Source organism: Petromyzon marinus, chromosome 10 (genome assembly GCF_048934315.1).
Source record: "Petromyzon marinus isolate PM22_M1 ecotype Great Lakes invasive population chromosome 10, UKy_Petmar_22M1.pri1.0, whole genome shotgun sequence".
NCBI lineage: Eukaryota > Metazoa > Chordata > Hyperoartia > Petromyzontiformes > Petromyzontidae > Petromyzon > Petromyzon marinus.
The window spans coordinates 508430-580518 of NC_133676.1; the positions used below are offsets into that span (position 1 = coordinate 508430).

General features: G+C 54.1%; 1 protein-coding gene across 1 annotated transcript; it reads left to right on the top strand.

Annotated features, from left to right (window-relative positions):
- The first annotated feature begins 10864 nt into the window (after positions 1-10864).
- Positions 10865-40190, top strand: LOC142924185 (uncharacterized). Its single transcript, XM_076065993.1, has 13 exons — positions 10865-11181; positions 19861-19915; positions 21018-21117; positions 22733-22890; positions 24421-24557; positions 25796-25942; positions 26966-27104; positions 31651-31732; positions 33416-33588; positions 34556-34616; positions 35754-35871; positions 36360-38021; positions 38321-40190. Exons 2-13 carry the CDS (start codon positions 19913-19915, stop codon positions 38658-38660), a joined length of 3120 nt encoding a protein of 1039 aa, XP_075922108.1. The 5' UTR covers positions 10865-11181; positions 19861-19912; the 3' UTR covers positions 38661-40190.
- Positions 40191-72089: the final 31899 nt, after the last annotated feature.

Here is a 72089-nt window from a genome sequence, read left to right on the forward strand (position 1 = left end):
AATGAGTGAGTGGGAGGGTGGATGGAAGAGTTAGTAGGAGGGTGAGTGGACGAGTGAGTGGGAGCGTGAGTGGGAGGGTGAACGAGTGAGTGTGTGGGTGAACGTGTGAGTGGGAGGGTGCGTGTTTGGCTGAACGAGTGTGTGGGAGGGTAAACGAGTGAGTGGGAGGGTGAGTGGGTGGGTGAACTAGTAAGTGGGTGGGTGAACGAGTGAGTGGGACAGTGTGGGAGGGTGAACGAGTGTGTGGAAGGGTGAATGAGTGAGTGGGAGGGTGAGTGAGTGGATTCGTGAACGAGCGAGTGGCTGGGTGGAGGGGTGGACGAGTGAGTAGGAGGGTGAGTGGGAGGGTGAACGAGTGAGTGGGTTGGGGAATGAATGGATGGAAGGGTGAGTGGGAGGGTGAGTGGAAGGGTGAACGAGTAAGTCGTTGGGTGGAGGAGTGAATGGGAGGGTGAACAAGTGATTGGGAGGGTGAGTGGGTGGGTGAACGAGTGAGTGGGAAGGTGAGTGGAAGGGTGAGTGGGATGGTGAACGAGTGAGTGGGTGGGTGAACGAGTGAGTGGGAAGGTGAGTGGAAGGGTGAGTGGGAGGTGAACGTGTGAGAGGAGGGTGAGTGTTTGGATGAACGAGTGTGTGGGAGGGTGAACGAGTTAGTGGGAGGAAGAGTGAGTGGATACTTGAACGAGTGAGTTGGATGGTGTACAAGTGAGTAGGAGGGTGAGTGGATGGGTGAACGAGTGAGTGGGTTGGGGAACTAATGGATGTAAGGGTGAGTGGGAGAGAGAACGAGTGAGTGGGTGGGTGAGGGAGTGGATTCTTGAACGAGTGAGTTTTATGGTGTACGAGTGAGTAGGTGGGATTGGGAGGGTGAACGAGTGTGTGGGAGGGTGAGTGGGTGGATGAACGAGTTATTTGAATGGTGAGTGTTTGGGTGAACGAGTGTATGCTAGGGTGAACGAGTGAGTGGGAGGGTGAACGAGTGAGTGGATGGGTGGACGAGTGAGTAGGAGTGCGAGTGGGAGGGTGAATGAGTGAGTGGGAGGGTGAGTGGGATGGTGAACGAGTTATTTGAAGGGTGAGTGTATTGGTGAACGAGTGTGTGCGAGGGTGAACGAGTGTGTGCGAGGGTGAACGAGTGTGTGCGAGGGTGAACGAGTGAGTAGGAGGGTGAGTGGGTAGGTGAACGAGTGAGTGGGTGGAGGAACGAATGGATGGAAGGGTGAGTGGGAGCGCGAGTCGGGTGGTGAACGAGTGAGTGTGAGGGTGAATGGGTGGGTGAACGAGGGAGAGGGAGGGTGAGCGAGTGGGAGGGTGAACGAGTGAGTGGGTTGGGGAACGAATGGATGGAAGGGTGAGTGGGAGCGTGAATGGGAGGGTGAACGAGTGAGTGGGAGGGTGAGTGAGAGGGTGAACCTGTGAGTGGGAGCTTGATTGGGAGGGTGAACGAGTGAGTGGGTGGGTGGACGAATGAGTAGGAGGGTGAGTGGGAGGGTGAACGAATGAGTGCAAGGGTGAGTGGGATGGAGAACGAGATATTTGAAGGGTGAGTGTTTGGGGGAACGAGTGTGTGCGAGGGTGAAAGAGTGAAGGGGAGGGTGAGTGGGTGGGTGAACGTGTGAGTGGGAGGGTGAGTGGGAGGGTGAGTGGGAGGGTGAACGAGTGAGTGGGTGGGTGGGTGGACGAGAAAGTGGGTGGAGGAACGAATGGATGGAAGGGTGAGTGGAAGGGCGAACGAGTGAGTGGGATGATGAATGGGTGGGTGAACGACTGAGTAAGACGGTGAGTGGGAGCGTGACTGGGAGAGTGAACGACTGAGTGGGACGGTGTGGAAGGGTGAACGAGTGATTTGGATGGTGAGTGTTTGGCTGAACGAGTGTGTGGGATGGTGAACGAGTGAGTGGGAGGGTGAGTGAGTGGATTCGTGAATGATTGAGTTGGATGGTGTAGGAGTGAGTAAATGGGAGGGTGAACGAGTGTGTGCGAGGGTGAACAAGTGAGTGGGAGGGTGGATGGAAGAGTTAGTAGGAGGGTGAGTGGACGAGTGAGTGGGAGCGTGAGTGGGAGGGTGAACGAGTGAGTGTAAGGGTGAACGTGTGAGTGGGAGGGTGCGTGTGTGGCTGAACGAGTGTGTGGGAGGGTAAACGAGTGATTGGGAGGGTGAGTGGGTGGGTGAACTAGTAAGTGGGTGGGTGAACGAGTGAGTGGGACGGTGTGGGAGGGTGAACGAGTGTGTGGAAGGGTGAATGAGTGAGTGGGAGGGTGAATGAGTGGATTCGTGAACGAGCGAGTGGGTGGAGGGGTGGACGAGTGAGTAGGAGGGTGAGTGGGAGGGTGAATGAGTGAGTGGGTTGGGGAATGAATGGATGGAAGGGTGAGTGGGAGGGTGAGTGGGAGGGTGAACGAGTAAGTCGTTGCGTGGAGGAGTGAATGGGAGGGTGAACAAGTGAGTGGGAGGGTGAGTGGGTGGGTGAACGAGTGAGTGGGAAGGTGAGTGGAAGGGTGAGTGGGAGGGTGAACGAGTGAGTGGGTGGGTGGACGAATGAGTAGGAGGGTGAGTGGGAGGGTGAACGAGTGAGGGGGTTGGGAACGAATGGATGGAAGGGTGAGTGGGAGCGTGAGTGGGAGGGTGAACGAGTGAGTGGGAGGGTGAGTGGGAGAGTGAGTGGGAGGGTGGACGTGTGAGTGGGTTGGAGAACGAATGGATGGAAGGGTGAATGGGAAGGTGAGTGGGTGGGTGAACAATTGAGTGGGATGGTGAATGGGTTGGTGAACGAGTGAGTGGGTGGGTGGACGAGTGAGTATGAGGCTGAGTGGACGAGTGAGTAGGAGGGTGAGTGGGAGGGTGAACGTGTGAGTGGATTGGGGAACGAATGGATGGAAGGGTGAGTGGGAGGGTGAGTGGCTGGGTGAACGAGTGAGTGGGAGGGTGATTGGGTGGCAGGATGAGTGGGTGGGTAGGTTAATGAGTGGGAGGTTGAGTGGGAGGGTTAGTGTGAGGGTGAACGAGTGAGTGGGAGCGTGAGTGGGAGCGTGAGTGGGAGGTGAACGTGTGAGTGGGAGAATAAGAGGGTGGGTGAACTAGTAAGTGGGTGGGTGAACGAGTGAGTGGGACGGTGTGGGAGTGTGAACGACTGAGTCGGAGGGTGAGTGGTAAGGTGAACTAGTGAGTGGGTTGGGGAACGAATGGGTGGAAGGGTGAGTGGGATCGTGAGTGGGAGGGTGAACGAGTGAGTGGGAGGGTGAGCGTTTGGCTGAACGAGTGTGTGGGAGGGTGAACGAGTGAGTGGGAGCTTGAGTGGGAGGGTGAACGAGTGAGTGGGTGGTCGGACGAGTGAGTAGCAGGGTGAGTGGGAGGGTGAACGAAATATTTGAAGGGTGAGTGTTTGGGTGAACGAGTGTGTGCGAGGGTGAAAGAGTGAAGGGGAGGGTGAGTGGGTGGGTGAACGTGTGAGTAGGAGGGTGAGTGGGTGGGTGAACTAGTAAGTGGGTGGGTGAACGACTGAGTGGGACGGTGTGGAAGGGTGAACGAGTGATTTGTACGGTGAGGGTTTGGCTGCACGAGTGTGTGCGAGGGTGAACGAGTGAGTAAATGGGAGGGTGAACGAGTGTGTGCGAGGGTGAACGAGTGAGTGGGAGGGTGAGTGGGTGGCTGAACGAGTGAGTGGGTGGGTGGATGGAAGAGTGAGTAGGAGAGTGAGTGGACGAGTGGGAGCGTGAGTGGGAGGGTGAACGAGTGAGTCTGAGGGTGAGTGAGTGAGTGAGTGGATTCGTGAACGAGTGAGTTGGATGGTGTACAAGTGAGTAGGTGGGTTTGGGAGGGTGAACGTGTGAGTGGGAGGGTGAGTGAACGAGAGAGTGGGAGGGTGAGTGGGAGGGTTAGTGGGAGGTGAACGCCTTGACTCACACATCACCTCACCTCGTCTCTCCTCACCTATTGACTCAGCTCTTCTGCCTCTTAATCACCCATCTACTCACCTCGACTCTCCTCACCCATCACCTCACCTCGTCTACCTCACCCATCACCTCACCTCGTCCCCTTCCTCACCCATCGACTCACCTCGTCTGCCTCCTCACCCCTCACTTCACTTTGTTTCCCTCCCATCACCTCACCTCGTCTCGTCTCCCTCCCATCAACTCACCTTGTCTCTCCTCACCTATCAACTCATCACCTCGCCTCGTCGCCTTCCTCGCCCATCAACTCACCTCGTCTGGGTTCTCACCCATCACGTCACCTCGTCTCTGCTTGCTCATCACCTCAACTTGTCTCCCTGCCATCACCTCACCTCGTCTCTCCTCACCCATCACCTCGCCACGTCTTTCGGCAACTGTCACCTCAACTCTTCTAACTCCTAATCACTCATCTCCTCACCTCGCCTCCCTCCTCACCCATGACCTAACCTCATCTCTCCTCACCTATCACCTCACCTCGTCTGCCTCCTACTCACCCATCACATCACCTCGTCTCTCCTCACCTATCACCTCAAATCGTCTCCTTCCTCACCCATCAACTCCCCTCGTCTGCCTCCTCACCCATCACTTCACCTCGTCTCCCTCCCATCACCTCACCTCGTCTCTCCTCACCCATCACCACATCTCTTCTACTTCACCTCGTCCCCTTCCTCACCCATCACCTCACCTCTTTACTGCTTACTCATCACCTCACCTCGTCTCCCTCCAAACCCATCACCTCACCTTGTCTCTCCTCACCCATCATTCACCTCGTCGCCCTCACCCATCACCTCACCTTGTTTCTCCTCACCCATCACCTCACCTCGTCACTCCTCACCTATCTCCTCACATCTTCTGCCTCGTAATCACCCAAAACCTCACCTCGTCTAATCCTCACCGATCAACTCATCTTGTCTACCTCACCCATCACCTCATCTCCCTTCTCAAACGTTACCTCACCTCGTATCTCCTCACCCATCCCCTCAACTCGTCCCCTTCATCACCCATCCCCTCAACTCGTCTCTCCTCACGCATCACCTCACCTTGTCTCTCCTCACCCAACACGTCAGCTTGTCGATCCACACTTAACACCTCTTCTGCCTCCTAATCACTTATAACCTCACCTCGTCTCTCCTCACCCATCAACTCACGTCACATGCCTCCTCACCCCTCACTTCACCTCGTCCCCTTCCTCCCCCATCAACTCACCTCGTCTGCCTCCTCACCCCTCACTTCACCTCGTCTCCCTCCCATCAACTCACCTTGTCTCTCCTCACCTATCATCTCATCACCTCACCTCGTCCCGTTCCTCACCCATCACCTCACCTCGTCTCTGCTTGCACATCACCTAACCTTGTCTCTCCTCACCCATCACCTCATCACGTCTCCCCCCCATCACCTCACCATGTCTCTCTTCACCCATCACCTCATCTCGTCGACCTCCTCACCCCTCACTTCACCACGTCTCCCTCCCATCAGCTCACCTCCTTTCTCCTCACCTATCAACTCACCTCTTCTGCCTCCTAATCACCCATCGCCTCTCCTCGACTCTCCTCACCCATCACCTCACCTCGTCTACCTCACCCATCACCTCAACTCGTCCCCTTCATCACCCACCAACTAACCTCGTCTGCCTCCTCACCCCTCACTTCACCTCGTCTCCCTCCCATCAACTCACCTTGTATCTCCTCACCTATCAACTCATCAACTCACCTCGTCCCCTTCCTCACCCATCACCTCACCTCGTCTGCCTCCTCACCCTTCACCTCACCTTGTCTCTCCTCACCCATCACCTCACCTCGTCGGCCTCACCCATTCACCTCACTTCTTCTCCCTCCTCACCCTTCACCTCACCTTGTCTCTCCTCACCCATCACCTCACCTCATCTCTCCTCACCTATCAACTCACCTCGTCTGCCTCATAATCACCCATCTCCTCACGTCGAAATCCTCACCAATCACCTCACCTCGTTTACCTCACCCATCACCTCCCCTCGTCCCGTTTCTCACCCATCGACTCACCTCGTCTGCCTCCTCACCCCTCACTTCACCTCGTTTCCCTCCCATCTCCTCACCTCGACACTCCTCACCCATCACCTCATCTCGTGTACCTCTCCTCGTCCCCTTCCTCACCCATCACTTCTTCTCATCTGCCTTCTCACCCATCACCTCACCTCGTTTCTGCTTACTCATTACGTCACCTTGTCTCTCCCCACCCATCACCTCACCTGCCTCCTCACCCATCACCTCACCTCGTCTGCCTTCTCACCCATCACCTCACTTCGTCTCTCCTCACCCATCAGCTCATCTCGTCTCTCCTCAACCATCACCTCACCTCGTCTGCCTTCTCACCCATCACCTGACCTCGTCTCTCCTCACCTATCACCTCACCTCTTCTGCCTCCTAATCACCCATAACCTCACCTCGTCTCTCCTCACCCATCAACTCACCTCGTATGCCTCCTCACCCCTCACTTCACCTCTTCTCCCTCCCATCAACTCACCTTGTCTCTCCTCACCCATCACCTCACCTCGTCTCTCCTCACCTATGAACTCACCTCTTCTGCCTCCTAATCACCCATCGCCACTCCTCGACTCTCCTCACCCATCACCTCACCTCCTCTACCTCACTCATCACCTCACCTCGTCCCCTTCTTCACCCACCAACTCACCTCGTCTGCCTCCTCACCCCTCACTTCACCTCGTCTCCCTCCCATCAACTCACCTTGTATCTCCTCGCCTATCAACTCATCACCTCACCTCGTCCCCTTCCTCACCCATCACCTCAGCTCATCTGCCTTCTCACCCATCACCTCACCTCGTCTCTCCACAGCCACCACCTCACCTCGTCTCCCTCCTCACCCATCACCTTACCTAGTCTCTCCTCACCCATTATTTCTTCTCCCACATCACCCATCACCTCACCTCGTCTCCCTCCTAACCCATCAACGTACCTCGTCCCCCCCCCAACCCATAAACGCCAACCCTTAAACACCAACCCTTAAACGCCAACCTTAAACACCAACCCATAAACGCCAACCTTAAACACCAACCCATAAACGCCAACCTTAAACACTAACCGTTAAAAGCCAACCCTTAAACGTCAACCTTCATTAAACGCCAACCCTTACACACCAACCCATAAACGCCAACCCTTATTAAACGCCAACTCTAAAAGCCAACCCTTAAACCCCAACCCCTAAACATCAACCCTTAAACACCAACCCTTAAACGCCAACCCTTAAACACCAACCCTTAAACGCCAACCCTTAAACCCCAACACTTAAACATCATCCCATAAACACCAACCAATAAACATCAACCCTTAAACACCAACACTTAAACGCCGAAGCTTAAACGGCCAACCCAAAAAACACCAACCCTTAAACGCAAACTCTAAAACGCCAACCCTTAAAACCCAACCCTTAAACACCATCCGATAAACATCAACCCGTAAACGCCAACCATTAAACACCAATCCTGAAACGCGAACCTTTAAATAGCATCCCTTGAACGCCAACCCTGAAACACCAATCCTTTAACGCCAAAGATTAAACAACCAGGTAAAAACTTAACTGTTTAATGGTTATTCCATCATATCTGCCGGGTACTAGTCTATTTTTCCGAGTTAATTTCCCCCCGGATCCCCAGCGTTTGGCATTGTTGCTGCATTGGCATTGTTGCTGCATTGGCAGTGTTGCTGCATTGGCGTTGTTGCTGCATTGGCGTTGTTGCTGCATTGGCATTATTGCTGCATTGGCGTTGTTGCTGCATTGGCGTTGTTGCTGCATTGGCATTGTTGCTGCATTGGCGCTGTTGCTGCATTGGCATTGTTGCTGCATTGGCGTTGTTGCTGCATTGGCGTTGCTGCTGCATTGGCATTGTTGCTGCACTGCACCGCTCGTGTGTCCCAGTTAACTTCCCCCCCGCATCCCCAGCTCTCTCGGCCTCCCACTGCCAGCCCCACCTATTTCCTCCCTGTCCAGCTTCACGTCCCTCTCCGAGCGTCCACGCAACGCCCCCCCCTACCCCCCCCCCCTCTCTCTCCCCTTGCCCCTCCCCAGTCTCTTACCTATATAACCTCTTACCACGGCATCTCTCTCCCACTTCAGCAAAAAAAATTCTTGCTGTGGTTTTTCCCACCTGATGATGATTGCTTGTGTTGCAATCGAAACGTCGCGATTTGTTTTATTTGATTTTATTTCTAACTACGTGACTTTACCGAAAGAACCAAAGAGTATGGATTCCTGCAGTCACGAAAGCTTTAAATGAAGATTTAACCTTACCTTTATTATTTTTCTATCGACGCGACTCTACCAAAATAACCAAATAATTATTTCCGGCAGTCACGAAAGTCTAAGTCAAAACTTAGCCAGATCTTCAAACCTCAAGATATCAAAATACAACTCGTGAATAAAAAGCACAGATCACTGGATACAGACGGGGAACAAAGATTAATAAAACCCTAGGAATACATGTGGTAACAACTATGTCATCACAAAACCTTGGTTAAACATAGACCAAATAATACTTAGTAAGCATTAGACCGAGGGCCATCTAGAAGAAATACAATGCAAAACAGGTCAATCACACACAACCAAGATAATATGTATTCCATAGAATCAGTCTCCCAACCGCCTTTGTCTTCCAAACCACGACGGACGCACTGTAAACACTGCTCAAAACATACCTTGAGTCACTTAAAGAGTCAACACCGCAAAAAGGGACACATTCTAAGATAAGGTGTGGAAAATCATGTTTATTGTTCTCGCAACTCACAACCCATCAGAGTGAACGGAAAACATGGTAACGGGAGGTCAAACTTCAAGAGACGGCGCCCCTCTTCGTGAGAGACAAGAAAATGTAACACCTCCAACCGGGAGGGAAGAGGAGGAGGTAGAACGCAGCCTGACAAAAGGAACCCCTCCTCCTTCCAGATTAATTATTGCAGAAAGTTGAAAAACTAGAAAAACACACTTAGGGGCAATTTGGAGCATCTGTTTCCATTGATCGCGGGGTGGCTTGCGGAGGGGGACGGGAACCAGGTCTTGATGAGACTTAACAGTTACTTCAATAAATTAAAACAGACACACACACACGTACACCGGACAAACAACTGCCCCCACAAGCTGAGAGCGAAATCAAAGGAATTCCGGTCCTTTCTGAGAAGGCGAGCCGAGGGGAGGGAATTTCAGATATAAGCAGAGACACAACACACACAATTCAGTTCTGCAAGTGGCAGGCTCCGGCAATCTGTCTCTGTAACAGGCACATCGATAGGGAGCTGCATCGGCGCTAACCACTGCACCACCGCTCCCCTAACAGACACACACACAGTGCGCTAACCAAAGAGTATGGATTCCTGCAGTCACGAAAGCTTCAAATGAAGATTTAACCTTACCTTGATTATTATTTTTCTATCGACGCGACTCTACCGCTCCCCACACACAGTGCGCTAACCGCTGCACCACCGTTCCCCACACACAGCACGCTAACCACTGCACCACCGCTCCGCACACACACAGCGCACTAACCACTCCACTACCGCTCCCCACACACACAGTGCGCTAACCACTGCATCACCGCTCCCCACACACACAGTGCGCAAACCACTACACCACCGCTCCCCACACACACAGTGCGCTAACCACTGCACTACCGCTCCCCACACACACAGTGCGCTAACCACTACACCACCGTTCCCCACACACACAGCACGCTAACCACTGCACCACCACTCCCAACACACAGAGCACTAACCACTCCACTACTGCTCCCCACACACACACACACAGCACGCTAACCACTGCACCACCGCTCTCCACACACAGTGCGCTAACCACTGCACTACCGCTCCCCACACACACAGCGCACTAACCACTGCACCACCTCTCCAACACACACAGCACACTAACCACTGCACCACCACACAGAGACCCACAGACTCACCACAGAGACACAGACTCACCACACAGACTCACCACACAGAGACTCACCACACAGAGACCCACAAACTCACCACAGAGACCCACAAACTCACCACAGAGACCCACAAACTCACCACACAGAGACCCACAGACTCACCACACAGAGACTCACCACACAAAGTTCCACAGACTCACCACACACAAAAACCTACACTCACCACACAGATCCACAAACCACACAGAAACCCACAGACTCGCCACACAGAGACTCACCACACTGAGACCCACAAACTCATCACATAGACCCACAGACTCACCACACATAGACCCACAGACTCGCCACAGAGATCCACAGACTCACCACACAGAGACCCACAGACTCGCCACACAAACTCACCACAGAGACCCATAAACCACACAGAGGCCCACAGAGACCCACAGACTCATCACACTGAGACCCTCACTCATCACACTGAGACCCACAGATTCACCACAGAGACCCACAGACTCACCACACAGAGACTCACCACACAAAGTTCCACAGACTCGCAACACACAAAAACCTACTCTCACCACACAGAGATCCACAAACCACACAGAAACCCACAAACTCGCCACACAGAGACTCACCACACTGAGACCCACAAACTCATCACATAGACCCACAGACTCACCACACATAGACCCACAGACTCACCACAGAGATCCACAGACTCGCCACACAGACTCACCACACAGAGACCCACAAACTCACCACAGAGACCCATAAACTCACCACACTGAAACCCACAGCCTCACCACACAGAGACTCACCACACAAAGTTCCACAGACTCACCACACACAAAAACCTACACTCACCACACACAAAAACCTACACTCACCACACAGAGATCCACAAACCACACAGAAACCCACAGACTCGCCACACAGAGACTCACCACACAGAGACCCACAAACTCACCACAGAGACCCACAGACTCATCACACTGAGTCCCGTGTAGGCACCTTCAGGCTGCGTCGACCTAGAGGAGGCCCAGATAGGGTTCAGATTTTCCCGCCACCGCCTCCAATCTCCATAACCCGGAAGTAGACGCGGGGGTGGTGGGTGGTGCCCAGGGGAGGAGCTGTCGGTGGGCGTGGTCGCGTTGTAAGACGTCACTCGACGGGGCGTGGCTGCAATAACGTCTCTTCAGAATTTTAGACGGATGTGAAGGAGGCGGCTGCTGCTGGATCTACGGCTGCTTCATTTTCATCATCGACTTTCGAGCAGGTTCTGTCGAAGCCATCCACTCGAAAATCTTTACGAGGTGAGCTGTGTGTGTCCGTGTTGTGGATTCGTGGTGAGTGTGTGGGTCCGTGTTGTGGGTTCGTGGTGAGTGTATGGGTCCGTGTTGTGGGTTCGTGGTGAGTGTGTGGGTCCGTGTTGTGGGTTCGTGGTGAGTATGTGGGTCCGTGTTGTGGGTTCGTGGTGAGTGTGTGGGTCCGTGTTGTGGTAAGAGTGTGTGGGTCCGTGTTGTGGGTTCGTGGTGAGTGTGTGGATCCATGTTGTGGGTTCGTGGTGAGTGTGTGGGTCCGTGGTGAGTGTGTGGGTCCGTGTTGTGGGTTCGTGGTGTGGGTTCGTGGTGAGTGTGTGGGTCCGTGTTGTGGGTTCGTGGTGAATGTATTGGTCTGTGTTGTGGGTTCTTGATGAGTGGGTGGATCCGTGTTGTGGATTCTGGTGAGTGTGGGTTTGTATTGTGGGTTCGTGGTGAGTGTGTGGGTCCAAGTTGTGGGTTCGTGGTGAGTGTATGAGTCCGTGTTGTGGGTTCGTGGTGAGTGTGTGGGCCCATGTTACAGGTTCGTGGTGAGTATGTTGGTCTGTGTTGTGGGTTCGTGGTGTGTGGGTCCGTGTTGTGGGTTCGTGGGAAGAGTGTGGGTTCGTGGTGTGTGGGTCCATGTTGTGGGTTCGTGGGAAGAGTGTGGGTCCGTGTTGTGGGTTCGTGTTGAGTGTGTTGGTCTGTGTTGTGGGTTCGTGGTGAGTGTGTTGGTCTGTGTTGTGGGTTCGTGGTGAGTGTGTGGGTCCGTGTTGTGGGTTCGTGTTGAGTGTGTGGGTCCGTGTTGTGGGTTCGTGGTGAGTGTGTGGGTCCGTGTTGTGGGTTCGTGGTGAGTGTGTTGGTCTGTGTTGTGGGTTCGTGGTGAGTGTGTGGGTCCGTGTTGTGGGTTCGTGGTGAGTGTGTTGGTCTGTGTTGTGGGTTCGTGGTGAGTGTGTGGGTCCGTGTTGTGGGTTCGTGTTGAGTGTGTGGGTCCGTGTTGTGGGTTCGTGGTGAGTGTGTGGGTCCGTGTTGTGGGTTCGTGGTAAGTGTGTGGGTCCGTGTTGTGGGTTCGTGGTGAGCGTGTGGGTCCGTGTTGTGGGTTCGTGGTGAGAGTGTGGGTCCGTGTTGTGGGTTCGTGGTGAGTGTGTGGGTCCGTGTTGTGGGTTCGTGGTGAGTGTGTGGGTCCGTGTTGTGTGTTCGTGGTGAGTGTGTGGGTCCGTGTTCTGGGTTCGTGGTGAGTGTGTGGGTCCATGTTGTGGGTTCGTGGTGAGTGTGTGGGTCCGTGTTGTGGGTTCGTGGTGAGTGTGTGGGTCCGTGTTGTGGGTTCGTGGTGAGTGTGTGGGTCCGTGTTGTGGGTTCGTGGTGAGTGTGTGGGTCCATGTTGTGGGTTCGTGGTGAGTGTGTGGGTCCGTGTTGTGGGTTCGTGGTGAGTGTGTGGGTCCGTGTTGTGGGTTCGTGGTGAGTGTGTGGGTCCGTGTTGTGGGTTCGTGGTGAGTGTGTGGGTCCATGTTGTGGGTTCGTGGTGAGTGTGTGGGTCCGTGTTGTGGGTTCGTGGTGAGTGTGTGGGTCCGTGTTGTGGGTTCGTGGTAAGTGTGTGGGTCCGTGTTGTGGGTTCATGTTGAGCGTGTGGGTCCGTGTTGTGGGTTCGTGGTGAGAGTGTGGGTCCGTGTTGTGGGTTCGTGGTGAGTGTGTGGGTCCGTGTTGTGGGTTCGTGGTGAGTGTGTGGGTCCGTGTTGTGGGTTCGTGGTGAGTGTGTGGGTCCGTGTTCTGGGTTCGTGGTGAGTGTGTGGGTCCATGTTGTGGGTTCGTGGTGAGTGTGTGGGTCCGTGTTGTGGGTTCGTGGTGAGTGTGTGGGTCCGTGTTGTGGGTTCGTGGTGAGTGTGTGGGTCCGTGTTGTGGGTTCGTGGTGAGTGTGTGGGTCCATGTTGTGGGTTCGTGGTGAGTGTGTGGGTCCGTGTTGTGGGTTCGTGGTGAGTGTGTGGGTCCGTGTTGTGGGTTCGTGGTGAGTGTGTGGGTCCGTGTTGTGGGTTCGTGGTAAGAGTCTGTGGGTCCGTGTTGTGGGTTCGTGGTCTAGTGTGTGGGTCCGTGTTGTGGGTTCGTGGTGAGTGTGTGGGTCCGTGTTGTGGGTTCGTGGTGAATGTATTGGTCTGTGTTGTGGGTTCTTGGTGAGTGGGTGGATCCGTGTTGTGCGTTCTTGGTGAGTGTGGGTTTGTATTGTGGGTTCGTGGTGAGTGTGTGGGTCCGTGTTGTGGGTTCGTGGTGAGTGTATGAGTCCGTGTTGTGGGTTCGTGGTGAGTGTGTGGGCCCATGTTGCAGGTTCGTGGTGAGTATGTTGGTCTGTGTTGTGGGTTCGTGGTGAGTGCGTGGGTCCGTGTTGTGGGTTCGTGGGAAGAGTGTGGCTCCGTATTGCGGGTTCCTGGTGAGTGTGTTGGTCTGTGTTGTGGGTTCGTGGTGAGTGTGTGGGTCCGTGTTGTGGGTTCGTGGTGAGTGCGTGGGTCCGTGTTGTGGGTTCGTGGTGAGTGTGTGGGTCCGTGTTGTGGGTTCGTGTTGAGTGTGTGGGTCCGTGTTGTGGGTTCGTGGGAAGTGTGTGCGTCCATGTTGTGGGTTCGTGGTGAGTGTGTGGGTCCGTGTTGTGGGTTCGTGGTGAGTGTGTGTGTCCGTGTTGCGGGTTCGTGGTGAATGTATTGGTCTGTGTTGTGGGTTTTTGGTGAGTGTGTGGGTCTGTGTTGTGGGTTCTTGGTGAGTGTGGGTTTGTATTGTGGGTTCGTGGTGAGAGTGTGGGTCCGTGTTGTGGGTTCGTGGTGAGTGTGTGGGTCCGTGTTGTGGGTTCGTGGTAAGAGTGTGGGTCCGTATTGCGGGTTCCTGGTGAGTGTGTTGGTCTGTGTTGTGGGTTCGTGGTGAGTGTGTGGGTCCATGTTGTGGGTTCGTGGTGAGTGTGTGGGTCCGTGTTGTGGGTTCGTGGTGAGTGTGTGGGTCCGTGTTGTGGGTTCGTGGTGAGTGTGTGGGTCCGTGTTGTGGGTTCATGGTGAGTGTGTGGGTCCGTGTTGTGGGTTCGTGGTGAGTGTGTGGGTCCGTGTTGCGGGTTCGTGGTGAATGTATTGGTCTGTGTTGTGGGTTCTTGGTGAGTGTGTGGATCCGTATTGTGGGTTCTTGGTGAGTGTGGGTTTGTATTGTGGGTTTGTATTGTGGGTTCGTGGTGAGAGTGTGGGTCCGTATTGCGGGTTCGTGGTGAGTGTGTGGGTCCGTGGTGAGTGTGTGGGTCCGTGTTGTGGGTTCGTGGTGAGTGTGTGGGTCCGTGTTGTGGGTTCGTGGTGAATGTATTGGTCTGTGTTGTGGGTTCTTGATGAGTGGGTGGATCCGTGTTGTGGATTCTGGTGAGTGTGGGTTTGTATTGTGGGTTCGTGGTGAGTGTGTGGGTCCATGTTGTGGGTTCGTGGTGAGTGTATGAGTCCGTGTTGTGGGTTCGTGGTGAGTGTGTGGGCCCATGTTACAGGTTCGTGGTGAGTATGTTGGTCTGTGTTGTGGGTTCGTGGTGTGTGGGTCCGTGTTGTGGGTTCGTGGGAAGAGTGTGGGTCCGTGTTGTGGGTTCGTGTTGAGTGTGTGGGTCCGTGTTGTGGGTTCGTGGTGAGTGTGTTGGTCCGTGTTGTGGGTTCGTGGTGAGTGTGTTGGTCTGTGTTGTGGGTTCGTGGTGAGTGTGTGGGTCCGTGTTGTGGGTTCGTGTTGAGTGTGTGGGTCCGTGTTGTGGGTTCGTGGTGAGTGTGTGGGTCCGTGTTGTGGGTTCGTGGTAAGTGTGTGGGTCCGTGTTGTGGGTTCGTGGTGAGCGTGTGGGTCCGTGTTGTGGGTTCGTGGTGAGAGTGTAGGTCCGTGTTGTGGGTTCGTGGTAAGTGTGTGGGTCCGTGTTGTGGGTTCGTGGTGAGCGTGTGGGTCCGTGTTGTGGGTTCGTGGTGAGAGTGTAGGTCCGTGTTGTGGGTTCGTGGTGAGTGTGTGGGTCCGTGTTGTGGGTTCGTGGAGAGTGTGTGGGTCCGTGTTGTGGGTTCGTGGTGAATGTGTGGGTCCGTGTTCTGGGTTCGTGGTGAGTGTGTGGGTCCATGTTGTGGGTTCGTGGTGAGTGTGTGGGTCCGTGTTGTGGGTTCGTGGTGAGTGTGTGGGTCCGTGTTGTGGGTTCGTGGTGAGTGTGTGGGTCCGTGTTGTGGGTTCGTGGTGAGTGTGTGGGTCCATGTTGTGGGTTCGTGGTGAGTGTGTGGGTCCGTGTTGTGGGTTCGTGGTGAGTGTGTGGGTCCGTGTTGTGGGTTCGTGGTGAGTGTGTGGGTCCGTGTTGTGGGTTCGTGGTAAGAGTCTGTGGGTCCGTGTTGTGGGTTCGTGGTCTAGTGTGTGGGTCCGTGTTGTGGGTTCGTGGTGAGTGTGTGGGTCCGTGTTGTGGGTTCGTGGTGAATGTATTGGTCTGTGTTGTGGGTTCTTGGTGAGTGGGTGGATCCGTGTTGTGGGTTCTTGGTGAGTGTGGGTTTGTATTGTGGGTTCGTGGTGAGTGTGTGGGTCCGTGTTGTGGGTTCGTGGTGAGTGTATGAGTCTGTGTTGTGGGTTCGTGGTGAGTGTGTGGGCCCATGTTGCAGGTTCGTGGTGAGTATGTTGGTCTGTGTTGTGGGTTTGTGGTGAGTGCGTGGGTCCGTGTTGTGGGTTCGTGGGAAGAGTGTGGGTCCGTATTGCGGGTTCCTGGTGAGTGTGTTGGTCTGTGTTGTGGGTTCGTGGTGAGTGTGTGGGTCCGTGTTGTGGGTTCGTGGTGAGTGCGTGGGTCCGTGTTGTGGGTTCGTGGTGAGTGTGTGGGTCCGTGTTGTGGGTTCGTGTTGAGTGTGTGGGTCCGTGTTGTGGGTTCGTGGGAAGTGTGTGGGTCCATGTTGTGGGTTCGTGGTGAGTGTGTGGGTCCGTGTTGTGGGTTCGTGGTGAGTGTGTGTGTCCGTGTTGCGGGTTCGTGGTGAATGTATTGGTCTGTGTTGTGGGTTTTTGGTGAGTGTGTGGGTCCGTGTTGTCGGTTCTTGGTGAGTGTGGGTTTGTATTGTGGGTTCGTGGTGAGAGTGTGGGTCCGTGTTGTGGGTTCGTGGTGAGTGTGTGGGTCCGTGTTGTGGGTTCGTGGTAAGAGTGTGGGTCCGTATTGCGGGTTCCTGGTGAGTGTGTTGGTCTGTGTTGTGGGTTCGTGGTGAGTGTGTGGGTCCATGTTGTGGGTTCGTGGTGAGTGTGTGGGTCCGTGTTGTGGGTTCGTGGTGAGTGTGTGGGTCCATGTTGTGGGTTCGTGGTGAGTGTGTGGGTCCGTGTTGTGGGTTCATGGTGAGTGTGTGGGTCCGTGTTGTGGGTTCGTGGTGAGTGTGTGGGTCCGTGTTGCGGGTTCGTGGTGAATGTATTGGTCTGTGTTGTGGGTTCTTGGTGAGTGTGTGGATCTGTATTGTGGGTTCTTGGTGAGTGTGGGTTTGTATTGTGGGTTTGTATTGTGGGTTCGTGGTGAGAGTGTGGGTCCGTATTGCGGGTTCGTGGTAAGAGTGTGTTTGTCTGTGTTGTGGGTTCTTGGTGAGTGTAAGGGTCCGTGTTGTGGGTTCGTGGTAAGTGTGTGGGTTCGTGTTGTGGGTTCGTGGTGAGTGTGTGGGTCCGTGTTGTGGGTTCGTGGGAAGTGTGTGGGTCCGTGTTGCGGGTTCGTGGTGAGTGTGTGGGTCCGTGTTGTGGGTTCGTCGTGAGTGTGTGGGTCCGTGTTGTGGGCTCGTGGTGAGTGTGTGGGTCCGTGTTGTGGGTTCGTGGTGAGTGTATGAGTCCGTGTTGTGGGTTCGTGGTGAGTGTGTGGGCCCATGTTGCAGGTTCGTGGTGAGTATGTTGGTCTGTGTTGTGGGTTCGTGGTGAGTGCGTGGGTCCGTGTTGTGGGTTCGTGGGAAGAGTGTGGGTCCGTATTGCGGGTTCCTGGTGAGTGTGTTGGTCTGTGTTGTGGGTTCGTGGTGAGTGTGTGGGTCCGTGTTGTGGGTTCGTGGTGAGTGCGTGGGTCCGTGTTGTGGGTTCGTGGTGAGTGTGTGGGTCCGTGTTGTGGGTTTTTGGTGAGTGTGTGGGTCCGTGTTGTGGGTTCTTGGTGAGTGTGGGTTTGTATTGTGGGTTCGTGGTGAGTGCGTGGGTCCGTGTTGTTGGTTCGTGGTGAGTGTGAGTCCGTGTTGTGGGTTCGTGTTGAGTGTGTGGGTCCGTGTTGTGGGTTCGTGGGAAGTGTGTGGGTCCATGTTGTGGGTTCGTGGTGAGTGTGGGTCCGTGTTGTGGGTTCGTGGGAAGTGTGTGGGTCCATGTTGTGGGTTCGTGGTGAGTGTGGGTTTGTATTGTGGGTTCGTGGTGAGAGTGTGGGTCCGTGTTGTGGGTTCGTGGTGAGTGTGTGGGTCCGTGTTGTGGGTTCGTGGTAAGAGTGTGGGTCCGTATTGCGGGTTCCTGGTGAGTGTGTTGGTCTGTGTTGTGGGTTCGTGGTGAGTGTGTGGGTCCATGTTGTGGGTTCGTGGTGAGTGTGTGGGTCCGTGTTGTGGGTTCGTGGTGAGTGTGTGGGTCCATGTTGTGGGTTCGTGGTGAGTGTGTGGGTCCGTGTTGTGGGTTCATGGTGAGTGTGTGGGTCCGTGTTGTGGGTTCGTGGTGAGTGTGTGGGTCCGTGTTGCGGGTTCGTGGTGAATGTATTGGTCTGTGTTGTGGGTTCTTGGTGAGTGTGTGGATCTGTATTGTGGGTTCTTGGTGAGTGTGGGTTTGTATTGTGGGTTTGTATTGTGGGTTCGTGGTGAGAGTGTGGGTCCGTATTGCGGGTTCGTGGTAAGAGTGTGTTTGTCTGTGTTGTGGGTTCTTGGTGAGTGTAAGGGTCCGTGTTGTGGGTTCGTGGTAAGTGTGTGGGTTCGTGTTGTGGGTTCGTGGTGAGTGTGTGGGTCCGTGTTGTGGGTTCGTGGGAAGTGTGTGGGTCCGTGTTGCGGGTTCGTGGTGAGTGTGTGGGTCCGTGTTGTGGGTTCGTCGTGAGTGTGTGGGTCCGTGTTGTGGGCTCGTGGTGAGTGTGTGGGTCCGTGTTGTGGGTTCGTGGTGAGTGTATGAGTCCGTGTTGTGGGTTCGTGGTGAGTGTGTGGGCCCATGTTGCAGGTTCGTGGTGAGTATGTTGGTCTGTGTTGTGGGTTCGTGGTGAGTGCGTGGGTCCGTGTTGTGGGTTCGTGGGAAGAGTGTGGGTCCGTATTGCGGGTTCCTGGTGAGTGTGTTGGTCTGTGTTGTGGGTTCGTGGTGAGTGTGTGGGTCCGTGTTGTGGGTTCGTGGTGAGTGCGTGGGTCCGTGTTGTGGGTTCGTGGTGAGTGTGTGGGTCCGTGTTGTGGGTTTTTGGTGAGTGTGTGGGTCCGTGTTGTGGGTTCTTGGTGAGTGTGGGTTTGTATTGTGGGTTCGTGGTGAGTGCGTGGGTCCGTGTTGTGGGTTCGTGTTGAGTGTGTGGGTCCGTGTTGTGGGTTCGTGGGAAGTGTGTGGGTCCATGTTGTGGGTTCGTGGTGAGTGTGGGTCCGTGTTGTGGGTTCGTGGTGAGTGTGTGTGTCCGTGTTGCGGGTTCGTGGTGAATGTATTGGTCTGTGTTGTGGGTTTTTGGTGAGTGTGTGGGTCCGTGTTGTGGGTTCGTGGTAAGAGTGTGGGTCCGTATTGCGGGTTCCTGGTGAGTGTGTTGGTCTGTGTTGTGGGTTCGTGGTGAGTGTGTGGGTCCATGTTGTGGGTTCGTGGTGAGTGTGTGGGTCCGTGTTGTGGGTTCGTGGTGAGTGTGTGGGTCCGTGTTGTGGGTTCGTGGTGAGTGTGTGGGTCCGTGTTGTGGGTTCGTGGTGAGTGCGTGGGTCTGTGTTGTGGGTTTGTGGGAAGAGTGTGGGTCCGTATTGCGGGTTCCTGGTGAGTGTGTTGGTCTGTGTTGTGGGTTCGTGGTGAGTGTGTGGGTCCGTGTTGTGGGTTCGTGGTGAGTGCGTGGGTCCGTGTTGTGGGTTCGTGGTGAGTGTGTGGGTCCGTGTTGTGGGTTCGTGTTGAGTGTGTGGGTCCGTGTTGTGGGTTCGTGGTGAGTGTGTGTGTCCTTGTTGCGGGTTCGTGGTGAATGTATTGGTCTGTGTTGTGGGTTTTTGGTGAGTGTGTAGGTCCGTGTTGTGGGTTCTTGGTGAGTGTGGGTTTGTATTGTGGGTTCGTGGTGAGAGTGTGGGTCCGTATTGCGGGTTCGTGGTAAAAGTGTGTTTGTCTGTGTTGTGGGTTCTTGGTGAGTGTAAGGGTCCGTGTTGTGGGTTCGTGGTAAGTGTGTGGGTTCGTGTTGTGGGTTCGTGGTGAGTGTGTGGGTCCGTGTTGTGGGTTCGTGGGAAGTGTGTGGGTCCGTGTTGCGGGTTCGTGGTGAGTGTGTGGGTCCGTGTTGTGGGTTCGTCGTGAGTGTGTGGGTCCGTGTTGTGGGCTCGTGGTAAGAGTGTGTTTGTCTGTTTTGTGGGTTCTTGGTGAGTGTGTGGATCCGTGTTGTGGGTTCTTGTTGAATGGGGTTTGTATTGTGGGTTATTGGTGAGGGTGTGATTCCGTAGTGTGGATGCGGGTTCGTGGTGAGGATGTGAGTTTGTGATGAATGTGTGAGTCCGTGTTGACGATGTGAGTCCACTTGTGATCGCGGTGACCTCGCCCTCCACTGACTCTCTCCTCCGTCCCCCCCCTCCACTCTCCACGCAGAGACACCGAGATATTTACGGAGCACAACAACGCTACTCTCAGAATTAGCGCCATGGTATGCGTGACCCCTTTTGCTCGACATATGAACCACACCAGGACTTACAAAACACCACCCACACTGATGAACACCCTCACTTACAAACACCACACCAACACCCTCACTGACGAACAACCTCACTGACGAACATCCTCACTTACGAACACCACCCACACCTATGAACACCCACACTTACGAACACCACCCACACTTACAAAGATCCACACTTGCGAACACTACCCACCTACGAACACCCACACTTACAAACACCACCCACACTTACAAAGATCCACACTTACGAACACTACCCACCTACGAACACCCACAATTACGAACACCACCCACACTCATGAACACCCACACTTACAAACACCCACACCTTTGAACACAGTTTTGTTACAGCCTCAAGGGGACCGTTGTCTTTGTGTGTGTGTGTTGACGAGTCTACTGCACCTTTGTCTATGTGTGTGTGTATGTGTGTAGCGATAGTGTAGCGGTTTGCGCGCTGCGCTATGAACCTGGCGACCCGGGTTCGATTCCCGCTCACGGCCGACACCAGTGACGATTATCTGAACCGGTCCCGGGCCTCCCCTAGGTCGACTCAGCCTCAAATGAGTACTTGGTGCGGTGTGTAAACATCGCCACTAGGGAGAAAAAGGCGGTCGGGCGTGGTGCTGGCCACCCACCCCCTCGTGTACCGTTCCGGCCTTCATAGGTGCTCGCTAACAGCACTTGCCCCCTACAGTCTGTTAAGGCTATATGGGGGATCTTTATTTTTTATTTATGTGTATGTGGGGAGCGGTAGTGTAGCAGTTTGCGCACTGCCACGAACCTGGCAACCCGGGTTCGATTCCCGCTTATGGCCAACACCAGTGACGATTATTTGAACCGGTCCTGGGCCTCCCGTAGGTCGACTCAGCCTCAAATGAGTACCGTGTGTGGTGTGTAGACATCGCCACTGTGGAGACAAAGGCGGCCGGGCATGGTGCTGCCCACCTACCCCCTCGTGTGCCATGCTGGGCTTCATAGGGGCTCGCTATAAGCACTTTCCCCAACAGTCTGTTACAAGCTATACGGGGGATCTTTGTCTTTGTACGTGTGTGTGTTTGTGTGTGTGTAGACAAGTCGAGCTGGACCGAGTGGGAGGCAGCCTCCATCTATCACCACGTGGAGCGCGTTCACCTCTGGCACCGGATTAATCCGCAGCAAATCACCCAAAGGTTAGAGAGAGAGAGAGATGAGCAGGAAAATCATCAAAGTCTAAGAATGATAGCAGCTCAAATAGCAGCAGCTCAACCAAGTGGCCTGATATCATCAAATCATCATCATTGTCATCGCCTGGAAATGCACAGCAGCAGCGAAAAAACACTTTGATAAAAGCGTGACGATGGTGATTCCTCAAAATGTGAAGGGGAACAAATCCACGCAGTGACCACCACGGAGACCCACAGAGACACACATAGAGACCCACAGACACCCAGCCACCCACAGAGACACCCATAGAGACCCTTAGACCCACAGAGACACCTATAGACACATAGAGACTCACAGATATACCCATAGACACATAGAGACACCCATAGAGACCCATAGACACACAGAGATACCCAAAGAGACTCCAAAGACACATAGAGACACCCATAGAGACCCATAAACACACAGATACACCCCACAAAGAACCATAGATCCACAGAGACCCATACCTTAGCACGGTTAACTACGTGCAGTGCGAACGAAGTTCATCATCCGTACACGCACCCTGTACCGCTCCGTGGGTCTCTGAGTATCGGTCTCTGTGGGTCTATATGGTTCTATATGAGTATAGGTCTTTGTGGGTCTCTGGTTCTATATGAGTGGCAGTCTCTGTGGGTCTCTATGGTTCTATATGAGTATGGGTCTCTGTGGGTCTATGAGGGTCTCTGTGCGTCTCTGTGGGGCTCTATGGTTCTATATAAGTATGGGTCTCTGTGGGTCTCTGGTTCTATATGAATATGGGTCTCAGTGGGTCTCTGAGGGTCTCTGCGTCTCTGTGGAGCTCTATGGGTATCCTTGGGTCTCTATGGTTCTATATGAGTATGGTTCTGTGTGGGTCTCTGTGGGTCTCCATGGTTCTATATGAATATGGGTCTCTGTGGGTCTCTGGTTCTATATGAGTATGGGTCTATGAGGGTCTCTATGCATATCTGTGGGGCTCTATGGTCTATATGAGTGGGTCTCTGTGGGTCTCTGGTTCTATATGAGTATGGGTCTCTGTGAGTCTATGAGGGTCTCTGTGCATCTCTGTGGGGCTCTATGGGTCTCCTTGGGTCTCTATGGTTCTATATGAGTATGGTTCTTTGTGGGTCTCTGAGGATCTCTGTGGTTCTCTATGAGTCTCTATAAGTCTGTATCAACGTGCACTTAGAGCAAATGGCTCCCACATGGTGATGACGACGATGGTGACGATGATGATGACGGTGATGATGACGACGACGATGACGTTGATGACGATGTTGACGATGATGATGATGATGACGACGATGACGACGATGATGATGATGACGACGATGATGATGACGATGATGACGATGACGACGATGACAACGATGATGATGACGATGATGATAATGAAGATGACGACGATGATGATGACGATGACTATGACGACGATGATGACGACGATGATGACAATGATAATGATGACGACGACGATGATGACAATGATGATAATGATGATGACGATGATGACGACGATTAGGATGATGATACCAGTCACTTCGGTGGGGGGCTTAACCCGGTGTGTGCGTAAATAAAATTAGTTTATAGTTTAAGTTGTTATTGTTGTCACGTGTGCAGCGATCCTGAGTCTCTTCAAGCCTCACTTGACTGAGCGCCAGAAGCTGGAGCTGGCCACCATGCAGGAAGTTTGGTTCTTCACTCTGGACGGGGAAGGAAGCTCACGAGGGGGAGTGAAGAACGGAGAATTTGACGACGACGACAACAACTACATCCTTGTGAGACTCACAGACACACACAAAGACACAGACACAACAACCGCCATTCGCCACTAAGTGGCGGTGACGTCACCACAACGCTTGTGCCAGGCCAGGTGCACCTTGAGGCCACGTGAAGTGTTGAACGCCCGCTGCCAGGAGGTCACGGGGTAGACCCAGGTGCCACGGGACGACTGTCTGAGATGACTGGCTGATGCACCACCTGTGCCCCCTACTGTGCCATCCTGCTGTGCTTTAGCCACCCGGCGCTCCGCTCATTGTTGTGACCGTCGCTCCTCCGCCCTCCGTTGTTGTTGGAGGGCGGCTGCCTCCAACTTCCCAGTAGCGTCCTTCACGAGCCTCCTCCACAGAGGCTGATCTTGACACCGCATCCTCCTGTACCACATCACTCCATCTCTTCTCTAGCCCGTGCTGCGCCCGTTTAGCCCCCTTGATCCGGCCGAATAAAATCTGTTTCGGCATGCGTTGGCTGGGCATGCGGGCTACATGACCCATCCAACGCAGCCTTGCCTGCCGGAGGAGCTCACCGATGGGACCTTGCCCAGATCTTTCAAAGATTTGTGAGCTCCTCACACAATCCAGCCTGGTTAAACCCATGATGGATCGTAGGCAGGCTAGCCTAAATGTTTCTAACCGGCGAAGATGTTCCATTTGGGGGGTCCACGTTTCGCAAGTGTAGAGAAGGGAGGGAATGACCGTGGCCGAGAAGACCTGAAGCTTAGTGCGGAGCGACAGACCAGGTAGCTTCCATACAGCGTTACACAACCGATGAAAATATATTGCCGCCCGACTGATTCTGAGTGAGACCTCTGCTGTTAAACTGTAGCTGGTCATAAGCACACTGCCCAGGTATGGGAAACTCTCCACTCTCTCCACAATTGCCCCATCACCGATTGGGAGTTGTGGGGGTGGAGTATCCGATGGTACAAAATACCCAGGCAGGTGCTTAGTTTTGGTGGGGCTGATGGTAAGGCCCCATCTCTTAGTGGCACACTCCAGTCTCAGCAGCAGCGTCTCCAACTCCTCCTCTGAATGAGCAGCTATTACCAAATCATCGGCATACATAACGTGGTTGAGCAATAGGGAGCCATCCGTTGACCGCACCCGGGCATCGATCAGCCTCCCATTATATCTGTACCAAATGGAGATTCCCCTGGTACAGCTATTGAAGGCTTCACGAACTACGTGGTCAAAATAGATGTTAAATAATATGGGAGCCAGAGGACATCCCTGTCACACCCCAAGGTGTACAGGGAATGGCTCTGACTCCCGGCCACGTAGTTTTACCCGGGCCTGTTCACTATCATGAAGGCCCACACAGAGACACTGATACCCATAAAGCACCACAGATTAGCACGGTTGGCTACGTACAGTGCGAAAGAAGTTCAACATACACACATACAGAGACACACAGACACATAGAGACGCACAGAGACACCCACAGACACCCACAGTGACCCACAGATTAGCACTGTTGGCTACATGTGACCTCCTCGTGACCCCCACCCTGACCTCCCGTGACCCCTGCAGGTCCAGAACGAGCACTTCTACTACCGCTTCCAGCTGGACAGGAAGATTGGGCAGGGTGGGCAGAGCGTGGTGGTGAGGTGTCTGGACCACAAGACTCGGACGATGGTGGCTCTCAAGATCCTCGCCTCGCCCTCCACGTGAGTGGGCCCTGGCGCAGCAGTGCAGTCAACAACAACAATAACACCACCAATAACAAGAACAATAAACAAACACACACTATGGGACTGCTGCTGGCTGTGAACCACAACAACAAACAATGACTGAACATCCTTTACTTGAATCTCCATCGCTCAACCACCACCTCCCCACCACCACCTCCACAGCGACACTCCCACCCCACCACCACCTCCCCACCACCCTCACCACCACCGCCACCACTGGTTGTGTGTTGGAGACGAACCCCACCACAACACTGACAATTGACTTTGACACTTTCCAACACAACAACCAGTTAAGTGCTGAGCAAGTAACGAGCTGGCCAAGCGTTTTGTGTTTAGGTGACAAACCACCTCAACCAATTGGGCGTGTGTCAGTGTGGCGGGTTTAATGACACAACATTTATATTTACGTCATATAACCCAAACTCACCTCTATTGTGGATAATATTGATAGCGACAGACCAACTACGCATTACCCATTACTACTACTCAGTGTTACAGACACAGACCCACTACTACTAATCAGTGTTACACACATAGACCCACTACTACTACTCAGTGTTACACACACAGACACATTACTACTACTCACTGTTACACACACAGACCCACTACTACTACTCAGTGTTACACACACAGACCCACTACTACTACTCAGTGTTACACACACAGACCCATTACTACTACTCAGTGTTACACACACAGACCCACTACTACTCAGTGTTACACACACAGACCCACTACTACTACTCAGTGTTACACACATAGACCCACTACTACTACACAGTGTTACACACAGATCCAATACGACTTCTACTCAGTGTTACACACACAGACCCACTACTACTATTCAGTGTTACACACACAGACCCACTACTACTACACAGTGTTACACACACAGATCCAATACGACTTCTACGCAGTGTTACACACACAGACCCACTACTACTACTCTGTGTTACACACACAGACCCACTACTACTACTCAGTGTTCCACACACAGACCCACTATTACTACTCAGTGTTCCACACACAGACCCACTACTACTACTCAGTGTTCCACACACAGACCCACTGTATATTAAAGTCTAAACTCTCTGTCTCTGTCTCTCTCTGTCTGTCTCTGTCTTGATCTCTGTTTCTTTATGTCTCTTTCTCTCTATCTGTCTCTCTTTCTTTCTCTCTCTCGTTCTGTGAACTTGCTCACTCGCTCGCAGCTCCAGGGAAGAAAAGCACCAGAGAACAGAGCTGCTAATGTCCATGGAGCTCCAGAGCGACCGTAGCAACGTGGACTACAACGTAGTCAGGGTCCTGGAGACTTTCTACTTTCGAGGCCACAAATGCCTTGTCATGGAGCTGTTGAAGTACGCACACCACCAGCACCACTACCACCACTCACTCACTCATTAACTCACCACCAACATTCACTCACCCACTCACTCGTTCACTCACTCACCCACCACCCACTCACTCACCACCACCACCGACTAACTCACCATCACCACCACCACCACCACTCACCCACCACCACCACCACTCACCCACTCACTCACTCACCACCACCACTTACCCACTCACTCACTCACCACCACACCACTCACCCACTCACCCTCCACCACCCACCCACCATCACCACCACACCACCCACTCAACCACCCACCATCACCAGCACAACCCCTCACCCAACCACCCACCATAACCACCCACCCACCACCCATCCACCATCACCCACCAGCACCCACCACCACCAAACACCACCACCAAACACCACCACCACCAAACACCACCACCACAACACCACCACCACCCATACAGACCCATAGAGACACCCATACCCATACATTAGTACGGTTGGCTATGTATGGTGCAAAAGAAGTTCTGCATACATTCACACACAGAGACCCACAGACCCCCAGACCCACAGAGACCCATAGAGACCCACAGAGACACCCACACAGACACCCATAGAGACCCACACATTAGCATGCTTGGCTACGTACGGTGTGAATGAATTTCAACATACGCACACAAAGATCAAAGATCCCCCATATAGCCTTAACAGACTGTAGTGGCAAGTGCTGTTAGCGAGCACCTTTAAAGGCCGGCACGGCACACGAGGGGGTGGGTGGCCAACACCACGCGCGGCCGTCTTTGTCTCCCCAGTGGCGATGTTTACACATCGCACCAGGTACTCATTTGAGGCTGAGTCGACCTAGGGTAGACCCAGGACCGGTTCAGATAATCGTCACTGGGTGTTGGCCATGAGCGGGAACCGAGCCCAGTTCGCCAGGTTCGCAGCGCAGCACGCTAACCGCTGATGTCACTGACGTCGTCGCTGACGTCGTCGCTGATGTGACTGACATGGTCGCTGTCTCTCCGCGTGGCAGGGCGAAACTCCATTGCGTGCTCAGACAGATGACGCTGTGGCAAAGTCACGAGGATGCGGTGAGGTCGTACACTAGGGCCATCCTCCACTTCCTGGCCCACACCAAGTCCCGGGGCATCGTACACGGGGACATCAAGCCCGTGAGTGGAGTGCATGCTGTGTAATGGTGTCTGTGTGTGTGGGTGTATATGTGTGTGGGTGTCTGTGTGTGAGTGTGTGTGTGTGAGTGTCTGTGTGTGGGTGTGTCTGCGTGTGTGGGTGAGTACACGGTAAAACAACCCGCTAACTCCTCGCAGTGCCGGATGGGCAACTCTGTCGTGGACAGTGCTGTGGGGGGAGGGCCAATTCCGATTGGCTACTCCCCTCATGGCGTCTGTGACCACCACAGTGGCTAAACGGGGGGCTCTGGATGGGTGCGAGGGGCTGGTAACCCCTCCACCTTCAAAATTTTACCACTAAACCACGACTGAAATATGTAACTAATAAGCTTGTGCCGGAGGCCCCAGGGGGACAAGCATTTTTGACGTCTCCTGGCCAAACTCCAATTGGCGGAGCCAGGAGATTGAATCTCTACACTCGGGGCTCCTCCAGAAACAACGAAAAGCCACTTCGTGTGGCCACGTGGAATGTTCGAACGCTCACTGCGGAGGAGAGGCTGCCACTCCTCTGTCGGGAGCTGGACCGGTACCGCCTGGATCTCTGTGGCATTCAGGAGGTCCGGTGGACCGGTTCTGGCTCCTGCCACCATGAGGGGTGGACAGTCCTCTACTCGGGGCAACAGACTGCCAAACAACAGGATGTGGCTCTTCTTTTGAACAAAAGAATGAAGGGGGCGTGGGAGCGTGGCGGTGAGGTGTGGGAAGCTGTAAGCCCCAGGCTACTTTGGGCTCGCCTTCCCATCAACCGGAGGAGAGGAGTGGTGTTCGTGGTTATTTATGCCCCCTCCGAAGACGAACATCCGTGGAGGGATGCAGGCAAAGCCGATGAGTCAGATGCCTTCTATGACCTCGTGCCACAGGTGCTGGCTAAAGTGGCCCCTCAGGATAGAGTCATCTTGTTGGGTGACTTCAATACCCGAGTTGGTCATGATGCTGGCACCTGGTCTGGAGTGATTGGAGGGCATGGGCCAGATCAGCTCAATAACAACGGTAGGAGGCTGCTAGATTTTTGTGCAACCCATGGGCTTGTAATTACCAACACGCTGTTCCGGCATCGGCGCATCCACACAACATCATGGATGCATGCCGGGTCCAAGCAAGAACATCTGCTGGACTACATAGTGACGGACTAGAGGATGCGAGCCCATGTCCTTGACACCAGGACCTACCGTGGAGCTGATCTGCCCTCTGACCATCGACTAGTCATCTGTAAGATGCACCTGCCATTCTTCCACTCCGGTGTTGGGTGTACACCCAGGACCCCATTCCAACCTAAAGTGGCCTGGTCTCAGTTATCTGATGAAAGTTGCAAGTGAGAATTTCATCATCGCTTGCGGCTGGGGTTGGCATTGTCCCCCACTCCTCCTGATGTCGAGGGTAAATGGGCGAGGTTTAGGACTGTGACTCATGCAGCTGCAATGGCTGCTTTGGGTACGTGGTCCAGACCTCCCCAGAGACCCTGACTGACAGAGGAGGTGTTGAGGTTGGTTGAGAAAAAGCGACAGGCCCACTGTCATTGGCTACAGAATCCCACGTCAGAGAATGAGGAGGCTTACCACAGCCTTCGCTCGGAGGTTTGGAGAGCCGTGAGGCGCTGCAATGATGGGTGGTGGTCGCAGGTTGCTGAGGAGATGGAGTCTGCCTCAGTGGCCCGCGATCACAAATCTCTATTTAACTCCATCAAAAAAGTAACCTGCAGCGCCACACCTATTACCATCATTAGGGGAAAAAACGGTGATCCAATCTCTGACCCCCAGGAACAGGTTTGCAGATTTGCTGAGCATTTCTGTGAGGTCCTGGGGGAGGGGAAATCCATCAGCCAGGAAAACATCGTGGCACAAAGTGGGGATGATCCTGCTGAGGCTGCAGTGCCTCAAATATTGGAAGAAGTCACCCCCTGTGAGTGGCTGGCTGAGGTGCCATCTGTTGAGGAAGTACTGAAGGTGATCCGGAGTCTGAGACCAGGAAAGGCACCGGATAGAGATGATCTCCCAAGCGAAATGCTGAGGGAGGGTGGCGTTTGTGCACAGACTGCCCTATATGACTTCATAACAACAGTCTGGACCACTGGATGGGTTCCGCAGGATTGGCAGAAGGGGGACCGCAAAAACTGTAACAACTACAGGGGCATCTCACTCCTCAGTGTGCCGGGAAAGGTCCTGGCAAGGATTATTCAACATCGCCTTGCCAGGCACGCTGAGGAGAGGCTTGCGGAGCCCCAATGTGGTTTCAGGAAAGGGCGGTCCTGCACAGATGCCATATTTTCTGTCCGTCTGCTACAGCAGAGGTGTAGGGAATTCCAACAAGACCTACATCTCTGCTTTATTGACCTTGATCTTCGTGCTTTTGGAGTCCCTGACCCTCTGCTCACGATCATTAAGGACCTTCATGATGGTGAGCCGGCCCGGGTAAAACTACGTGGCCGGGAGTCAGAGCCATTACCTGTACACCTTGGGGTGCGACAGGGATGTCCTCTGGCTCCCACATTATTTCACATCAATTTTGACTACGTAGTTCGTTAAGCCTTCAATAGCTGTACCGGGGGAATCTCCATTTGGTACAGATATAATGAGGGGCTGATCGATGCCCGGGTGCGGTCAAGGGATGGCTCCCTATTGCTCAACCACGTTATGTATGCCGATGATTTGGTAATAGCTGCTCATTCAGAGGAGGAGTTGGAGATGCTGCTGCTGAGACTGGAGCGTGCCACTAAGAGATGGGGCCTTACCATCAGCCCCACCAAAACTAAGCACCTGCCTGGGTATTTTGTACCATTGGACACTCCACCCCCACAACTCTCAATCGGTGATTGGGCAGTTGTGGAGAGAGTGGAGAGTTTCCCATACCTGGGCAGTGTGCTTATGACCGGCTCCAGTTTAACAGCAGAGGTCTCACTCCGAATCAGTCGAGTGGCAATATCTTTTCATTGGTTGCGTAACGCTGTGTGGAAGCTACCTGGTCTGTCGCTCCGCACTAAGCTTCAGGTCTTCTCGGCCACGGTTATTCCCTCCCTTCTCTACGCTTGCGAAACGTGGACCCCCCTAATCTTTGCCGGTTAGAAACATATAGGCTAGCCTGCCTACGATCCATCCTGGGTTTAACCTGGCTGGATTGTGTGAGGAGCTCACAAATCTTTCAAAGATCTTGGCACGGTTCCATCGGTGAGCTCCTCCGGCAGGCAAGGCTGCGTTGGCTGGGTCATGTAGCCTGCATGCCCAGCCACCGCATGCCGAAACAGCTTTTGTTCGGCCGGATCTAGGGAGCTAAATGGGCGCGGCACGGGCTAGAGAAGAGATGGAGTGATGTGGCACAGAAGGACGTGGAGCTAAGTGGACTTGCCGATGACTGGTACCAGTGGTGTCAAGATCGGCCTCTGTGGAGCAGGCTCGTGAAGGACGCTGCTGGGCAGTTGGAGGCAGTTGCCCTCCAACAACAACGGAGGATGGAGGAGCGACGCTCACAATAACGAGCGGAGCACCGGGTGGCTAAAGCACAGAAGGTTGGCACAGTAGGGGGCACAGGTGGTGCATCAGCCAGTCATCTGAGTCAGTCGACCCGTGGCACTTGGGTCTGCCCCGTGACCTCCTGCCAGCGGGCGTTCGACACTTCACGTAGCCTCAAGGTGCACATGGCCTGGCACAAGCGTCGTGGTGACGTCACCGCCACTTAGTGGCGAATGGCGGTTGTTGTACACGCTGGGGTGCTGGTGCTCGCTCTGCAGATGTAAATGCCACTGATTATTCATGTTCTGCAGATGTAGATGTCACTGGTGTTCTTCATGTTCTGCAGATGTAGATACCACTGGTTCTTCACGTTCTGCAAATGTAGATGCCACTATGTCTTAACGTCCTGTAGATGTAGATGGCACTGGTTTTTCACGTCCTGTAGATGTAGATGCCACTGGTTTTTCACGTTCTGCAGATGCAGATGCCACTCGTTCTTCACGTTCTGCAGATGTAGATGTCACTCGTTCTTCATGTTCTGCAGATGTAGATGCAAATAGTTCCTCATGTTCTGCGGATGTAGATGCGACTGGTTCTTCACGTTCTGCAGATGTAGATGCCACTGGCTCTTCATGTTCTGCAGATGTAGATACCACTGGTTCTTCACGTTCTGTAGATGTAGATGCCACTGGTTCCTCACGTTCTGTAAATATAGATGCCACTGTTCCGTCACGTTATGTAGATGAAGATGTCACTGGTTCTTCATGCTCTGTAGATCCCACTGGTTCTTCACGTTCTGTAGATGCCACTGGTTTTCCATGTTCTGTTGATGTAGATACCACTGGTTCTTCCCGTTCTGTAGGTGCCACAGGTTGTTCATGTTCTGTTGATGTAGATGCCACAGGTTCTTCACGTTCTGCAGATGTAGATGTCACTGTTTTTTTGCGCATATCTCTGAAACTTCGTAAGTTGAACGTCTGTGAGCGGAGGCAGTCCCCCTGCACAGACGCTCGGTCGTAAACGACGCTCACCGCCTTTACCATGCTGGGTGTGAATTCCCTCCCTGCGGCTCACTCCCCATCCAGAGCAACGTTCTGTTGGCGAACATCGCGGATGGCATCGTCAGGGTCAGGAACTTCGCCTCAAGCTTCTTTGTGGATGGCAAAAGTGAGTGGAGACACCCACACACACCCACCCATCCACCCACTGACACCCCCACACACCCATCTACCCACCCATCCACCCACCTACACATCCATTCGCCATCAACCCATCCATTCCCCCACCCATCAAGCCACCCACCGACCCCCCCATCAATCCACCCACCTATCCACCCACCCACTGACCCATCCACCCACCCACCCATCCATCCACCCACCCATCCACCCACCCAGCCACCCACCTACCCATTCACCCACCCAGCCACTGACCCATCCACCAACCCACTCACCCACCCATCCATATATCCATCCATGCACCTACCCACCCACCCAGCCATCCACCCATCCATCTACCCACCCAGCCATCCAGCCACCCACTCACCCACCCACCCATCCACCCACCCACCCACCCATCCACCCACTAGCCCATCCACCCACCCGCTCACCCACCCACCCACACATCCATTCACCCATCCACCCATCAACCCATCAACCCATCAACCCACCGACCCATCCACCCACCCACCCACCCACTCTCCCATCCACCCACCCATCCATCTATCCATCCATCTATCCATCCATGCACCCATCCACACAGCCATTCACCCACCCATCCATCCACCCACCCAGTCATCCAGACACCCACCCACCCAGCCATCCAGCCACCAACTCACCCGCCCACTCACCGAGCGATCCACGCACCCACCCAGCGAGCCATCCACCCACTCACCCACCCACCCACTGATTCAGCTACCCAGCCACCCACTCACCCAGCCACCCACTCACCCAACCACCCACTCACCCACCCACCCATCCATCTATCCATACATCCACCTACCCAGCCATCCACCCACCCACCCAGCCATCCATCTACCCACCCATCCACCCCTCCACCCAGCCATCCAGCCACCCACTCACCCAACCACCCACCCGGCCATCCACCCACCCACTCATCCATCCAGCGACCTACTCACCCATCCACCCAGCCAGCCATCCGCCCACTCACCCACCCACCCACTCACCCAGCCAGCCAGCCAGCCATCCACCCACTTACCCACCCACCCACTCATCCACCCAGCCAGGTAGCCATCCACCCACTCACCCACGCGCCCATCCACCCACCCATCCACCCACCCACCCACCGACCCCCCCCATCCAGCGACCCACCCACACACCCATCCACCCATACACCCATCCACCCATACACCCACTCAACCACCCATCCATCTATCTACCCACCCACCCAGCCATCCACCCACCCAGCCATCAAGCCACCCACCCACCCACCCACCCAGCCGGATATCCACCCACTCACCCACCCACTCACCCACTCACCCACCCAGCCATCCACCCACCCGCCCAGCCACTGACCCACCCACCCATCCATCTATGCACCCACCCACCCACCGACCCATCCAGCCACCTACCCACTCACCCACTGACCTGCCCATCCAGTCACCCACCCATGAATCCACCCACCCACCCACTCACCCACCCGCCCACCCACTCACCCATCCATGTATCCATCCACCCACCCACTCACCCGCCTAACCATCCACCCCCCACCCAGCCACTGCCCCAGCCACCCAACCCAGCCACCCAACCCAGCCACCCAACCCACCCACCCACCTACACACACGTACCTAGTCTACAATCTTCATCATCATCGCTGCTGTTGTCGTCTGCACAGCCTCGCACGTGGGAGGAACCCTCGCCTACGTGGCCCCCGAGGTGCTTCTCGGCTACCCGGCGACCTGCGCTGTGGACACATGGTCGCTGGGCTGCACCGTCGCCAAGCTGGCCACCGACAGGGAACTCTTCCTCTCGTTCAGCCGCGACGACCACCTGGCTTGCTGCATCGAGGTGACTGGGGAGCCTCCCTGGGGGGCCTCGAGCGACGACCTGGCCCACAGCCAGCCAGTCACCCAGCCAGTCACTCAGTCACCCAACCCTGTCAGCCAGTCACCCAACCAGCCACCCAACCACCCACCCACTCACCTACCCACCCACCTACCTACGCATCCTCTCACTCACCTACACATTTACCCACCCACCCATCTACCTACTTACCCGCACACTCACCCACCTACTTACCCAGCCACCCACCTACCTACACACCCACGTAACCACCCACTCACCCACCTACCTACCTACCCACCCACTCACTCATCCACCTACCCACCCACTCGCCCACCCCCTCACCCACCCACCTACCCCCTCACCCACCCACCTACTCACTGACTCACCCACCTACCCACCCAGTAACCCTCCCACCTACACACCCACTGACCTATCCACCCATCCACTCACCCACTCACCCACTCACCCATCCACTCACCCACTCACCCACTCACCCACCCACTTACCCACCGACCTACCCACCCATTCACCCACTCACCTACCTACCCACTCACCCACCCACCTACCTATCCACTAACCCACCCACTCACCCTCCCCCCACCCACCTACTCACCCATGATGCTAGATGCGCTGAGCAACAACGATAATGTCACGTTCAGGTCTTTCGTCGTACAGCCAATGAAAAACAGCCACGTAGCTCAGTGGGGCCTTCCCTGGTGAAATCAAAATAGTTCAGTTTTAGTGTGGGCCTCTGAGTCTCAATGGTTTTATATGAGTCTCTGGACCTCTATGGGTCTATGTATGGGTCTCTGTCGGTCCGTATGGGTCTCTCTATGGGTCTCTGTGGATCCATATGGGTCTCTGTGAGTCCCTATGGGTCTCTGTATGGGTCCCCGTGTGTAACACGCGTGTAACATTCGTGTAACATGCGTGTGTCCCTCTGTGTGTCTGTCTTGAAATGGTTGCGCAGATCCTGGGCATGCCTCCAAAAGAAATGGTGGAGAAAGCTCGCAAAAGAGCGGCATACTTTGGTGAGTTGAAGGGTGGTGTGATGGTGGTGTGGTGGTGGTGAGGTGGTGGTGTGGTGGTGGTGAAGTGCTGGTGAGGTAGTGGTGAGGTGGTGGTGGTGGTGGTGTAACGCTAGCGGTGTGGTGGTGAGGTGGTGATGGTGTGGTGGTGGTGGTGGTGAGGTGGTGGTGGTGAGGTGGTGGTGGTGTAGAGGTGGTAGTGGTGTAGAGGTGGTAGTGGAGGTGGTGAGGTGGTGGTGAGGTGGTGGTGTGGTGGTTGTGTGGCAGTGGATAGTGGTGAGGTGGTGGTGTGATGGTCGTGAGGTGTAGTGGTGGTGAGGTGTTAGTGGTGGCGATAGTGGTGGTGTGGTGGTGGCGGGGTGGTGGTGTGGTGGTGGTGTAGAGGTGGCAGTGTGGTGGTATGGTGGTAGTGGTGGTGTGGTGGTGTAGAGGTGGCAATAATGGTGGTGAAGTAGTGGTCATGTGGTGGTGGTATAGGGCTAGCGGTGTGGTGTGAGGTGATGATGGTGTGGTGGTGGTGGTGGTGAGGTGGTGGTGGTATGGTGGTGTAGATGGGGTAGTGGAGGTGGTGTGGTGGTGTTGGTGAGGTGGTGGTATGGCAATGGATAGTGGTGGTGTGGTGGTGGTGGTGAGGTGGTGTTGTAGGGGTAGCGGTGTGGTGGTGAGGTGGTGGTGGTGTGGTGGTGAGGTGGTGGTGTGGTTTTGGTGTGGTTGTGGTGAGGTAGTGGTGAGGTAGTGGTGGTGAGGTGTTGGTGGTGGCGATGGTGGTGGTGTGGTGGTGTTCTAGGGGTAGCGGTGTCGTGGTATGGTGGTAGTGGTGGTGTGGTCAGGTGGTGGTGGTGTGGTGGTGAGGTGGTGGTCGTGCTTTGGTGGTGGCGTAGAGGTGGTAGTGGAGGTGGTGTGGGGGTGAGGTGGTGGTGTTGTAGGGGTAGCGGTGTGGTGGTGAGTGGGTGGGTAGGTGGGTAGGTGGTTGGTGACACTGTGCGTGCCTCTCTCTGTGTGTCTCTCTTTCCATCTCTCTGTCTGTGTATGTGTCTCTCTCTCTGTCTCTCTTCCTCTTTGTTTGTCTCTCTGTGTATCTCTCTGTCTCTATCTCCCTCTCTGTGTGTATGTATATCTCTCTCTGTCTCTGTCCTACAGATGAGGCCGGCCAGCCTCACTGCCCGGCCAGGAAACGACTCCCGGCAAGTGTCCCCCTGCGTTTGGTGCTGCGGGGATGTGGAGCTCAGCTTGTGGCCTTCATTAGCAGCTGCTTGCAGTAAGAACACAGACACATACCGCTCGTGTAGCCTCAAGCCGACTGTAGGGGCAAGTGCTGTTAGTACTAGCGAGTAGCAGCGCCTATACACAGACAAAGATCCCCCGTGTAGACTCTAGCAGATTGTAGGGGCAAGTGCTGTTAGTAGTAGCGAGTAGCAGCACCGCCTATGAAGGCCTCCGGCACTGTGGCACACACAGAGGAGGTGGGTGGGTAGCACCACCACGTCCGGCCACCTTTGTCTCCCCAGTGGCGATGTTTACACTAGGTACTCATTTGAGGCTGAGTCGACCTAGGGGAGGCCTAGGACCAGTTCAGATAATATAATTGCTGTCACTGGTGTTGGCCGTGTGCAGGAATCTAACTCGGGTTTCTGCCGGGTTCATAACACCACCGCTGTCCATTACACACACACACGTACACACACACGTACAGATGGGAACGTCAAATCCTCACCTCCCCTGTCTCCATCCCCCCCGCCTCCCCAGGTGGGATCCAGAACTCCGCATGACACCGGAGCAGGCGCTGAGTCACGGCTGGCTCCAGAACGAGACCACCACCATCGAGGCCACCCCCACCACCATCGAGGCCACCCCCACCACCATCGAGGTCACGCCCACCACCATCGAGGCCACCCCCACCACCATCGAGTCCACCACCATCGAGGCCACTCCCACCACCATGGAGGCCACCCCAACCACCATGGAGGCCACCCCCACCACCATGGAGGCCACCCCAACCACCATGGAGGCCACCCCCACCACTATGGAGGCCACCCCCACCACCATGGAGGCCACCCCCACCACCATCGAGGCCACCCCCACCACCATCGAGGCCACCCCCACCACCATCGAGGCCACCCCCACCACCATCGAGGCCACCCCCACCACCATCGAGGCCACCCCCACCACCATCGAGGCCACCCCCACCACCATCGAGGCCACCCCCACCACCATCGAGGCCACCCCCACCACCATCGAGGCCACCCCCACCACCATCGAGGCCACCCCCACCACCATCGAGGCCACCCCCACCACCATCGAGGCCACCCCCACCACCATCGAGGCCACCCCCACCACCATCGAGTCCACCCCCACCACCATCGAGTCCACCCCCACCACCATCGAGGCCACCCCCACCACCATCGAGGCCACCCCCATCACCATCGAGGCCACCCCCACCACCATCGAGGCCACCCCCACCACCATCGAGGCCACCCCCACCACCATCGAGGCCACCCCCACCACCATCGAGGCCACCCCCACCACCATCGAGGCCACCCCCACCACCATCGAGGCCACCCCCACCACCATCGAGGCCACCGCCACCACCATCGAGGCCACCCCCACCACCATCCAGGCCACCACCATCGAGGCCACCCCCACCACCATCGAGGCCACCCCCACCACCATCGAGGCCACCCCCACCACCGTCGAGGCCACCTCCACCACCATCGAGGCCACCCCCACCACCATCGAGGCCACCGCCACCACCATCGAGGCCACCCCCACCACCATCCAGGCCACCACCATCGAGGCCACCCCCACCACCGTCGAGGCCACCCCCACCACCGTCGAGGCCACCCCCACCACCGTCGAGGCCACCCCCACCACCGTCGAGGCCACCCCCACCACCGTCGAGGCCACCCCCACCACCGTCGAGGCCACCCCCACCACCATCGAGGCCACCCCCACCACCATCCAGGCCACCACCAGCGAGGCCACCCCCACCACCATCGAGGCCACCCCCACCACCAGCGAGGCCACCCCCACCACCATCGAGGCCACCGCCACCACCATCGAGGCCACCCCCACCACCATCCAGGCCACCACCATCGAGGCCACCCCCACCACCGTCGAGGCCACCCCCACCACCGTCGAGGCCACCCCCACCACCGTCGAGGCCACCCCCACCACCGTCGAGGCCACCCCCACCACCGTCGAGGCCACCCCCACCACCGTCGAGGCCACCCCCACCACCATCGAGGCCACCCCCACCACCATCCAGGCCACCACCAGCGAGGCCACCCCCACCACCATCGAGGCCACCCCCACCACCAGCGAGGCCACCCCCACCACCAGCGAGGCCACCCCCACCACCATCGAGGCCACCCCCATCACCAGCGAGGCCTTTGGAGCTGCGGATCTACGGTGAGACTCCCTCTGTATGCTCAGTGCAGGGTCTCTGAGTATGGGTCGTTGTGAGTCTGTATGGGTCTCTGAGTATGGGTCTCGATGCATCTATATGAATTTAGTATTTGGTCTGCCGCTATGAATCCCCACGTGACGATGATGATGATGACATCAGCCACTTGGTTGAGTTGCTTTCATTTGTGATGGCCAGGTCCACTTCTGGCCGTGGGGACCGATCGCGACCTCTGGCTGTAGTACCAGCATGACGATGATTATGATGATGTGCTGCTGTGGTGCTGCTGCCTCTCTCTCCACAGAGCTGAGTCGGAGAAAAAGCCCCCATCATCATCATCCTTGTCATCATCGCTGGATGAGGATGAGACAGAGGAGGTGGAGGAGGAGGAGAACGAGGATCAGACGGAGGATGAGACAGAGGAAGAGGAGAAGATGGAAGTGGAGGAGAAGACAGAAGACGAGGAGCAGATGGAAGTGGACGAGAAGACAGAAGAGGATGAGCAGATGGAAGAGGAGGAGGTGCAACAGCAGCAGGAGAAGAAGAAGAAAAAGAAGCAAAGGGGTCTGGCCCATATGGGCAGGGCGCTCTCCTCGATCTTCCGCCGCCTGCTGCTGTGTGGTGGGCAGCCCACGGCAGAGTAGCGGGGGGGTGGTGGTGGAGTCGGTGCCAACCACCACCACCACGAGCAGCAGCACCGCACCACCCACCCACCCACACACAGTCACCCCACACACACCCAGCCACCCACACTCACTCACCCCACACACACACACCCACTCACCACACTCACTATCGTGGAGACCAGCTGTGGAAGACGACTGAAGAGCGGCCGCCAGACATGGACTGGACACAGCCACTCACTGCACTCACCACACGCTCACCCCACCACACACTCACCAGTAGCTTACCCAGGGCCCCCCTTATCTCAGGCTACAACCCTAACACGTGGTGTGTGTTAAAATAGCATTGTACGTGTGTAGTTTTGTATATTATTATTGTAAATATGATTGTTATAATTATATTTGAAGTCACCAGTATGTGAAAAACGTTGCAGACGTTTTTTTTCGTGGGGTTTGGTGCCTTCGATCGTCAGTGCCGTGTGGGGGTCTGGGTTCATAATGTCCAGGTAGGGTGGGGTTATAATGGCCAGGTAAGGTGGGTTATAATGGTCAGGAAGGGTGGGGTTATAATGGTCAGGTAGGGTGGGGTCATAATAGCCAGGTAGAGTGGGGTTATAATGGCCAGGTAAGGTGGGTTATAATGGTCAGGAAGGGTGGGGTTATAATGCCCAGCTAGGGTGGGTTCATAATGCCCAGCTAGGGTGGGCATAATGGCGGTTGGGCGCCTTCCCCACGTAAAATGGCGGTTGTGCGGCTTCCCCACGCAAGATGGTGGTTGGGCAAAGTCCCTACCTAAGATGGCGATTGGCCACCTTCCCAACGTAAAATGGCGGTTGGGCACCTTCCCCACGCACAATGGCGGTTTGCCGTCTTCCTTACCTAAGAGGGCGTTTGTGGGGTTATAATGCCCAGCTAGAGTGGGTTCATAATGCCCAGCTAGGGTGGGCATAATGGCGGTTGGGCGCCTTCCCCACGTAAAATGGCGGTTGTGCGGCTTCCCCACGCAAGATGGTGGTTGGGCAAAGTCCCTACCTAAGATGGCGATTGGCCACCTTTCCAACGTAAAATGGCGGTTGGGCACCTTCCCCACGCACAATGGCGGTTTGCCGTCTTCCTTACCTAAGAGGGCGTTTGTGCGCCTTTCCTACGTAAGATGGCGGTTGGACGCCTTCCACGTGAAATAATGGTGGGTGGCCGCCTGGTGGTTGGGCGCCTTCCCCACACAAGATGGCGGCTGAGCACCGTATATACGCTAGAAATGGCTAGATGGTGTGTGAGGGCTGATGCCCCCCTCCTCCTCTCCCCCTTGGACCTCCTCTCTTTTACGCCGGGCTGCCGCCGATCGAGTCATCGGCCTCCCCGCACCAGCATCCTCTCTGTCGGGCATGGCTCGTTGCTGGCTCTCCACCACCTCACGTTATTCTGCCTCCCACCCCCCACGTAAACCACCACTCACGCTGCGGGGGCTGCGGGCGCGCGCACAACCGGACCTGCTGCCCACCACGTGCACGCGCTAAAAATAGCGCGGCTGCTGCGCGAGCGCTGGCGCAGGTAATGAGTTAGTGCGCAGCGCAGCCTTACTTGCACACACGCCAGAATTACGCACCACGCCGAACCCTTAATGCGATCGCCGCCACGTAAACCCCCTGCGTAAAACGCGCTCGGTAAATACGCACGCGACCGCAAACACCGGGTGGGTGTGAGAATGAGTGTTGAGTGAGTGTGTGTGTGAGGATGAGTGGCGGGTGGGTGAGCGGGCGTGAGAGTGGGTGGGTGTGAGAATGAGTGGTGAGTGTTTGGTGGCTGGCTGTGAGAGTGAGTGGTGAGTGATTGGACGGGCGTGAGAGTGAGTGGTGAGTGAGCGGGCGGGAGAGTGGGTGGGCGTGAGAGTGAGTGGTGAGTGTTTGGTGGCTGGATGTGAGAGTGAGTGGTGAGCGAGTAGGCGGGCGTGAGAGTGGGTGGGTGTGAGAGTTAGTGGTGGGTGGGTTGTGAGAGTGAGTGGTGGGTGGGCGTGAGAGTGAGTGGGTGGGTGGGTGGGAGAGTGTTAGAGTGAGTGGTGGGTGGGTGTGGGTGAGGGTTAGTGGGTGGGCATGAGAGTCGTGAATTAGTGGTGAGTGGGTGTGCGTGAGTGATTCGTGAGAGTGGTGGGTGGGCGTGAGTGAATGGTGGGTGGGTCGGTGTGAGTGGTGTGTGTGAGAGTGGGTATATGCGTGTGAGAGTGAGTGGTGGGTGGGTGTGAGAGTCAGTGGGTGGGTAGGCAGGCGTGAGAGTGATTGGTGAGTGGGTGTTGAGCAGATTACAACAACAAAACAAAACCAAAAGAAGTGCAAAGTGTAAGGAAGTCACACAAAAAAATAAAGCATATAAATACAAATTGTTTAAATCAAATCCTGTCAGTTTTTCAATACTCAATGCAAGCTTGGGTAAGGCAAAAAAAAACAATAAAAAACTGCCCCAGACCACACCAAGACAACACAAAGTCCATCAATAAAATTGCACATTAAAATTTCACTTCCATTCCTTTGGGTTTGGCAGTGGAAGCCTCACACACACGCTGTGCAACAAGTGTTGGATGGACATCCCCGCCAATGTTGGAAATTGAATCTTCAAATCACTCAATTCGGATCACACAGCAGCAGTAGCAGTAAATTTGTTCTGTACTGCAAACAACTTGGCAGGACCCTCCTGAAAAAGACTCTTGAGACTGAGTGAGGCTCGTGCTGGCTAAATAGGCGTAGTCGTAGTCATAAAAAGAAATCGATACTAAACACACACACAGGAGCAGAGTCGTTCCCCAGGTACGGTGATTGGGGCGACTACACCGGGCCCCATGCTTTGGGGGGCCCTGCGCTTCGGTGTCACAGTGTCAGACATTACTTCCGTTTAACACGTAGGCTATCGCACCAGAATGTCTCACAAGTAATGACATCACATGCATCATTCTAATTAAGACCAAAAGAGGATTTATCCGCAATTCGAAGGCCCACACGTTGTGATTAGCCCCGGGCCCCGCACGCCCCTATAGACTTCCTTGACCACGAGACAAGCAGGTAGTGGCTTACCGTGGCTCAGCAGCTCAAGAGCTCTTCACACTGCCAGCAGCAGCAGTGGTGGTGGTGGCTTTGCTGGTGGTGGTGCTGGTGGCCACGGTCCCGAGCCAGCTATGAGCCAGCACCTGCGCTGGCGTCATGCGACAATTCGGATCCCATCTGTTGACATACGCATGGGGGACACACGCAGCCACGTGGTTAGAGAGTCATGGTGAGAGCTTTGATGTTCCTTCCCTTCTCCCAAGAGGTCCAGGAACGCACAGCAGCAGCGGAAGCAGCAGTAGCAGTGGCAGTCCTCTGATGCCCAGCAGCGTCTTGCACAAACCTCCCACTCCGCCACAGAGGGCTAACTTCACGCCGGTGGTACCGCTTATTGGCAGGTCCACTCGGCTCCACATCTTTCTGGTGATCGGTGGAGAGCAGTCGCGATCACATGGAGGGGAGCAAACTTAGTGGGGAGGTGGTGGGAGTGGTAGGTGGTTCTTACCGCAGCCATGAGCTGTTGAATTCGACAAACTCTGGGTCATCGCTTTTGAGCACCCTGTGAAGTTGGAAGCACCCCGGCACCCTTTTCTTGCCTGGGCAGAACATCTTCCCCCGATGGTCTGCAGGAGCCATGCACAGCGGGAGAGACCAAGTCACCAACCACCACGTCACCCACCTACCCACTTACTGACCGATCCATCAACCAACGCATACACATTACCCACCCACCCATCCACTCTTCCACCTACCCAATCACTCACCTATCCGCCTATCCACACACCGACCCACCCACTCACCAACCTATTCGCCTACTCACCCACATAACCACCCACTTTCCCACATACTAATTTACCCACCCACACACCCAAATAATTTAAAATACAAAGAGGCTCCCTCCAAAAAAATATAACACACCGAGGCCACTCCCTAAAACAGAATCCGGTCCGTCACTCGCACCACCCTTCAACTCACCAAAGAACTGCGTTCTGTTGGGAGCTGCATCCACCATGTACCTTGGAGGCATCCCCAGAATCTGCACACGGTTGATATGAAGACAAAGGTCACCCGTATAGCTTCGGCACACTGTATGGGGCAAGTGCTGTTAGTATTGAATAGCAAAAGCAGCAGCACACAAAGACAGGGGTGGCGGGCCACGTTGACCAAGGTACTTCACACACTCCACCAGGTACTCAGTTGAGACTGACTCGAACTAGGGGAGGCCCAGGACCACTTTAGATCATCGTCACTGGTGTTGGCCATGAGCTGGACTCGAACTCAGTTTCTAGCACAGCAGGCTAACCGCTACACTACCGCACCCCCACACATGCAAGATGCACACGTGTACACACAACCACACGCAACATACGACGGCCATTATTCACAGATCACAAAGTGGCCACCCACCCTCCTGCCCCCCCCCGCCCCCCCCCGCCCCCCCCCCCATGGCCCACGACTCCAAGGAAAGAGAGGGGGATCACGTGGCTGTCGGACCAAAAAAATTCCCTGCCCGTCGCCAACTCCGCCACCGTGCAGCCCAGTGCCCACATATCCTCTCCACAGGTCAAGCTATAGCCCAGCAACAGTTCCGGAGAAAAGTATTCCAGGGTCCCATGAACATCCATAGCTGCACAATAATCACAAGAACAACATACATATGTGTGTTAACACACTGACTTAAACAGCATCAACATTACACACATAAACAGTCACAAGTACAGACACTCAGATACACAGAGACAGTCAGACGGACACTTAGAGACGAATACTTGCACACAGCCACAGAGACTGTGGTGCCGCCGCAGCGGAGCCGCTCCATCGGGGCTGTGCCCACCGCCGTGACACCACCACCGGGGAGTGACAGCGCCGACGAGGCGCGCCTCTCGCTGCCCCTTCTCCCCCCCGCCCCACATGATTGCACACATACCCCACGTAGAGCCGGGAGGGAAGGTCACCTGGCCGACAGGTTTTTATCCAGAAGCCCCTAATGGGATCAAGCTTCATGGTTTCCTGCGGGCGGGCAATTGGGCGATCTACCCCCGAGGCTGACATGCACCTCAGCGCCGTGACCTGATATTAAAGTTACGTGGTCACGGCAGAGGCCGTTGAGCCACCGCGAATGAAACCGCACACACACAAGCACGAGTATGGATCGGAATGCCTTTGTTAGGATTAGGGATCTAGATAACAAAGGGACAAGAATAGCCAGGCCTCTGAATGGACAGGGCGGCACGGGTGCGGAAGCATCTGAATGCCTTTTGTTATAAAGTTGAGATTACGGATCCAAATAACAACGGGACAGGAGCATTCCGACATCTGAATGGACAGGGCGGCACGGGGTGTGGGAACAGCGGAACGCCTTTGTTATAGGCAAGATTAGGGATCTAGATCATGAAGGGACAAGAATAACCAGGCCTCTGAATGGACAAAAGGGCACGGACAAACAAGGTCCGCGGAAATGCCTTTTGTGATAGGTAGGATAAAAGGCAGGTGATTGAGACAGTAGGAGAGTTCTTCTTCAAGAGATCGAGAGCAGCGAGGTGTTAGGGTCAGCCATTCGAGACGTCCATGTGACGAGCTTCAACGCAGCCAGGCACAACCCTCTACGGAGATGACCCACAGCATCGCCCTTCTACAGCTTCCAGCGCAGCAGAGTGGACGTAGGCATAAGTGAGAGAGCGGTGAGTTTGAGCTATTTAATCGAGGGAAGAGAGCAGAGCGATAGGCAGGATAAATTGAGCCTAGGAGCCCAGGGGGAATAGGCTGGCATCCACTGACCCACACAATCACGCGTAGTTTAACGGGTTACTCGCGGTAAATAAAATAGCTAGTAGGGGGATAAACTGTGTCGTGTGGTCTTTGGGAGTGTGAAGAGAAGGGTAGAGCGCGCTTGGTGTTCGCGTGCATGCGCGGTTGTTTACCACGAGGCGGAGTGTTCAGCGTGCGCGTGCCTGCGCGACTGTTTTCGGCGGTGTTTAGTGCTCGCGTACCTGTGCGATTGTTTACAGTAGTGCTTAGCGCTCGCATGCCTGTGTGACTGTGTTGCGGTCGCGTGCCTGCGCGATTGTTTATAGCGAGGTAGCGAGCTAGGCGCCTGGCGTGCGCGTATTCGCGCGGCTGTTTAAACGACCCTTTAAATCGGAGCGAAGTGACCCTCTCCAATCAGCAGGCCGCGCATGGCAGACACCCCTGGCCTCCCGCCCCTGACCCCCCACTCCCTCGCGTGGGATTTGTGTACGGGGCTCGGCAGGTAGCAGCATCGTGTTTGTTATTGCCTGAGCGTGTGTGTGAGGGAATCACACGTCGGCGCACCATACCTGTTTGTTCACGTGCGGGACGGGGTTTTACTTTGCGAGCGCGCTCACCGCGGCACGCCGCCACTGAACAACATAGCGCATCATAAGCGTAGAGCAGGTGGCCCCACTAATTGAGCCATGCCTAAGCGGTCGGCAACAAAGTCAGGGGCCCCGGGGGGGTGAGGAGGTGGAGGTTGCTAACCCGAACCCCACAGAACAACCGGCGGGTAGTGGTATGAATGGAACGGGGGAGTCGGAGGGCAACGGCCCCGACAATTCGGTGATGGCAGGGGACAGTAGCCCCCACAGTTTGGCGTCAGAAGCGGTACGAACCCCCGCGTAACCCCACATAAAAATAAGGCATATATTTACTGGCCAGGGGACCCCGTCATTGAAGGCGTTTGCCCGCAACGTTTTAGGGGCTAAACAAAATAATGGGTGGACAGACGCACAGGAGTTAGAGCAACTAACCATACACTTAGATGGACGGGCAGCTGACTTCACAGAAACCCTACCCGCGAGCACACAAACCCAGCTAGCAGAGCTAATGCGCCAACTTGACTTGGGTTCGGCGTGAGCAATGAGGAGGAGGCAAAGACCGCCTTAGAGGCACGCCGCCGCCAACCCAACGAGGATTTGTGTGACTATGCCGAGGACGTGCGTACGCTAATGCAGCTCGCACACCCAGGGTACACGGCGGAGGCAGTTGAGGACCTCGCCTCCGAGAAAATCCTACAATACTTGACTCGCACCTCATGGTGGCACCCCGATCTAAGCTGCATCCGCCTTTCCTTTAATGCCCTAGTTGAGCGCGCGCGTAAGTGTGAAAGACTTTCCAGCCAACGCGCGCAGCTCCGGGGCCCAGGACGAGAGCGAGTCATCGCGAGCCTGGGCCCAGAGGAAAAGGAAGAGGAGGAGCAAGAGGGACTCACTCGCACGATAAAGGGTCGAGCAAGAGAGTCTACGGGGCCCTGCGAGACAACCCCGGGCTGGGTAGCGGGGATACAGACGGGTATAAAAGATATACGGGACGAAGCGAACAAAAATGTAAAAACCATTCAATCCGAAATGGGTGAGCTACGCTCCACAGTAGGGGGACTGGCCGGACGGGTGACCCAGTTAGAAGCCGACCTTGGGCAGCTACGTACGGGAAGGGGGAAAGGGGGTGGACAGGGGACCTCCTACGGAACCGCCCCCAGGGCATGTTACCTGTGCGACCACAGGGGACATCTAGTGAGAGACTGTCCTCAGATCACCCACGCTAGAAACGTGCCAGGGTTAAGCGCCAACGCCCCCTAGAGAGTGGACCACCTAGGAGTGCAATCAATGAGGTCCCGAAACAAACGACAATAATAATAATGGTGAGCGAGTGACCCCCACGCAGATTCCGACCCCAACACCCAAGGATGCGGTGAGGACGGGCGACTGGCTGCGGGAGCTGGTGGCAGGAATCACGGGGGCCACGTCGCTGGTGGAAGGACAGGTGAACGGGCAGCGCACCCGGATCCTACTGGACACAGGGGACGTAGCCTCACTCGTGAGCGCCGCACACTGCAGCGTGCTCGGGGTTGACGTGAGCCGCCTGCAGGCCCCGGATCGCCCGCTGCACACAGCGAGCGGAGCCGGGATGGGGTTGCTGGGAAGGATCTCCCTCGAGGTCCGTTTCGGACACCAGGTGTGCACACAGGAATTCTATGTCTCGAGTGTGTTATGCCACGAGTGTATTGCAGGTACGGACCTGCTGGAAAAGCTGGGGCTCAACGTGCAGCCCCGCCAGCGATGCGCCACCGTGGAGGGCAGTGGGGAGCGGATCCCGTTCCTGGGACCCGAGCCGAATCGCCCTCGCTTCACACCCGTGGCCGCTACACTGGTGTCGGCCGTCACCATCGGGCCGCTCGCCGAGATGCTGGTGCGAGTGGCAACCCCCTCCGCCGACCCCACACACCGACGATCGGGCGAGGTAATGCTAACTCCTCACTCGGAGTTGGCAGCACGGTACGGAGTTGTAGGGTCAGCCACGCTGGTAAACGCAGATGGGGGCCGACTGTTCATGCGGGTGTTTAACCCACACAGTACCCCGGCGATGCTATGACGACGCACCCCAGTAGCTACCATACACCCCCTGCACGCACGACACTCTAACGACTCGGTGTTTGCCCTCTGGGCAGAGGACCCTGGCCGCCCCGAGGACAACCAGGACCTGGCCTGGCGAGTCAGCCCCACTCCCCAAGCCGAGATCGTCCCCCTACATGATGCGTTACATGTACCTTGGGCAGATTTACCTAAGGGGGAGGCCGACCAGCTGCGCAGGTTATTGCAGGAGTACGCCGACGTGTTCGGTGAGCACGATTCAGATGTAGGCCGGACAGACCTTGTTAAACACCAAATTGACACAGGTGAAACCCGACCTATCAAACTCCCCGCATACCGAGTGGGCGCACCTGAACGGACCCAGATCAAGGAGCCAGTCGCGGATAGTGCTACGTGATAACATAATCCAGCCCTTGGCGAGCCCCTGGTCTGCCCCAGTGGTGGTAGTGATGAAAAGGGATGGGTCGACCCGGTTCTGCGTTGATTAGCGAAAGTTGAACGCAGTCACCCTCGGCGACGCCTTCCCCATACCGCGCATCGATGACACCTTTGACAGCCTCCCAGGAGCACGGTATTTTTCCACCCTCTATCTGGCGTCCGGGTACTGGCAGGTGGAGATGGCGGAGGAGGATCGGCCAAAAACCGCATTTACCACCCCGATGGGACTGTTCGAGTTTTGAGTGCTTCCGTTCGGACTCACTAACACGCCCGCGACGTTCCAACGGTTGATCGAGTTGGTAATTCGGGGCTTGCAGTCGGAACAGTGCCTGATTTACCTGGACGACGTGATAGTGTTCAGCAGTTCTCTGTCTGAGCACTGGTCTAGGCTGCGAGAGGTGTCCAACGATTGCGAGTAGCTCATCTCAAGCTCAAGCCGCGTAAGTGTTACCTTGCGCAGCGCGAGGTGGGGTACCTCGGACACCGAGTAAGCAAGGCAGGGGTGCGCACCGATCCAGAGAAGGTGCGCGCCGTAGTGGAATGGCCACGGCCAAGGAACCTGACGGAAATCAGATCATTCTTGGGGCTCGCCACCTATTATCGCCGATTCGTAAAGGGATTCAGCGAGGTTGCAAGCCCCCTCACCCAACTCACCTCCCCTAAGAACCCTTATCAGTAGACGGAGGCCTGCCAGACGGCCTTCACCACCCTCAAAGACCACCTCACCCACACCCCCACCCTAGCTTTCCCCGATTTCACCACTGATTTTATTTTAGACACCAACGCCTGCAGCAGTGGGCTGGGCGCGGTGCTGTCACAAGTGCAGGGTGGGATGGAGCGGGTCATCGCATACGCCAGTCGGACCCTGAGTGGGGCCGAGCTGAATTATTGCGTGACCCGTCAAGAACTGTATGCCGTGATCTTCGCGTGTAAACAGTTATGACCGTATTTGTACAGCAGGAAATGTCGGGCGTGCACCGACCATTATGCCCTGCAGTTCCTCCTTACGAGCAAGGAACCATGGGGGCAGATGGCCCGATGGTTGGCACAGTTGCAGGAGTATAACCTGCAAATCGAGTACCAAGCGGGGCGTACACACGCAAACGCGAACGCCTTGTCGAGGCAACCCGCGGTGTGCGCCGAAACAAGGGCGGAGGAAGTCTGCCCGTGCTTCACGGGGGGCCGTTGCCAGCAGGTGGCAGGCCCCCAGGAGCACGCCAAGACTAACCCTCCTCCAATGAGAGACAGTGCAGTATGTGCCACGGAGACCCCGGCAGGAGAGATCAGGGACCCAGAGGACCACCCGGTGGGCACGGAGCCCACACCCCGGGGCCCGACGGGTCGCGCAACCCCACCCGATCAGATCCAAGAGGACGTCGGCTGCGCCTTCCCGGGCCTGGACGACGAGCAGCTGAGACGGACCCAGCTGCAGGACCCAGATCTGGCGGTGGTGGAAGCGGCCCTACGGGAGAAGAAGGACGCCTTACCAGGACCCTGGAGTGGTTTGTACGCCCGGTTGTGCGTGCAGAACGGGGTGGTACGAGAGCTGACCAAAGCCGGCCAGCCTGGGTGCATCTGTGTTCCCGCCCAGGTGCGACCCCAGCTGCTAAGGCTGGTGCACGACCACCCGCTCGGGGGCCATGACGGGGAACGGCGCACTCGGGAAATCCTGCATCGCCAATATCTCTGGCCCAAGTTAGCACAAGACATGGCCGCCTGGGTACAGGGCTGCCACGTGTGTCAGCAATGCGGGCCAAAACCACCGCGATATCAGGTACCCCTGAAGCCGTTCCGCGTCAGTCGAACGAATCAGCTGGTTGGGATTGACCTGCAAGGGCCATTCCCGCGATCCCACCGGGGCAACTGATATATTCTCGTAGCGGTGGAGTACTTCACACGCTATCCCGTAGCGGTGGCCATTCCCGATAAGACAGCCCTCGTAGTGGCCCGAGTATTCGTGGAACACTACGTACTTAAGAAAGGGATCCCCGAACGAGTCATCACCGACCAGGGTAGTGAGTTCAAGGCAGAGCTATTCCAGGCGCTGTGCCAGGAGTTCGGGATCCAGAAGGACTGAACTACGGCGTATCACCCCCAGGCAAATGGGATGGTAGAGAGGATGAACCAGACTCTAGCCGGGAAGCTTAAACACATGGCGGCCGCGAATCAACGGGACTGGGACGAACACCTCCCCTATGCCCTGTTCGCCTACGCCACCACAGTACACACATCTACAGGACAGACCCGAGTCTCGCCTGCCCGCAGATCTACTGTTCGGTGTCCCTCCACCACAACGGGAGGAAGGGAGCCGCCCCGTGGAGCACCTGATGGAGACCCTACGAGGAGCTAGGGTCCGGGCATACCCGCAAGGCGAGGCCGCACACCAGCGGCAGGAACAGGGCGCCCGACCCCGCATAGAGCCCCCCTTCTACTCGGCGGGCTCTAAGGTGTGGCTGCACACCCCTCGCGTTGGGGCCGGACAGGTGGGGAAGCTAACCACCTACTGGCGGGGACCCTGGACCGTGGGGCAACAGATCTCCCCCTGGACTGTACTGATTCAGCGGGGAGAGAGGGGCCGGGAGATGGTGGTCAATGTCCAGCAGCTAAACCCATGGAGGACGGCCCCAGCGAGGGAGAACCCCGCCGTTCGAGCACCCCGAAACCCCGGGGTCCCCACACCCCCATACCCGGGGGCCTCGCACAGTATATGGGCCCCACGGAGCCCCGGGCTCCAGGGGGTCCCGACCCAAGGCAGGAGAGACGGGGACGACGGCCCCTGAACCCTACCGCCCCCGACTTTGTCTCCCCGCCCGCAGGTACCCAGGACCGGAGAAAGCCACTGGAGTAGAGGAGGAGACCGCCGCCAGAACCCCGAGAGATGGAGCCATCACCGCCGAGGCCAGCCACGAGAGCCGGACGAGTCCCGCGGACCCCGCGGCGCTACCTCATAGGGGCAACCCAGGCGAGGTGCTCTAGTCAACTCGGGACGGGGACTGACACCTCGAGGGGTTGTGTGGTGCCGCCACAGCGGAGCCGCTTCATTGGGGCCGTGCCCACCGCGATGACACCACCACCGGGGAGTGACGGCGCCAATGCGGCGCGCCCCTCGCTGCCCCTACCCACCCCCCACATGAATGCACGCACACCCCACGTAGAGCTGGGAGGGAAGGTCACCTGGCCGACAGGTTTTTATCCAGAAGCCCCTAATTGGATCAAGCTTCATGGTTTCCTGCGGCCGGGCAATTGGGCGATCTACCCCCGAGGCTGACATGCACCTCAGCGCCGTGACCTGATATTAAAGTTACGTGGTCACGGCAGAAGCCGTTGAGCCACCGCGAGTGAAACCGCACACACATAAGCACGAGTACGGAGGCCAAAGGGGTACGGATCGGAATGCCTTTGTTAGGATTAGGGATCTAGATAATAAATCGACAAGAATAGCCAGGCCTCTGAATGGACAGGGCGGCACGGGTGCGGAAGCAAGCATCTGAATGCCTTTTGTTATAAAGTTGAGATTACGGATCCAAATAACAACGGGACAGGAGCATTCCGACATCTGAATGGACAGGGCGGCACGGGGTGTGGGAACAGCGGAACGCCTTTGTTATAGGCAGGATTAGGGATCTAGATAACAAAGGGACAAGAATAACCAGGCGTCTGAATGTACAAAAGGGCACGGGCAAGCAAGGTCCGCGGAAATGCCTTTTGTGATAGGTAGGATAAAAGGCAGGTGATTGAGACAGTAGGAGAGTTCTTCAAGAGATCGAGAGCAGCGAGGTGTTAGCGTCAGCCGTTCGAGACGTCCGTGTGACGAGCTTCAACGCAGCCAGGCTCAACCCTCTACGGAGACGACCCACAGCATCGCCCTTCTACAGCTTCCAGCACAGCAGAGTGGACGTAGGCATAAGTGAGAGAGCGGTGAGTTTGAGCTATTTAATCGAGGGTAGAGAGCGGAGCGATAGGCAGGATAAATTGAGCCTAGGAGCCCAGGGGGAATAGGCTGGCATCCACTGACCCACACAATCACGCATAGTTTAACGGGTTACTCGCGGTAAATAAAATAGCTAGTAGGGGGATAAACTGTGTCGTGTGGTCTTTGGGAGTGTGAAGAGGAGGTTAGAGCGTGCTTGGTGTTCGCGTGCATGCGCGGTTGTTTACCACGAGGCGGAGTATTCAGCGTGCGCGTGCGCGTGCCTACGCGACTGTTTACGGTAGTGTTTAGCGCTCGCATACCTGTGCGATTGTTTACAGTAGTGCTTAGCGCTCGCGTGCCTACGCGACTGTTTTCGGTGGTATTTAGCGCTCGCGTACCTGTGCGATTGTTTACAGTAGTGCTTAGCGCTCGCATGCCTGTGTGACTGTGTTGCGGTCGTGTGCCTGCGCGATTGTTTATAGCGAGGTAGCGAGCTAAGCGCCTGGCGTGCGCGTATTCGCACGGCTGTTTGAACGGCCCTTTAAATCGGAGCGAAGTGACCCCCTCCAATCAGCAGCACGCGCACGGCAGACGCCCCTGGCCTCCCACCCCCGACCCCCCACTCCCTCGCGTGGGATTGGTGCACGGGGCTCGGCAGGTAGCAGCGTCGTGTTTGTTATTGCCTGAGCGCGTAGAGCGTGTGTGTGAGGGAATCACGCGTCGGCGCACCGTACCTGTTTGTTCACGTGTGGGATGGGGTTTTACTTTGCGAGCGCGCTCACCGCGGCACGCCGCCACGGAACAACGTAGCGCGTCGTAAGCATAGAGCAGGTGGCCCCACTAATTGAGCCATGCCTACGCAGTCGGCAACAAAGTCAGGGGCCCCGGGAGGTGAGGAGGTGGAGGTCGCTAACCCGAACCCCACAGAACAACCGAGGGGTAGTGGTATGAATGGAACGGGGGAGTCGGGGGGCAACGGCCCCAACAATTTGGTGATGGCGGGGGACGGTAGCCCCCACAAAACACCCATACACAATGACACCAACACAGACACCAACACAGACGCTCAGATACTCACACAGACAAACTCACAGACACTTACAGACACTCAGACAGACGCAGATACACCCATGCATAAAGACAGTCATACAGACACCCACACGAAGGCACCCACACACCCAGGTGAGGTCACTCACGTGGATTTTCCACAAAAAAGCTCGTGCCAAAGTCCGTGACCCTCACAGTGTCAGTCACAGTGTGCTTGACGAGAACATTTTTCTGGAGGAAGAGTAGAATGAATTCAAACTCAGAGGTTATGCTGATATAATTCAGTCAGCAGTGGACCGATCACGTATCACGACACATGCTAAACAGGGGAACTAGATGAGGCATAGGGCTGTCAACAAGCGTCAGTCAAGTGCAACATTCGCTGTTTTATGACAGTTGTCACTGGGGGGTGCCCCTTTCAAATGCGTCAAGATTGGCGATGTGAGTAGATGGATATCACATTCAAAGCACTCTCAGGCACCATCAAAGTAAAGGGGGTGGCTCTATCGACAACCGATTGCCATTGCTCTGACGAGAGCTGTATGGAGCTTCACAGCTGCACGAGTGCCCTTTAACGAGTTACAGACAAGCCATGCACAAGAGAGCGTGCAGATTCCGTGAGGCTTTCCACTGCGCGTTTGTCTTCGGACGTTTTCCATTTACAGTTTGGAATTCGACAACGGGCAGTTGTCAGGCTAAAACGCGCGTTTCGCACGTTTAGAAATGCGTTCTTTTCGGCTCCGGTTCGTGTTTCCCAAAGTTTGGGGCAATGCTCATCAACGTTGCCGGTTTTCTCTCTGGTGAACCCCCAAGAGCGACACGACTCAACACTATAGTTTAATTCATACCGGATAATCTGCACCAAAAATAGCGTGACCCTGCCTCCTTCCAGTGAGATGGGCAGAGCGAACATATTGATCCTGTGACCAATGTGGCCGGTTTTTTCTGTGGAACGAGTCCCCAATAAAGATACACCTATGCACCAAAATAAAGGCTAAACGCTGTGTCCACTCACTGGCTTGATGTTCGCGTGGACGTTTTTCCTGGAATTAATGTGGCACAAGAATTGAGGATGCCCCTGGTGTAGGTTTTCACCATCACCATGTCCAACCGCCGGAGCCCCGCTTTTCTAATCACTTCATGAAGGCTCTCCCTGTGAGAGAGGCAGAAGCAGCAACAAAAACACAGCGTCAGTGCCATCCCCTGCAATGCCGCACTGATTCTGATAACGATAATCATGTTAATATTGTACGTGCACATTCACAACCAATATTAAGAGTCATAGTTCCGTGTGGGTTGAGGTCGTTGGTTTGCAGATAAACCAAATCAGTTGGCACATCTGCTCACTTGACAACTTGATTTCATTGGCTTTGTTGCCGGATGGTGGAGGGTTATCGTTTGGGAGAAGATAAAAACTCCAAAGAGAAAGGCGCCCGAATTGAGAACCAAAGCTCGGAATTCTCGCCGAGAGGCACAAGCATCACCACTGCCATGTAGCTACCCTGCTGATTGAGTCGAGGTGTGGCTCGGTAAAAGTAACAGGGCTAATGGAGAAAAGATAATTGGCCTCCAATGAACCCGTGACACATGGCAGCTCCACAGTATTACAATGCATGGGTGGCGTGTGCGTCTCAAAAGTAACTTGCTGCGGTGGCGATATGTTATCTCCCCCACGTGGTATGAAGGAGGTCGTAGGTTCGATCCTGATCCTGACACCTGTACATTTGGGGTTTGCATGTTCTCTCCGTGGTCACTTGGATTTTTCTGTGGGTCCACTGGTTTTCCCCTCCACATTTAAAATCAACATGCTACTTTGTTAAGCTTTAATTTGTGGCCAGGTCACTTAAAAAATATTATGAAAGGTTGTTAAGTTAGTTAACCACGTTACAGGCGGGGGGGGGGGGGGGGGCAGCACACAGTGCAGGTAATCTTTCAGCAATGGGATGTTTTGCCCCAATACCAGTTTACACTGTCTGCGTGTATTTTAAGCTTTAGGGAGGAAAGATATGAAAACCCAGAAGGAAATGATGCAGAACAGAGGTAGAACATGCAAACTCCATACAAGACGGCGCCTGAATCAGGAGTCGAACCCAGGCCCCCCTCCTCGCTGCGAAGCATGAGTGTCACCACTACATTGCACGGCCGCCCGTGGAGACGGACTTAACACAAACGTCGGCCTCAAAGGGTGTTCCTTTTGTGATCAAGGCACTGGATCACCTGGCCTTGACCTCCAATCTTTTTCAGCAAGTCATGTGTAGTATTTCAGGGGATTCTGAAGTGCGTTGGTGTGTGAGTGTGTGATAGCCCTGTTTGGTACTTCAGGTGCAATAATAAGAGGCCACAAGCCCTGCTACCGATGGGCCCTGTGACCACGCCCACAGCCGGTGTTTTGTGGCAAGCTTCACCAGAGTGGAATTTTGTCCGTAGTTGACACCCTAGGATTTGTTGTAGAGTGCAAAGTACCACACTTGCTGCATGGCTGCGAGTTCCCGCTTCTCACAGTTGGTTAAGTGAGGGCCAAAGAGAGCCAGGATTTGTGCAGACATGAGAATAACAACAGCTGTTTGATCCAAAATTGAAGCAATTTGTAGGCAAAATATATTAATGATTGGGATGTTTTGGCCAATCCCAGTTATGTCTGTATATATGTTGAGCTTATTTTGCACCATACATAGCCAATTGTGCTAAATGGATATGTGGGGAAAGGACAATAAACTAAACATGAAAGAAGTTCTAAAGAAATGAGTCTTCAATCTAGATGATTTAAAAGTGTATAGCTCCAGTGGCTTTCTAATATCGGAAGTGCATCTGAAAGCGTGATGTCCTAAGGCTAGAGCACAGATAATGATCCCCATACAACATGGCCACCATGATGCAGTCCCTCATGCAACATGGTTGCCATTAAGTCCCCCATGCAACTTGGCTACTGTGACTTCCCCATGTAACATGGCCATCGTGATGTTCCACCATTCACCATGGCCTTCTGTGACATCCCACATGACTGTTCTTACCTTGCTGCAATTTGCTGCAGATGGAGGCGGTGTCCTCTGAGGACAGCGCACTCCACGTGGTGCAAGATTCGCCCTTACTCCTCGCCTCTCCACACAAACAAAGACAAAGGTCCACCACATAGGCTTTAGCAAGATGTTAGGAAAAGTGCAGGAGGCTGGCACTGAGCCAGGATCTCTGAGATCCTGGGCTCGACTTCCAGGATGGTTCTTCCGAGATTTCGTCAGTTCTCAGCGTTGGGATATTTGGCCAATATCAGATGTCACACTTGGATTTACAATGAGACACGTGTGGATTTAGAGGACACACGCAGGTTATTGGATCCTTCAAACTGTTAAGAGGAGTGGGGCTGGGCCAGGACGTGCCACGGCCAGGAGGAACAACGATGGCCAATGGTTAAGAACAACAATGGAGCTGCAGCCAAGTATCGGAACACGCCTGAGAGGACAGTTGCCAGAAAGATGGAGCGACGAAATCGGTGCTTGGTGGATTATTACATCACAGGATTGTGCGGGGTAGCAGGGTCTCAGGGAAGGAGGCCTTCATCCAGTGGTGGATAGATAAAAGTACTGTAGAACATTCACGTGTAGACAGGCAGGTACACAGACAGGATCTCGGGGAGATACTCTGATAGATGCACACACACTCTGGCGGGCAAGCAGATGCACATGCAGGTATATGTATAGATGACAGGTAGGTAAACAGAAAGTGGAGAGCACACGTCCATCCATAATTCACCACACGAGTGGAGGAGCCACACGTACCTCCATCGTGGCAACTTGCAGAGCAGGGTGCACAGAACTTCAAGCGTCTCTGCATGCGGAGCAGGAGACGAAGGCGAGGATCACACAGAGTCGAGGGGGCGTGACAGCACCGCGTCTCAACACGAGTCAAGTCACAACGCGGATTCACATTCACACCATGAACCTACATCATCAACACAAACTCGCATCATCACCACTTACCCAAAACACGAAACAAAAAAACAAGAACCGACATTCGCCACTAATTACTGGGGATGTCACCACGGCGCCTGTGCTAGGCCAGGTGCACTTTGTGGCCACGTGAAGTGTCGAAGGCTCGCTAACAAGACATCACAGGACAGACCCAGAGTTTCAAAGGTTGGCCAACTGAGATGACTGGTAGATACACCAGTTGCACCCCTAACAGTGCCTACTTGCTGAATTTTATCCACCCAGTGCTCCACTCATTGTGAATGTCGCTCCTCTGCCCTCAGTTGTTGTTGGAGGGCGACTGCCTCCAACTGCCCAGTAGCATCCTTCACGAGCTTCCTCTACAGATACCGATATTTACACCGCTGGTACCAGTCTTCTGCAAATCCACTCAGCTCCACAACCTCCCGTACTTCATGAGTCCATCTACTCTACAGCCCATGTCATACCCGTTTAGCCCTCTTTATGCGGCCAAAAAAAAACTGCTTGGGTATGCGGGCTACAAGACCCAGCCAACACAGCCTTGCCTGCCGGAGGAGCTTACTGGTGGAAATGTGTCCAGATCTTTCAAGGATCTGTGAGCTCCTCACACAATCCAGCTAGGTTAAACCCAGGATGGATCGTAGGAACCACCACCAACACCACCAATAACACCACCCACAACACCACCACTACCAACACTACCACCAACATCACTACCACCAGCAACACCAGCACCAACAACGCCACCACCAACAACGCCACCACCAACACCACCGCCAACAACATCACCATCAACACCAACACCACCACGAACACCAGTAACATCACCACCAGCTCGACGACCAACATCAACACCACCAACACCACTATCAACACCACTAACACCACCACCAACTCGACCACCAACACCACCATTAACACCATCAACATCACCACCCACATAGAATCCTATCTGAAACCTGATTCTCACCACCATCAAGCCCAGAAGAATTCCCTCATCAAAACACTACACCATAGAGCCCACTGCATTTCCGACCAACACCAACTAGCCAGTGAACTGGAACACGTACACCAGGCCCTCAAAATGAATGGGTACTCGGACCGCATTATTCGCAAAGCTGTTTCTCCAACCATGGAGAAACAATCCCTTGAGAAGCCATTTAAAACCATTAACTCTACCATACATCGCAAGATTAACCAAAAATATTTCTAAAATCTTAAACAAACACAAGATCCAGGTCAGATTCAAAACCGTACTCAAAATCGGACCACGAATTTCAGAAGAGTGTTAAATTTCGTGTTAAACCTTTGGATTGCACATACCAGCATAGATAGAATGAAAAATTCGAGGTACACGGTCAGTAGAAATACATATACAAGTCCACCAAGAGATAAGGAGGGAGGAAAGACGGACAGGGAGGCAGAGAGAGGGGGGGGCGGAGGGATGAACAGAAGCTTAAATAGGAAATACGGTTGGAGGGGGGGAGGGGCCAGAGCGAGAGCGGCAGCTCAAACATGCACATCTTACACATACAAAACGGCAGCTCAAAAAAGGACCACCTCTTGTAAATACAAAACAGCAGCTCAAAAAGGGCACATCTTACACATAATTACAACGGTAACTTCCCCGTAGAAGTGTGATAATAAAGTATTAAAGCTTTCGTGACTGCATAAAATTACTCATTGGTTTTTTCGGTAAAGTCACGTATGTAAAAATACAATAAAATTATGTTAAAACAAAAAACAATCACGACGTTTCAATCATTGGAAGGATGGTATTAACCAGTCAAAGCCTTAACTGGTTCGAAATGTAATTTTATTGTATTTCTACATACGTGACTTTAATGAAAAAAACAATGAGTAATTTTATGCAGTGACGAAAGCTTTAATACTTTATTATCACACTTCTACGGGGAAGTTACCGTTGTAATTATGTGTAAGATGTACCCTTTTTGAGCTGCCGTTTGTATTTACAAGAGGTGGTCATTTTTTGAGCTGCCGTTTTGTATTTACAGGAGGTGGTCCTTTTTTGAGCTGCCGTTTTATATGCGTAAGATGTGCGTGTTTGAGCTGCCGCTCTCGCTCTGGCCCCTCCTCCCCTCCAACCGTATTTCCTATTTTAGCTTCTGTTCATCCCTCCGCCCCCCCCCCTACATCTCTCTGCCTCCCTGTCCATCTTTCCTCCCTCCTTACCTCTTGGTGGACTTGTATATGTATTTCTACTGACCGTGTACCTCGTATTTTTCATTCTATCTATGCTGGTATGTGCAATCCAAAGGTTAAACACTAATTTTTACACTCTTCTGAAATTCGTGGTCCGCCAGGACGTGTCTAATTGTGTTGTTGGCCTGACTGGATGTGCTTCACATAATGTTTTTTCAGGTTTGTTGAATTCTCGTCTCTCATCTTTTTGTTGTATTTACCTCCATGATTTGTTCTTGACACCTGATGAAGATCGCTTGCGTTGTGATAGAAACGTCGTGATTGTTTTTTGTTTTAATATAATTTTATTGTATTTCTACATACGTAACTTTACTGAGAAAACCAATGAGTAGGCACTGCCTTACCAACACTTTCTTCACCTGGAATGGTACTTTCTACAAACAAAATGAAGGTACCCCCATGGGTTCCTCTTATCACCAGTGATAGCGAATGTTTTCATGGAAAAAAATTCACCATGGAAGTGGAGAAGGATGGTAAGCTACCATTCCTGGATGTTTTGTTTGAGAACAGACACTCTGTCCACAGGAAAGCCACCCACACATTCCTATCTGAAACCTGATTCCCACCACCATCCAGCACAGAAGAATTCCCTAATCAAAACACTACAACATAGGGTCCACTGCATTTCCGACCAACACCAGCTAGCCATTGAACTGGAACATGTACACCAGGCCCTCAAGATGAATGGGTACCCGGACGGCATTATTCGCAAAACTGTTTCTCCAATAATAGAGAATCAATCCCGTTAGAAGCCAATCAAAACCATCACTTTACCATACATAACAGGTGTTACCAAAAATATTTCTAAAATCTTAAACAAACACAAGATCCAGGTCCGATTCAATGCAGTATACCAAATCTGTGATCTAATCCCATATGTGAAGGAGGAAATCCCTGACATGCAATATCCTGGAGTTTACAAACTGAGTTGTATCTGCGGTAGCAGATACATTCGAGAAACGAAACGACATGTCTCGGACCATGTTTGCGAACACAAGGCAGATCTGAAACACGGCAGAACCAATACCTCTGCCGTGGCTGACCATTGTTATAACGCTGTGGGCTCACATGATATTGTTTTTTCCGAGACCAAGGTGATCTGCAAACCTTCGGGCAACGAGCAAAGGTTTGTTCATGAAGCCATCCAGATAAATAAACATAGACATAACTTCAACCGAGAAGATGGATACAAATTGAGCAATCATTGGAAGAATGCTATTAACCAGGTAAAGCCTTAACTGGTTGTGGTTGTTTCCATCATACCTGCCGGGTACTAGTGTTGAGGCATAAGTGATGACCCCGAGGCAGATCTTCGTGGAGGGGCTCACGCCAGTTTTATTAAGGGCTTACGCCAGTTGTTTTATTAAAGACCTCTCCGACACTCCACACCCCAGGGGAAAGTTACTGGGAAGGTCCCTAGCACACCCACGGCTACCCTAGCCTGGTGCCAATTTCCCCCTACCCCAGGGTCCCATCGCTCTCCCAGGGGAAAGGTCCTGGGGAGGTCCCTAGCACACCCACGGCTACCCTAGCCTGGTGCCAATTTCTCCCTACCCCAGGTCCCGACTGTGCAGTACACGTTCCCGGACTCTCCAGACGACCCTGAACCCGTGACGGGTTCCGGCTTAAATCCCCCAGGGGGACATGATGTCACCATCCCGCCCCCTCTGCATGTCGTCACCATCCGTGACGTCATCGTACCAGAGGGCGAGCGTGACATGACGTCACTAACTCCTACTCTACATCACCCTCCCGTGAAAAAAATCAGTCGACCCGGCTGCAACCATCACGAGAGCAGAGCCCGGCAACCCGAATGGGAAGACAACTCCCCACACGGGACACCGGAACGTGTCTGACGAAGGCAGGGGATGAAGAAACGGCCTCACTGGCCGTCACCGTATCCGCATGCCCTGCGAGCGTGTGCGTGACGCCGGCCGGTTCTTCCGTGCGCGTCGGCGTCAGAATCGGCGGTGTGCTGGCAGGTGTCCAATCCGCCGGCCAATCCGCCAGGTGAGGCGCCGCTGGTGGAATTATTGGCGGGGCTTCTGCAGGCGCACACAAAGGCACGGCATCGCTCGCGCCATCACAACTCGTGCTGCCCGGCTCAGCGGACACAATAGACACCCGGCCCTTGTGTAGTGGAGATGAGGGGATTCCGGCCAGCGCGAGAGAGGAGAAGAACAAAATAACACAAATTCAGACGCCTTGGATGCACAACCAACGCCGCGATGAACCCAAATACAGTAGAACCTCGGGAGATGGAATGCACCAGAACCCGAACAAATTGGTGTTGGAACAAATCGGTGTTGGAACGAATCAAGTTTGATCTCCGGTGTACAACTGTACGTTCACCTTCACCCACACAACACGGGTGGCAGGGTTCCCCGACCCCTAGCCCCCGTTCCATCCACCAGATTGTGATAGAGCGAAGATGGAAGAACTGCCTAGCGCTCACTTACTGCACGACATGCACCCTAACAACTGACGGATACAGTCTAAACGCAACTGGACAACAACGCCCGAACACCACGAATCACCAGCCCTCTGTTGCAACGCGCCTCGGAGTGTCTCAATCTCCAGGCTGGCAGGGCGAGCCTCCAGCTCCAGATGCATCACGGAGGGTCTCAACCTCCGGGCCGCCAGGTCAAGCCGTCAGCCGTAGCATGACAGGACCCCACTCTCCAAGCCATGTGAGAGCCCAGCCCACTAGGCTATCCACACCACGGAGTGTTTCAATCTCCGGGCAGCCAGGTCAAGCCGTCAGCCATAGCATGACGGGACCACAACTGCCATGTTAGGCACGCAACACCCCCTGGACCCTCCTGGTCAGGATCTGTGCCCCAAGAAATTTGACAGCCAGCACAACAATTCCAACCACTGGCAGCATGTCACCGTCTCAATTTAAATGCTCCGTACCAATGACGGCAGAGCCACAAACCAAGGCAATCATCCCCCGCACAATCGCAATCTCACACCCTCACAAACACGTACAATTTGAACCTTGCATTTCAAAACCCCCCTCAACATTTACCATGGGACTCCAATTTGAGGAGCAAAAAATAATGTATACACAAAATGCCTAATAATCGCCAAATGGGGTAATACAGTATATGCAGTCTATGCATTCTGCATACAGCCAACCATCTCGAGCAATGCTTCATACAGTCTATACACTGAACAATCACAGCACAGCTATACATTAACAATGATGAACAGGGTTTTCCACAGTCACACGTTGACAACACTCACAAGCGAAGCTCCATACTGTATACCCAAAACAATCGCGACTCCGCAACGGCAACCAACAAGTGTCAACAAATCATAAACCCGGCAATCCACTGGATCTTAACGGAGCGCGAGACCCACACCTAGCCGAATTAATCATTAACTGGCTCCTTAACATAACAATCCCGACGCCGTAATGAACAAAAATGGTATATGCGGACACCCGACATGAACGCCACGGACAGACGCAAATTATTAAAAGCGATTGGACACCCGGCATCCCGGCGGGAAAACAATAAAAAATAACATTAACTCACAACCAGGCGCACGCAAGATGGATGAGGTGTCAACAGGGGCCGGTGTGTGTCGCGTCACACCTCGCCTGACAAGCTGTGACGAGCGGAGGACGGCAGGGTGGAGCGCTGGGAAGAATCTTGCACGCCGACCACGGACTCCTCTTGCGACTGCAGCCGCCACCCGCCCTCGAGCAGAAGTCGGGCCGCCACCCGAACGTGTGGAGCTCCGCCTCCACAGGTGTTGACGTCGGCGGGAACGGCATTTTGGCGGGAACAGCATCCTGGCCAGCTGCCGAAATGGCGGCCCCACCGCGGACCCAGCATGCCCTCCGCGCCTCCTCCGCCAGCCCCCCGAAGCGACGACGGCGTCCTCTCCTTGCGGCTCCTTCCCGTGCCACAGCTGCTTCAGCAGCAGGCTGCGCACCACGTGACACCTCCAAAATGGCCGGTCCCGCCCGCTTCTCCACCGCGATGGTCAAGCTGGCGGCGGCCTGCCACGTGGTCGCTAGAGGACCTGTAATGGCGTCTCCCCAGCGCGCCCGATGTCCTTCACTGGTGCTGTAGAAACACCAGCCGTGGCCGCAACAACCGGGGCCACGGAGCCCGGGATCGTCCGGTCCCGGGTTGCCGCCTCTGCGTCGTTGGAAGACGCAACAAGTGGGTTCCGCTTTTTCAAGAGCATCGCCTTGAAAAAGTCCACTCCTGACGTCAGTTGGTGAGGCGTAAATGATGACTCCGAGGCAGATCTTCGTGTAGGGGCTCACGCCAGTTTAATTAAGGGCTTACGCCAGTTGTTTTATTAAAGACTTCTCCGCACACGACTCCGTGTACTGCACACTCAGTGCCTACACTCCACACCCCAGGGGAAAGTTACTGGGGAGGTCCCTAGCACACCCTCAGGCTACCCTAGCCTGGTGCCAATTCCCCCCCCCCCCCCCCCCCTGGGTCCCGACTGTGCAGTAGACGTTCCCGGACTCTCCAGACGACCCTGAACCCGTGACGGGTTCCGGCTTAAATCCCCGAGGGGGACATAACGTCACCGTCCCGCCCCCTGTGCATGACGTCGCCATCCGTGACGTCATCGTACCAGAGGGCGAGCGTGACATGACGTCACTAACTCCTACTCTACACTAGTATAATTTTTCCGAGTTACTTTCCCCCCGTGTCCCACACTCAGCTTCCCACTTCTAGCCCCGCCTACTTCCCCCCCAGCCTCACTGCTTCTCCCCCTAGCGCTCACACAGCCCCCCTTCCCCTGCTCCACACCCCCTCCCCCCTCTCTCTATCTCCCCTTGCCCTTCTCGCCTTTCTTACTGATAAAACCTCTTGCCACGGCAGCTCTCTCGCCTACTTCAGCATTTTTCTTGCTGTGGTTGTTCCACCTCATGAAGATTGCTTCTGTTGCGATCGAAACATCATGATTTGTTTTATTTTATTTCTACCTACGTGACTTTACCGAAATAATCAAAGAGTATAGATTCCCGCAGTCACAAAAGCTTCAAATCAAGATTGTATCACCACCTACATAAGTGTGTTCACATTAGAGTGTTCCTGGATATAAAAGTTGCTTACACAGAAGATCGTGAGTGCTTCCTTCCTAAGTTCATGCGTAATTATCTTAATTATAAGATCCTGTGGCGAGATCTCAGTCCTGAGACCAGACATAAATACACAAAATCATGATCAGTAAATGTTTAAGCGAGAATCATAATCAGTAAAAGTTAAAATGAAAATTATTGTATTATCAAAATTGTGAATACACCCCTAAACAACGATGGTAAGCATTACACATAGATACACAGGTTAATCACACACACACACAATACGCCCCTAGACAATGAAGCCTAGCCCCACCCTCACAATCACACATCAATTACAAATAACGACACACATAATACACCCCCAAGACAACGAAAGAGCCAATAATAATACATGTAACTACACACACCTATTGATCGTAATACAAACTAACACACCGCCATTCGCCACTAAGTGGCGGTGACGTCACCACGACACCTTTGCCAGGCTATGTACACGTTGAGGCCACGTGAAGTGTCGAACACCTGCTGCCAGGAGGTTGCGGGGCAGACCCAGGTGCCAGGGGTCGACTGACTGAGATGACTGGCTGATGATTCATTCTAAAAAAGACTGGCTGATGCACCATCTGTGCCCACTACTGTGCCAAATTGCTGTGCTTTAGCCACCCGGCGCTCAGCTCCTTGTTGCGAGCGTCGCTCCTCTGCCCTCCGTTGTTGTTGGATGGCGACTGCCTCCAATTGCCCAGTAGCATCCTTCACGAGCCTCCTCCAAAGAGCCCGATCTTGACACCGATGGATCCAGTCATCGGCAAGTCCACTCAGCTCCACATCCTCCTATACCACATCACTTCATCTCTTCTCTAGCCCGTGCCACGCCCATTTAGCCCCCTTAATCCGGCCAAGCAAAAGCTGTTTAGGCACGCAGTGGCTGGGCAGGCGGGCTACATGACCTAGCCAACGCAGCCTTGCCTGCCGGAGGAGCTCACCAATGGACTTTGTCCAGATCTTTCAAGGATTTGTGAGCTCCTCACAAGCCAGCCTGGATAAACCGGGGATGGGTCGTAGGCAGGCCAGCCTACATGTTTCTAACCAGCGAAGATGTTCCATTAGGGAGATTGACGACAGACCAGGTAGCTTCCACACAGCGTTATGTACAGTAACTGATGAAAAGATAATGCCGCTCGACTGATTCGAAATGAGACCTCTGCTGTCAAACCAGAGCCGGTCATGAGCACACTGCCCAGACATGGGAAACTCTCCACTCTCTCCACAACTGCCTCATCACCAATTGAGAGTTGTGGGGGAGGAGTGTCCGATGCTACAAAATACCCAGACAGGTGCTTCGTTTTGGTGGAGCTGATGGTAAGGCCCCACTGCTTAGTGGCACGCTCCAGTTCAGCAGCATACCTAACATGGTTGACCAATAGGGAGCCATCCCTTGACCACACCCGGGCATCGATCAGCCTCCCATTGTATCTGTACCAGATGGAAGTTCCTCCGGTACAGTTGTTGAAGGCTTCACGAACTACGTGGTTGAAATAGATGCTAAAAAATGTGAGAGCCAGAGGACATCCCTGTCACACCCCAAGGTGTACAGGGAAAGGCTCCGACTCTCGGCCATGTAGTTTTACCCGGGCCCGCTCACCATCATGAAGGTCCTTAATGATCGTGAGCAGAGGGTCAGGAACTCTGAAATCATGAAGAACAACCCAGAGCCCAGGCCTGATGGTATCATAGACCTTGACCAGGGCAATAATGCAGAGATGTAGGTCTTGTTGGAATTCCCTACGTCTTTGCTGTAGCAGACGGACAGAAAATATGGCATGTGCCATGTGCACAAACGCCACCCTCCCTCAGCATTTCGCTTGGGAGATCAGCTCTGCCCCGTGCCTTTCCTGGTCTCAGACTCCGGATCGCCTATGGTAATTTCTCAACAGATGGCACCTCAGCCAGCCACTCACAGGGCTGGCTGACCATCGACTTGTCATCTTACAGATGACAAGCCGATGGTTAGTGGGCAGATCAGCTCCACGGTAAGTCCTGGTGTCAAGGACATGGGCCCACATCCGCTTTTCCATGACTATGTAGTCCAGCAGATGTTCTTGCTTAGACCCGGCATGCATCCATGATGTTGTGTGGATACGCCGAAGCCGGAACAGCATGTTGGTAATTACAAGCCCCTGGGCTGCACAAAAATCTAGCCACCTTCTGCCGTTGTTATCGAGCTGATCTGGCCCATGCCTTCTAATCACTCCAGACCAGGTGCTAGCATCATGACCAACTCGGGCATTGAAGTCACCCAACAAGATGACTCTTTTCCAAGGGGCAACTTTAGCTTGCACCTTTTACAGGAGGTCATAGAAGGCATCTGACTCATCGGCCTTGCCTGCATCCCTCCACGGATGTTCGTCTTCGGTGGGGGCATAAGTAACCACGACCAACACTCCTCACTTCTGGTTGATGGGAAGGCGAGCCCAATGTAGCCTGGGGCTTACAGCTTCGCACACCTCACCGGCACGCTCCCTTCATTATTTTGTTCAGAAGAAGAGCCAATCCCTGTTTGTTGGAAGTTTCCTGCCCCACCGGACCGCCAGAATTCCACAGAGATCCAGGCGGTACCAGACCAGCTCCCAACAGAGGAGTTGCAGCTTCTCCTCCGCAGTGGGAGTTTGAACATTCCACGTGGCCACACGTAGTGGTTTTTTGTTGTTTCTGGAGGAGGCCCGAGGGTAAGGATTCAGTCTCCTGGCTCTGCCAAATGGGGTTTGGTCAGGAGACGTCATAGACGCCTGTCCCCCCGGGGCCTCCGGCATAAGCTTTTTAATTACAAATTTCAGTCGTTGTTTTGGGGTAATGAATTGAAGGTGGAGAAGTTACCAGCCCCTCGCACCCGTCCAGAGCCCCCTATTGGCCGCTGTAGTTGGTGACAACCGCCATGAGGGGAATGGACAATCTAAAAAGGCCCTCCCCCCATGGCACTACCCACCAAAGCGTTGCCGTCTGGCACCAACGAGGAGGTAGGGGGTTGTTCTTGCCAGACACACATTAATAATACTCCGAAACACACACATATAGATCATATACCTACTTTTCCACGTGATATTTTACACACGTTTAATCACACATACGAGTGATCACATCACACTTACCCTAAATTAACATCAATTAACATGAAATACATACGTTTCATTATTTTATAATTTTTGCTTAATTTTATAATTTCATACATTTGCATAATTTTATAAATTTTCGAACGACAGAGTGGGAGGGTGAGTGGGTGGGTGAACGAGTGACCAGGAGGATGAACGAGTAACTAGGCGGGTGAGTGGGAAGTTGTAGGAGATTGAACGAGTGAGAGGGAGGGTGAACGATTGAGTGGGTGGGGGAACGAATGGATGGAAGGGTGAACAAGTGAGTAGGAAGGTGAGTGGGTGGATGAACGAGTGAGTGGGAGGATGAGTTGGTGGGTGAACGAGTAAGTGGTAGGGTGAGTAGGTGGGTGAACGAGTGAGTAGGAGGGTGAGTGGGTGGGTGAGTGTGGGAGAGTGAGCGAGTGAGTATGAGGGTGTGGGAGGGTGATGAAGTGAGTGGGAGGGTGTGGGAAGGTGAACAATTGAGTGGGAGCGTGAACGAGTCTGTGGGAGGGTAAGTAAACACGTGAGTGGGAGGGTGAGTAGGTTGGTGAACAGTTTGGTGGGAGGTTGAACAAGTGAGTGTAAGGGTCAGTGGGAGGGTAGACGAGTGAGTAGAAAGGTGGGTTGGAGGGTTTGGGAGGGTGAATCAGTGAGTGGTAGCGTGAACGAGTGAGTAGAACGTGAAAGAGTGAGTGGTAGGGTGAACGAGTGAGTGGGAGGGTGAGTGGGTGGGTGAACGAGTAAGTGGAAGGGTGAGTGGGTGTGTGAACTAGTGAGTGATACGGTGAGTGGGAGGGTGTGGCAGGGTGGACGAGTGAGTGGGAGGGTGAGGGAACGAGTGAGTGGGAGGTTGTGGGAGATTGAACGAGTGAGTGGGAGGGTGAGTGATTGGGTGAACAAGTGAGTGGGAGGGTGAGTTGGTGGGTGAACAAGTGAGTGGGAGGGTGATCGAGTGGGTGGAAGCGTGAAATAGGATGGTGAGTGGTTGGGTGAACGAATAAGTGGGAGGGTGATCAAGTGAGTGGGAGGGTGAGTGGGTGGGTGATGGAGTGAGTGGGAGGGTGAATGTGTCGGAGGATGAGTGGGAGGGTGAGTGGGAGCGTGAACCACCGAGTGGGAGAGTGAGTGAACGAGTAAGTGGGAGAGTCACTGGGTGGGTGAATGAGTGGGAGGGTAAGTAGGAGGGGTTAACATGTGAGTGGGAGGGTGAAGAATTGAGTGGGATGGTGAGTGGGTGGGTTAGTGGATAGGTGAACGAATGAATGGGAGATTGTGGGAGATTGAACGAGTGAGTGGAAGCGTGAAGGAGTGAGGAGGAGGGTGAGTATGTGATTTAACAGGTGAGTGAGAGGGTGAACAAGCGAGTGGAAGGGTGAACGATTGAGTGGGATGGTGAGTAGGTGTGTGAACGAGTGAGCGGGAGGGTGAGTGGATGGGAAGATGAATGTGAGGGTGAGTGGGTGGGTTAACGAGTGAGTGGGAGGGTTAGTGGGTCGGTGAACGAGTGAGTGGGAGGGTGATTTGGAGGGTTTGGGAGGGTGAACAAGTGAGTGGGAGGGTGAACGATTGAGTGGGATGGTGAGTGGGTGTGTGAACGAGTGAGCGGGAGGGTGAGTGGATGAGAAGATGAAAGTGAGGGTGAGTGGGTTAACGAGTGAGTGGGAGGGCTAGTGGGTCGGTGAACGAGTGAGTGGGAAGGTGAGTAGGAGGGTGAGTATGTGGGCAAACAAGTGGGTTGCAGGGTGAAAGAATGAGTAGGAGGGTGAGTGGGAGGGAGTGGGAGGGTGAGCGAGTGAGTGGGGTGTTGAGTGAGAGAGTAAGTGGGAGGGAACGAGTGAGTAGGTGGGGGAACGAATTAATTAAAGAGTAAGTAAGTGGGAGTGAGTGAGTGGGAGGCTGAGTCGGTGGGTGAACAATTGAGTAGCAGAGTGAGTTTGTGGTTGAAAGAGTGAGTGGGAGGGTGATCGTGTGAGTGGGAGGGTGAGTGGGTGGGTGAACGAGTGAGCGGGAGGATGAACGAGTGAGAGGGAGGGTTATTGGGTGGGTGAACGAGTGAGTGGGAGGGTGAATGAGTGAGTAGGAGGGTGAGTGGGTGGGTGGGTTGTTGTATATGCCCCCCTTTCCATCTTAATGTTAACAAGTAATTTTTCAATACATATAGATACATATTTCTATTGTTTCTTTTACTTTTATAATGAATAAAAACACCAAACCAGGCCTCAGCATGGCATGTGGAGGTCATCTTTACCATGACCCACTAACACGATTTTGACATTAAGAGCCCTCCCAGGGTCAGAGGGAGCAGATAGAGAGCAGAGCACAGCGAATTGCCAGGGGCTGACGTAAACACACCAAGCCAGGGTCACTGGGAGTTTGCGTTAGCCTAGATATAGTTCAGTCAAAAAGCTGATTGGTTCTACATTACTATTAAAGTAACTTAAAATCGGAATTCAACGACAGGGTAGGCTAAAGTTATTGATCTTCACACCAACTTCAATTGAACCCTGCCAATAGCTACGTCAATGTAACCATCACCCGTCTATTAATTTAATATGAAATGTATTTCCATGTTTTAATAATTTCTATACGACTTGACCCGAAGCCTATAACAATCAGGTTTTCCTAAGTCAACATAAATGCTCTAGCCTCCACCCATACGCAAATAATAAGCAGGGTTAAAGTGAGAGTAGAGAGGAAAAGAAATGCAAGCGCACATCAAAACTGCAACGTAAGCAAAGGGCGATGTTAAACCCAGGGTCGGAGAGAAAGAGAAATCCCGGCCGTCTTTGTATCCCTGCAGCGCGGGGTAGGAGTGTGTATACGCTCGGGGAAACACGAGTCAAACACCACAACGGGAAGCTGACCCAGATCTTGGATTAATACAGAATCATAACTGTGGAACCCTGATGAAATGAAATGTTAACTTAAAACTTTTTAACCATTTCTTTGTGCGTCGGAGAAAGTCGGAGGGAATATCGCCCCTCCCTCCAGGTTGTGCACCCAGAAAGAGAGGCGCCTTCGAGACAATTTATAACATTTGATTGTTTTACTTGTGGGTTTTATGGTAGGAGTATGACAACGGAATATACCGTCGGTGATGCACAAGGACACACACTGACACACGTACGGACACACATGGACGCAGATACATACGAACAAATCCTGACACAGCAAACATCGAAAGAAACCCCGCCTTGTGGGCAGGATCCGAGTGAAGGGATTTTTGGGCATAAAAAGAGGATCCTGAGCATTGAAACCTCAGTTCGACAGGAGTGGGTCGGCTCACCAGAGTTCGACCCGGGGGGGGTCGGCTCACCAGAGTCGACCGGTGGGTCGACTCTCGGGAGACAGTTTGACTCGGAGGAGCAACTCGGAAGAGTTCGACCGGGGGGGGGTCGACTCTCGGGAGACAGTTCGACTTGAAGGGGTCGGAACTCGGGGAGTTCGACTCGGAGGAGGTCGGAACGCGGGGAGTTCGACCAGTGGGTCGGCTCAGGAGCCGTTCCAATCGGGAACGAGAGCAACAGGTCGCCAGCCGGCGAGCTGCAGAGCAGGGGGCGGCGAGCAGAAGCCAAAGTGGCCCCGTCGCTACCCACTGACGTTGGCAAGACTCGCAGGGTAGTGAGGCGTCACCTAGTGTGATTTCCAAGAGCTGAAAGACAGAGTATTGCTGAAAGATTATTCTACATTGAGTCCAGCTGCAGAGCGACCGACGCACCAAGCAAGAACTTCTGCAAACCAGAGCAAGAGCACGTGCGACTTGAGTCATCCAGCAGTGGAGAAAAACCTGCTTTCAGCAAACCAGCAACGAGCACGTTCGAGTTCTCCACCCAGAGAGAGGGAGCGTGCCGATGCAGCTCATCCAACAGCGGAGAGAAACTGCTGTCAGCGAACCAGCACGAGCGTGATCGCGCATCTCATCCAGCAGTGGAGAGAGGTGTCCACTGAGCAGAACTGAGAGCGATCAAGCAACTCTCCCCCGTGGACAAAGGCTGGCTGCTGTGTGGAGGAGGGAACGCCGATACGTATGATGCACAACTCCCACACACCTCACCGCTCTAAAGGGAGCGAGGCTACTTCTACAAGTGATGCCAACTTCAGCGTATGGCAACGCAAAGAATTAATTCCAAACACTGACAATTCAAAACAATTCATATCACTCAAACATACATGGGTCCTTAACCAGAGGCGAACACTCAAGTCCGTGAACCATCTGGCTGTGGAAGCATCGATCGTGTGATAACAGTCTGACATTTAAAAGTATATTCATAATTTCCCTCTTTAATATTTTGTTTTGGACTGTACTTCTAATCGCATAAGTTACCAACCGATCCAACAATACGAATTAACCCTTGGCACCTTCGCCCCGGAGCTACGCTCCCGGGGAGGAATCGTGCTAAACCGATTTTCTGATCATACAATCTTATTCACGAATTAATTAATTAATCTCCCGTGAGATAACATGTTCCGCCGCATACCCTCACACTAAGCCATTTCGGTAATCTTATATTCTGTCCGGTGGATCTGTTGTTACATTTATGCCTTTGGAAATAATAACTGTTTGATTGTATTTTTATATGAATACCGTTGCATGTTAATCAATCGCCTGTGATAATGTGCTGACCATTTCAAGCATAATGATCGTTCATAATATAATGTATAAGCTTTTGTGTAGCATAGCATTTGCATGTTCTGACTCTCTCTCTCTCACTAATAGCAATCGCTTTATGCGGGGTCCATGTGTTATCAAAGTGAAGTCGTACAGTCGTGGATGATACTGTCTTGATACCGTGTGGGACCGTGTTGAAGTTCCGAGATTGAGAGTTCACATACATATTATAGTTAAGGTTTAATTAGAAAATAAATTGATTAATACAGAAGTGGTCGTGTGATTCTTTCCTGGAAATTTTGCATACATCTGTATCCTGCGACGAGATATGAACTCGGGAACCTAAACTATAAACACACCAATCCACACTCATTAAACTTTAAAGCGAATGATATGAACTTGGGACCTAAAATATGAACACTCGGGGAGTGTTAAAGCGAGAATCATTGTATTATGCTGATCAATAATACGAAGTTAGACAACGAGGCCGAATTGACACTAGCGTAACTGCACACGATTGATTGCGTTATCCTGATTGATAACCCCACCTCCTCAACGAGGCGGGGCCTGATTATCATAAAGGCTATCATTAACACAACCACACCCACTCGTATAAATTAATACGATGACCTCTCTAATTAGCATAGTTATACGCATAATTACA

Coding starts and splice junctions, on each gene's coding strand:
- LOC142924185 (XM_076065993.1), top strand. Junction 25,943..26,965: donor CTTGTCATGGAGCTGTTGAA/GTACGCACACCA, acceptor TCCGCGTGGCAG/GGCGAAACTCCATTGCGTGC. Junction 27,105..31,650: donor TACACGGGGACATCAAGCCC/GTGAGTGGAGTG, acceptor CTCCCCATCCAG/AGCAACGTTCTGTTGGCGAA.